At 37.6% G+C, this 72,089-nt stretch overlaps 1 protein-coding gene across 1 annotated transcript; it reads left to right on the top strand.

Moving 5' to 3' along the window:
* The first annotated feature begins 13,278 nt into the window (after positions 1 to 13,278).
* LMNTD1 (lamin tail domain containing 1) lies at positions 13,279 to 60,982 on the top strand. Its single transcript, XM_053662077.1, has 10 exons — positions 13,279 to 13,315; positions 16,762 to 16,803; positions 41,030 to 41,148; positions 43,799 to 44,025; positions 46,936 to 47,140; positions 52,458 to 52,638; positions 53,167 to 53,286; positions 57,849 to 58,063; positions 58,689 to 58,856; positions 60,909 to 60,982. Exons 3-10 carry the CDS (start codon positions 41,060 to 41,062, stop codon positions 60,964 to 60,966), a joined length of 1,263 nt encoding a protein of 420 aa, XP_053518052.1. The 5' UTR covers positions 13,279 to 13,315; positions 16,762 to 16,803; positions 41,030 to 41,059; the 3' UTR covers positions 60,967 to 60,982.
* Positions 60,983 to 72,089: the final 11,107 nt, after the last annotated feature.

The following is a 72,089-nucleotide window of genomic DNA, read 5'->3' as shown; positions in this document are numbered from 1 at the left end:
ATGTGCAGACACTATTTGAAGCACTGAACTGCAATTTTAATGATCAAGTGAAAATGATCATTTTCATTTTACCAGAAGCCTGCCTTTTCTGAGTCCAAAAGAGTAGGTAGAAATAATAATAGTTTACATTTTTAGTACAGTTTACATAATGCTCATATTATGTGTATTATATAATGTGATGCTTATAACAACTCCATGAAATAGATTGGGAGGGTATCATTTTAACGTCGGGAAATTCAAGTCCAGTAATTCAGACAAAAATGTCCTGAAAATGGGCAGAGCCAAGATTTTTGAAGAATTTTTCATTGTATTTTAGTGATTATGCTATTACAGTTGTCCCACTTTTTCCCCTTTGCCCACCCCCCTCCATTTAGTCCACGCCATTTCCTCCGGCAATCCCCTCACCATTGTTCATGTCTACGGGTCATGCATGTAAGTTCTTTGGCTACTGCACTTCCTATACTGTACTTTGCATCCCCATGCCTGTTCTGTAACTACCCATTTGTACTTCTTACTCCCCTCACCTCTTCACTCATTCCCCGACACATCCTCACGTCTGGCAACCATCAAAATGCTCTTTGTATCCATTATTCTGTCTCTGTCCCTCTTGTTTGCTTAGTTTGTTTTTTAGATTCAACTGTTGATAGATATGTATTGCCGTTTTATTGTTCATAGTTTTGATCTTCTTTTTCTTAAATAAGTCCCTTTAACATTTCACATAATAATGGTTTGGTGATGATGAACTCCTTTAGTTTTTTCTTGTTTTGGGACGCTCTTTATTTGCCCTTCCATTCTAAATTATAGCTTTGCTGGGTAGAACAACCTTGGCTATAGGCCACTGCTTTTTATGACTTTGAATATTTCTTGCCAGTCGCTTCTAACCTGCAAAATTTGTTTTGAGAAATCATCTGACAGTCTTATGGGAATTCCTGTGTAGCTAACTTCTTTTCTTTTACTTCTTTTAAGATTCTCTTTATCTTTAACCTTTGGCATTTTAATTATGATGTGTCTTGGAGTGGGCCTCTTTGCATCCATCTTGTTTGGAACTCTCTTTGCTTCCTGGACTTGCATGTCTATTTCCTCCATCAAATTAAGAAGTTTTTTTTATAATTTTTTCAAATAGATTTCCAGTTTCTTGCTCTTTCCCTTCTCATTCTGGCACCCCTATAATGTGAATGTTGGCCCTATTGAAGTTGTCGCAGAAGCTGCTTATGCTCTCCTCAATTTTTGGATTCTTTTTTCTTCTTGTCGTTCTGATTACTTGTTTTTTCCTTCCTTATGTTTCAAATCTTTGATTTGATTCTTGGTTTCATCCACTCTACTGTTGTTATCCTGTAAATTATTCTTTATTTCAGTTAGTGTGTCCTTCATTTCTGACTATATCTTTTTTATGCTGTTGAGGTCCTCACTAAATTCTTTGAGCATCCTTCTAAACAGTATTTTGAACTCTGCATCTGATAGATTGCTTATCTCCATTTTGTTTAGTTCTTTTTCTGGAGTTCTGATCTGTCCTCCCATGTGGGTCTTGTTTGTTTGTCTCCTAATTTTGGCAGCCTCCCTGCATTTGTTTCTATGTATTTGGTAGAGCTGCCATGACTCCCTGTCTTGGTATCATGATCTAATATAGTAGGTGTCCTATAGGGTCCAGTGGCATAGCCTCCCCTATCACTCAAGCTGGTTACTCAGGTTTTGCCCTTTATGTAGGCTGACTACATCCTCCTTTTGTTTGAGCCTTTGTTGCTATTGGTAGGTGAATGGGAGGGATTTACCCAGGCCATTCAGCTGCAAGGATGGCTGTGACCTCTGACCACCAACCACTGCCCTCTGTGGAGGATCAGCTGTGCGTGGGCAGGGTAGTGACGTTCTGATGTGGTCTGAAGCTGTCCACTGGGTGTACAGGCTCTGGGGTTTCCCAGGTGATGTTGGCCAAGGTCAGCCCCAACCTGTGTTTTGCCCGGGACTACCCTATCCGAGCTATCAGGCAATCTGAGACGGCTGCTGCTCGTGATGGGCTTGAGGATTCCCAAATGAAGCAAGTTGTGAATATAGGCTGGCTGCTGCTAGTGCAGTGCTGGGGACACTTAGCAATAGTTATGGAGGCTAGGGGCTCACGGAGGCCAGCTATTGCTTGTTTCAGAGGATTTAGGAAGTTATGAAGCCAAGACCAGCCATTCATAAGGAAAATCCACTGTTAAAAGCTATGAATTGGGTGAGATGGAGCCTCGCGGGATCTCCAGGGCAGGGCAAATAGTGTTAGCCAGGTTGATAGCGTCTGAGATGTGACGCCTGCCTGCTGGCTCTGAGCTCTGCCTGCCTTTCTGTCTAGGAGAAAACTATCTCCCAGTTCTCACCTTAATGCCAGATACTTCAGTTCCTCCCTGTATTCCACTGGTGTCTTTCAAGCTGCTACCCTGGTGATGGAGCTCAGAGAGATTATGTCTGAGTAAGGCCATGTGTGGGTGGGTTCTCTAAGAGGAACTGCTTGGGACTCCAGAAGTTTCTTCTATGGGCTTATACCCTGCTGGTTTTGCAGCCAGAAATATGGGGACTTACCCTCCTGGCACTGGAACCCTAGGCTGGGGGGGCTGGTGTGCTGCTGGGAGTCCCTGCTCCCAAGATAACCCTCCCTAATTTTTATTCTCTACATGTGATTGTGGGACCAGCCCATTCTGAATCTGCACCCCTCCTGCCAGTCTAAATGGATGTGTTTTCTTTAATTCCACTGATGTCAGGCTTCCACTGAACTCAATTTCTGCCAGTTCTGGGTAATAGTTGTTCTATAATTTAGTTGTAATTTTGATGTGGTTGTGCAAGAAGGTGAGCTGTGTTTACCTATGCCATCATCTTGACTGGAAGTTCAGCAGAGCCAAAATTTGAACAGGTCTTTTGGCGCCCAAGCGAATTCTGATTCCTTTCCAGTCGAGACTGTCAGAATTAGCTATAATGGCGCTTTAAAATGGTGTTTTGGTTTCTTTTTTTTTTTTTAAGATTTTATTTATTTATCTTTAGAGGGGAAGGGAAGGAGAGAAGGAGAGAAATATCAATGTATGGTTGCCTCTTGTGTGTCCCCTGCTGGGAACTGGCCTGCAACCGAGGCATGTGCCCTGACTGGGAATCGAACCATGGTTGCTTCATTCCCAGGCCCGCACTCAATCCACTGAGCTACACCAGCCAGGGCTGTTTTGGTTTCTTATTGCTGCTGTAACAAATTACCACAAACTTGATGACATAAACTACCATAGGTTTATTCTCTTATACTTCTAGAGAGTCTACAGAAAGTGTCCACTGGGTTTATTGCATCTCACTAGGCTGAAATCAAGGTGTCTTCAAGACTGTATTCCCTCTAGAGGCTGCTGCAGTCGAATCTGTTTCCTTGCTTTTTCCAGCTTTTGGAGGCTGCCATCAGTCCTTGGCTCATTGGCCCCTCATCACATTGTCTTTTCTACCACTTTTGTCATTACACTGCCTTCTTCCTTACCTGTCAGTTCTCCCGCTAGCCTCATCTAATAAGGACCCTTCTGTCCCTAGAACTACCCAGACAATCCAGGATAATCACCCCATCTCTAATTTAATCACATGTGCAAAGTATCTCTTGTCATATATACTGGTTTCAGGGATTAGCACCTAGATATCACTGGGGGCAGTTATTCAGCCTACCCCACATGATATCCTTTAAATTACACACTTAGGGGACTACTCTTTTCTTAACAAATGTCACTCTAGACCTCAGGCTCCCTTTTCCATTTCTCTTTGTCCAGATAGGTTCATCAGTGCTTCATTCATTCAACTGACAAACACGATGGAGCTCCTGTGTGTGTGTTAGGCACCATGCCAGATATTAGGCATACAACAAGCAGACAGTGACAGGGAAGGAATATATGAGATGTGATTAGACCTCATTTTGCCTGAGTGACTCAACAAAGGTTTTCCAGACATGGAATTGCTTGAGCTCAGTCTTAAATAACAGTAGGAGTTTGTCAGGCAAATAGCAACTAGAAAGCATTGTAGGCAAAGAGCCAGAAACTGTCCAAAGACCAGAAGTGTGAACCCCTCAGTGTATTCCAGGGACTGTAAGCAACTGTTCAATACTGCTGACAAAGTGTGTGTGCCTGTGTCCGACAGGGACCTTGGAGATCTCAGATAGAGATGGTTCATTGTAGAGCACGGGTGACAAACACAAGGCCCATGGGCCGAGTCCTGCCCTCCACCTTGCTTCTGCCCAGCAGCAGCACTGAGCTTCTTGCCCTTAGTTAAGGAGTAGTTACATGTATACAGTCCTAAAATCACATTCGGCCCTTTGAGGGCAACTGCAAGGCTGATGTAGCCCCCGGTGAAAATGAGTTTGACACCCCTGTTAAAGAGAATGACATACTTTTTTTCAGGCGATTTGTTAATTTATTTTTAATAAGAAACATTTGAATTTCTCTGAAAAATTCTTATGTTTCTATGCCACTGTCAAATATCACAGTATTTTTCTTATTCCTGCAGTCAGCAATAGAAAGAAAAGCTCCACCTCACTGAGCACACACAAAAACTTTTGAATAGGTTCAATTATGTTAAAGGCCACAGTGTTAAAACAAGCTTAATAAGCGCTCTATCTCTGAACTGAAGCTTTGCCGTTTCAAGAAAAAATAACTTTGACTGGTAGATGTTTACTATTTAATTCTACCTCATATAATGAGGGGAAAGCAGCCAACAGGGTGAGCAAAAGAAATTCAATTTATAAAGAACCATTTAAATAAAAAATCAGATTGGCATAAAATGAGTCCCATTCTAATCTAATTTTTTTTAACACGAAGCTCTTGATTTCTCAGACCTGGAATCAGGCTTCTGCACTGAAAATGCTCACAATTTACTTAATTTACCTGCCTGTGTGAAATAATTTTGTAGTCACTATGCAGTTAACTTGGCCCATCAAACCACTTGCCTGGAAAAATAGAGTCAAAAAATATTTCGGAAGTGCTCATGGTTGTGTGTGTGTGTTTGTGTGTGTATGTGTATGAGAGAGAGAGGAGGGGAGAGAGAGAAACCGAGGTGGGGGAAAGGAGAGACTGTTATTTCTTAATCATATTTTGGGAGTTTTTTCCATTAAATTTGTCCTTTAGGACACTATACATACTCTTAAATGGAATATGTGAATGCTAGAGCTAAACAATTATGTTTGAGTAAAACTATGGATAGAATTATACTTAACTATTAACTTACACATAGTTAAGTACATACTTATTTCCTTCCTCTCAGTCTCTTCCTCTTCACTATATTCTTGCACTGCCTTTGCTTAGGTTTCCCCATCCTAAGCAAAACAAAGCAACCCCTTCCAACCCCTGCTAAACAATTGCATACCTTCCTTTTGATCTTGTTAATTTCCTTAACCTGACTGGCAATTTTTAAAACTCATTACTTCGTGGTCCCCCCTTCCTCACAACCTGCCCACATTATAATATTTTATGTAATTTCTTTTCCTGATGCCCCACTAAAATTCCCTTTGCTAATATGTATTCTTAATCACCAGATGTGATTTGTGCTTTACCTCAGTTTTTATTCTCTTCGACTTTCCTGGAATTTGAGGATAAAACTTTATCTGTTCCTTGACGTCTCTACCCTGTATTACACTGCTTCTCTATTTCCCCTTCTTTGCTTCTTCTGACTCCTGGAAGCTCCTAAAAATAGACATATGTCAAGATTTCCTTCCTTCCTTCCTCTGTCTCTTCCTTCTTTCCTCCCTCCCTTCCTTCCTCCCTTCCTCCCTCCCTTCCTTCCTTCCTTCCTTCCTTCCTTCCTTCCTTCCTTCCTTCCTTCCTTCCTTCTTCCCTCCTCCCTTCCTTCCTTCTTCCCTCCCTTCCTTCCTTCTTTCCTTCCTTTCCATTCTTTTTTAAAAAATTATATTATTTTTTCCCATCACCGTTTATCTCCCTATACCCTCTTCCACTCGTCTCTTTTTTCTTTAAAGGCATTACTTTGAGGATAACCCTCCTCCCAGTTTTGATGGTTGGATGAAGATGGCTTCTCAATTTTCCTCAGTCTTAGCCTTTGCTTCTACCTCAAACTTCTTATGTCTAAAACTAAACCCAGCATTTTTTCCTGAAGCCAGCTGTGCTTTGAGACTTACTCCTTACATCAGATTAACAAGAGCATCGATCTCCCAATCCAAAATAAAAGGCTTGCAATGTCTGTGGCTTCTCCCTCTCTCCCACCCAATGAGATGCCAAATCTCACAGTATCTACTCCCATAACCCCTCGTATCACTGGCCATCCCATTTTTACTGTCACCACTTTAATATAACCTTTTGTTGCCTTTTAATATAACCTCATGTTGCCTTTTTCCTGGACCATTACCATAGTTTTCTCATAATCTGCCCCCACTTTGTTTTCCTCTTTTGTTTAAATCCAACCTTTGCCACTGCCAACTCTAAGCCTATGTCCAAAAGCCTTTGATGGCTTTTGTATTGCCTACTGAAGTAAATTCGAATTAAGGTGGTCTTAGACTGCATCGGGTACATTACGATGTCTAGCATGGGGATAAGAGGGGCAGTGGGGGCGCTCAATGTGAATCACTGTCTTCAGAACTGTATCCTGTATAGTGTTTCACCTAAAGGGCACATAGGAAACCCAGAGCTCTGAGTACAGTGACCAGGATGGGCAAATACTGATGACTGTGCAGTACAACAAGTGGTTAAAGAAACAGAGATATTTTGACCTTTAGGATCACAACAAAAAAAGATAGCTGGCTTTGATATTTGAATAATCACCATTTGAAAAAGGACTTCTGTTCCATGTGGCCATAAAAGGTAGAACTTGAACAAATAAATGAGAGCCATAAGAAAAATGACTTGATCTCAATATAGAGAGAAAATAGAACTAAATAAAGTTGGAACAGAAACTCTCAAGAGATAGTAGATTCTCCGCTAACAGAGGTCATTATTTAAACTGGATGCATTTGTAAGAAAGTTATAGAGTTGATTCGGAATATAAATCTTTTCAGTCATGCCACTGTTTGTTTGTGTAATTTTTCTCAGCCTAGCACGTGGCACCAACCCGCTTTTCTCGCTTCCCCCCTCAATTTCCATATATGTTTTATGCTATCACTATCTGCAGTTTCCTTGAATCACAGCTTTTCCTTTCGACATTTTATCCATTTTTCAATCCTGAGGGACAGATAATTAACTAAAAAATCAGTGAAGGTATTACTTCTTAAGGGAGGCCTACAGGTAAAGGTCTCTAAAAGGATCACCCCAAGCCGATCTTAGGCAGAAAGCCATAGCTGATTATTCTTCCAGGCAAGTAATAATAATACCAATGAAAATAATTTATTCAGGACTTCTGGCCAAAATGGAGGCATAGGTGGAAACATTGTGCCTCCTCGCACAACCAAGTTTAAAGACAACAAAGTTTTAGTAACAAAAACGCAACCAAAATACAGAAAATTGAACTTTACAACAGTTCAGTTTTCTGTCTGTCCAACAACAATGAACCATTCAGCCAGACCTATAAACCAGGCAGAGGAGCGAGCAGTGAGGCAGACCACACAGGCTAGGGCCTCAGTGACAGGAATTAAAGCCTAAAAGCACCAACTGGAAAAACTTTCAGGGTCGAGGTGCCTGGAGAAGCTTCCAGGCTCACAGAGAGTTCATTCGAGAGACCCACAGGGTTCTGGAGGGTGCACAGGCCCACACACCTGGGAACTAGCACCAGAAGGTCCAATTTGCTTTCAGAAAGCAGCAGAGGGGACCGAAATCCAAGAGAGAGCAAAATAAATGTCATTGCCCCTCTCTGACACCGCCCCCACATACAGTATCACAACCCAGTAACTTGGGTCGCCCCACCCTGGTGAATACCTAAGGCTCTGCCCCTCATATATAACAGGTGCAAACAGACCAAAACATTATGGCTCAAGAAGAAGAACAGCTCAAAGCCCCAGAGCTATCTAACCGACCAAGAGATAGCCAACCTATCAGATGCACAGTTCAAAACACTGGTGATCAGGATGTTCACAGAACTGGTTGATTTTAGTCACATTTTAGAGGAACAAATGAAGGCTAAACTGAAACTTTCCCTTCATTGAAATGAAGGGAAATGCACAGAAAACCAGTAGTGATGGAAAGGAAACTGGGACTCAAATCAATGGAGTGGACCAGAAGGAAGGAAAAAATGACCAAACAGAAAAGAATGAAGAAGCAAGAATTCAAAAGAGTGAGGGGAGGCTTAGGAACCTCCAGGACATCTTTAAACATTCCAACATCTGAATTATAGGGGTACCAGAAGGGGAAGAGGAAGAACCATGAGTGGAACACTTATTTGAACAAATAATAAAGGAGAATTTCCCCAAGCTGGCAAAGGCAATAGACTTCCAGGAAATCCAGGAAGCTCAGAGAATCCAAAAGAAGTTGGACCCAAGAAGGAACATGCCAAAGCACATCATAATTATATTAGCCAAGATTAAAATCAAGGAGAGAATCCTAGAAGCAGCAAGAGATAAGGGGACAGTCATATACAAAGGAGCTTTCATCAGACTGTCAGCTGATTTCTCAAAAGAGACCTTACAGGCAAGAAAGGGCTGGAAAGAAGTATTCCAAGTCATGAAATCCAAAGACCTACATCCAAGATTGCTCTATCCAGCAAAGCTTTCATTTAGAATGGAAGGGCAGATAAGGTGCTCTCAGACAAGATCAAATTCAAGGAGTTCATCATTACCAAGCCCTTATTTTATGTTAAATGTTAAAGGGACTATCTAAGAAAAAGAAGATAAAAAATATGAACATTGAAAGGACAGCAAACTCACAGTTATTAACAACCACACCTAAAACAAAAGCAAACTAAGAGGACAGCTAGATCAAGAATAGAACCATAGAAATGGAGATCACATGGAGGGTTAGCAACAGGGGAGTGGGAGGAGGAGAAGGGGGAAGAAGGTACAGAGACTAAGTAGCATAGATGGTAGGTAGAAAATAGATGAGGGGGCAAGAATAGTAGGGCAAATATAGAAGCTAAAGAACTTGAGACACAGGGACATGAACTAAAGGGGGGAATGGGGATGTGCAGGGTGGAGGGGAATGAAAGGGGGAAAATGGGACAACTGTAATGGCATAATCAGTAAATTTTAAAAAATAATTTATTCAGTAACTTAGGCATTTCATGAAATTAAAGCCACAAATATGGCAATCTCACACCCGCTTGAAATCAATAGGTATTTGTCAAGATTAAAATAACACACTACAATTTTATTGATTTTTCAATGGCCAAATTAAATGTTACTTTTCTGTGAAAATTTCCCTCATGACATCCAAGACACCACCATGCATAAATGAGTTGTTCTACTTCAAAATTTTTAGTACTTCATTTATTCATTTTAAGATACTTAGTATTCTTACTAACATTAGTTATATAATTTCTCTTTTACCTAAAAGGATGTCAAATTCATGAGGCAGGACTTAACCTTTGTATTGTTATAACCTCTATAGGACCTACTACAATGGGATTCCATTCTTTATTCATTCAACATACATTTCTTTTTATTTAGAATGAAAAGACTAGAGTAAATGATCTGTAAAAAGTCTTATAACTTTAAAACAGCCCATGAATCTGGTTTTAGAAGTTAATAATGAACATGCAAAAGACCTCCTTATCCCCATATCAACTGTGAGGACAAGGAGTCAGTTATACTGATACCAGACTGGTTTTGTGAGAAAGTTTTAAAAATCTGATTCTGAAAAGTAGGTGACTTTGTTTTCCAAGAACTTTTGCGACATTCCTGTTGAGATATTCAACACATGTTCCTGATAGAACATTAAAAGAACTGTGCATCTGGTTATATTTTTATGAAATTAAATGACACTAAATCCGAGCTCTACACCATTAAAGGCTATATAATTAAGAACATCAGAACGATAAACAATGAACTCTGGCAAGACGTAAGAAAGGGAACTTCTTGTTGTGATGTATCAGAAGTTTACTCCTTTATCTCAACCATTTCGCGCTGATCTTTATAGCAATTCAGAGCATTGCCATTGGTGCTGATTTCTGTTCGGAAAACTGCTGCCAAGAGCCCAGATGTTTCTCAACGTGAATTTATAGAAACTCGTGTTGCCAAATTTCAGCAGGGCTGTTAGAATAGATTAGATAAAGCAAGGGGAAAAAAAACCCAGAGCAAGGTATGTTGAAAACTTTATTTTTTTAACTGCCTCCTCCCCTCAACATTTCCGCTTTTCCATCTGCATTCAGTTCTCAAATGACTCAAATTAGGGGGGACTAAGAGCCAAATTACGAGTTGAAAGGCATGACTTCGGCCTCCAGAAAATCAAAATATTTGGGAGTCTGATGAGGCAGTGTGATCAGGTCAGAAGGCTCTTCTGCTTTTGGCATTTCCTAGGAAACAGTCTTCTGAATCTTCTGACTGTCGGCTGTTAAAAGCCCCTTAGAAAAAACCCAAAAGAAAAAGCTCTTTTCTGGGGGTCTGAGGTGAGTGCAAAGCTGCCCAGAACATGATGTGCTGTGTCTCCTTGACCACATCGGCACCTCACAAATGAACAAAACTCAGTGGCTTTCCTCTAGGTGTATCTTACGTTTTTTGCTACCTTGCCCTCCTATCTTCTGACATCCCCCATCCTCTCAGTCTGAACAGGAGGAAGTCAACATGATGTGGCCCAAAAACAGTGGGAAGGTTACAGGTATTCTTTTTCTCCATTGGATGTGTGCCTTAAAGTAAGAAAAATTTAGGATTAACAAGTTGCAGCAGAGTTATAGTGCCCAATTACAAGTTCGATTTCCTACTTTTCTGATAAGAGTGCAGAGGCTAAAAGACATTAAAACTTAAAATGACTCCATTCCCCCTCTTTCTGGTATTAGTTAATTAAAATAAATATCTGGATATAAAAGGAGCATGGTTTGAAATAATCAAACATTATTTAATTAATTAGAGCAATCTGACATTATTACCTAAAACATGCTTTCAAATAGTATGGCATAGGCATTAAGGTGTTGACAGACCATTTGGAAGAGAATTAACTTGGTTTTCAGCAAGAGTGGAACGTGAGGACTGATGATTAAGTATTGATTTTCTTTTCTCATAAACGTGTATCCTGTGTTCCAAAGGCATTAGCTTTCTCTAATAGGAGAATTGAATCTTCTCTAGGGTTTTAATCTTCATAAATGCACTGGTTGTCTGTAGTAATGTGGGTAAGCTACGTGGTAGTGGTTTCAGGCTGAGCATCGGCGTGTGACATTCCTGCCAGAGCAGGGACTCACAGAGTGAGCAGGTGTAGGGTATCTGCACCCTGACTGGTTGCTTTATGCCATCGACACTCTCTTTGGGCTAATTCGTAGAGTAGAAACATTTTTATAATTATTCCAAGTGGAATATCCCTGCCATAAATATTTTAAACCTCATTATTCTCTTCCTGGAAACCTAGCTTGCATCCGGAACATCAAAACAATAATCAGATTCTTTATTTTTAATGTAAAAAAATTATAAAATGAGACCTGACTGGTGTGGCTTAGTTGGTTGGGTATTGTCCTGCAAAGTGAAAGGTCACTGGTTATACTCCTGGTTGGGGCGCATGCCTGGGTTGCAGGCATGGTCCTGAATTGCACGCAAGAGGCAACTGATCAGTGTTTCTCTCTCACATTGATGTTTCTCTCCCTTCCTTTCTCCCTGCCTGCCTTCCCCTCTCTTTATAAATAAAATATTTAAAATGTTTTTTAAAAATCATAAAGTATAATGTGTAACATATTCCAAAAAGTACATCTACATGTAAATAATAAATTAGCAAAATGAACAACTTCTATCTACCTGCAACTTGACAAATAGAACAGCTAGAACATTAACAGTGTCTTGAAGTCATCTATATACTTCTCTCCAATTTCAGCCCCTAATAGGCACCCTCAGCCATTAGTCCAAGTTTTATATTTATCAGTTTATTTTTTTTTCTTGGAAACTTTACCACTTTTGTACATATCTCTAACATGTACATGGATGTGTGTATATAATTTTGTTTTTAATTTTATATAAAAAACAGTGACCTGTTTTCCTTAACATGTTTATGAGAGTCATTCATGCAGATGTGTGTAGCTTTTGCTAATGTATTTTGACTGTTAAATAAATGGAAACATTATTCTTTCTCCTCTTGATCAACATTAGGGTTGTTCCCAGAATTTTGCCATCACAAGTAATGTTTCAGTGAACATCGTTGCACGTGTATGTGGGATAATCAATGCTGGCTGACAGGGTGCACATGCGGTAGGTCTGCCAGACTGTGCCCCTGTTGTTTTTTGGTTTTTTTTGGTTTCCAGGAACATTAAGGAGTTTCTGTTCTTCCATAGCTTCACTGTGACTTGATATTGTCATACTTTATAAGTACATTTGGTGGGTTTCAAATGGTATCGCATCGTACTTTTAATGTGTATTTACCTGATTACTAATGATGTTGAGCATGTTTACAAATTTTAATGATTGCTCAGTTTTGATTTTAGCCCATTTTCTTATTGGAGTGATTCAGTTTATTGATATACAGTCATTCCTTCCATTTTAATTGTGAAATTCAGTATACAAACAAAATGACATAAAACATCTATATACAATATAGTATATCATTTCAGGGAAATATTTGTGTAAATACAACCTATGTTAAGAAATAGACATTTCTAGGGCCCCAGGGCCCCATGTGTGTCTCTCTCTAATTCAACCCCATCTTTGATCCAGAGGGAACCACTGTCTTGATTTTTCCAACAATCATTTCCTTGCTTTTTGATAGTTTTACCATCTGTGTGTGCACCCTCAAACAGTATAGTGTAATGTAATGTGGTCTATTTTGAACTTTATACTATGTATATTTTTTCAGAGTTTGAATCTGTACATCAACATTGTGATTCTTAGTCTGATTTCATACCCTACCTTACAGGTCCCAGATTTGGGGTGCATCCTAATTTAGTCCCACAGCTCTGCCTATAACTCAAATATACATTGGATTATCAATTGAAATGTAAATAAAAGTAAAAAATAATACCTAGACTATTCATGTCTTCCATTTTACCCCAATTTACAAATTTCTCCATGTTAATTCCAGATGAGTCAGGAGATTTCACAAAATTGCTAGTTAGTTGCTATGGTAACATATTTATTTTTGTTTTATTGCGGCTTTATTTCTGAACATGTTGCATTTGGCATAATCATGAATTAACTTTGACGCATCCACACTTCACATCTACTGTCTCTGAGGCACAGCCAGTTCTTTTACGTTCTTTTCTCTTTAATACCAACAGCTTATATATATACCTTAGAAGAACTCCTGGTCTTCTTGGTCATAGAATATGAAGTAGACAGGTAAGTTCCAAATCTTCAGATTTTATGCGCAAGCTACAGTGCTCAGTAAGCACTAATAATTAGGACTCAAGCATATTGCCAATTATATATAATTTTCTTCAATTAACTAGTTTTTACCTAGTTTTCTTGTACCCTGACTTTCTTTCCTAAAGCATCCTCAGAATTCCTTTCAAATTAGTTTAATTCAACAATTTCTAAGGGCCTAAGCAATATCCCCTCCTCCAACCATAAAAAAAGAAGAAAAAAGAGAACTAATTTCTTCTTTAATGGGTTCATAGCGTAGGCCAAAAGATGTACATATAGACAAATGATTACCTTATAGTACAAGGTCAATGATAGAAGCAAGAACAGGGTGAAAGTCATGTAGAAGACGGAGTGATAAGCTGTTTTACAGTTCAAGGTTTTAGGACAAGCTATCACAGAAGATGGAAGCGTCCAAACTGGTTTTTAAATGATGAAGATGTTCGGCCAGGGAAACAGGATGGGCAAATGCCCGAAGGTTACAATGAATTCCGCAAACTACATGTGACTTAATATTGCTGGAGCTTTAAGCACAAGGTGGGAGAATGAAGAGAGATGAGGCTCCAGAGAAAGTCCAAGGTCAGATCACAAAGCGCTTGTCAAAGAGTTTAAACTGTATTCTATAAATGGCAATAGGAAGTCAATTAAATATGGGGACATAATCACATTTTTGTTTCAAGAAATGTCACCTTCAAAATGTGGTGACATTTAGGTGGTCAGCTGTGCATATGAGAGACTCAGAGGTCCAGCTCAGGACTGCCACAGCCTAAGAGGCTCCGCGGTGTGCACGCTGTCTTTTCCTTATGGTGCCCTCCTGCGCAGCCCTAATCTAATGTTTAGGATGGCAGGGTGCCACATCCTTTCCAGGCAGGAAAGTTTATAGAGACACAATGAAAGGCAGCAATGTGTGCCCCCCAAAACTATCCTTTTAAGAAGATTTGCAGAAACTGCCACATGACTCTTCTCCCTACCTTGCATTGGCCAGAACTTAATCACATGCTCACACCTAGCTGGTTGCAAGACAAGCAAGGAAGTATAACAAAAACAAAAAGAAAAGGTCACGGAGACAACTGACAGTTTTTTGCCACTGAGAAATAAGATACTGGAAAAAAGAGAAGCCAATCAAAAGTCTACAACACCACTGCAGTGAGATGATAAGGACTGTATTGGGGCAGTTGTTTGGAATTTCTGCCATCATAAAACAAATAGAAAAAAAGAAAGCAAGAAAAGTGTCAAAATAGTATTTTTACTGTATAAAGACCTCTTGCCTCTGACACTATCCCTTCCCCAGAGCTTCCTCCAAATGTTTGGAGTTAATTTAAAGGCAGAAGGGAAGATACAGTTACCCAAATAACAGGATGCTGGGCCGTTTCCTTCTGTTCAAGAGAGTGGGATCGGAAGATATCCAGACCTGACTGTCACCAGGGAGACAAATGACCAAAGGCGAGTGAGTTCATACTCTGGGCCTTAGTCTCCTCATCTGTAAAATAAGACAGTTGCTCTAGATAATGTCTAAGGTCTCATCAGCTATGGAAGTATTTGATTCACTAATTAGCCCAATCACCCATGCTAATAAAACAGCGGAAAGTGAACAACCTTGCATCTCTCCAGCCATGCATTTCTTGATAATGGAAATAGTAATTGAGACAATATCTTAAAGTTCAAGTAAACACAATTTCCTCAATTTCCTGTCTAACTACTTCATATCCCTTTCCACTTCACTGTTGGAAACCTAGTTTATTGTGGTCTGGGGGTATTACATTTTGGTGAATTTACAAAGTCTCTCATTAAAGTGAATGGGGTTTTGCCAGATGCATTTCAAGATTACTTTAAAAGGTTTTACTTGAGGAAAAAGGATTACTTTTCTTATTATGTGCATAAGTCTACATGTGGTAGCTGAAAATATCTCCCTTGACTTAAGAAATATTTTCCTTTTTTGGTTGGTCAAGTACACAGTGTTTCACCTACTACAAAGGTTTAAAATGACCCATTTCATCATAGAGCAAAGCAATGGCAGCAGCATGTGATTTCTGGCAGAAAGAACACTTTGTAATTGCTAATTTCCTACTTCTAAATTCAGCTGAAAATTGTAGCTCGAGTCCATACTGCTTTGCAAGTCTTAGCAAGCAGGACCCAATGACACTGCCAGGTTTTGTAAAACGCCAATGAATCTAAACTAGCAGGGAGTTTGCTGAGATGAGCCTTTTGGAAGGAATGTTCAAATCCAAGACCCCAAATGCCTCAAGAAGACATGAAAGAGCCACGGGACACAGTTGGTAGACTCAGGTGTTTGTTTTGGCCCGTGACTCTCCTCTCATCTCCACTGTGTTCTGTGCCAACTGGCAGCTCTCCTCAAGGTCAGACTCTTTTTAAAAAATCAGCAACTTAAATGAGAACCAGTAATGCTTTCAGCAGGTATGATCCATTTTACTTGGAAAGTATTTCAACTAGTATTTCTTTTGATATGAAAAGTTTGAAAATCAGATCTAAATGTAATATTTTAGAACTCATATGTAGCACCAAATTTGTATTCCTTAGCCAAAGAAAAATATTCCTTTCTTTGGATCCCAGTCTATGATGAAAACACATTTTCTGGGTGGCCAAAAGAAAACAAATGCAAATAAGACTATGACGATATAATCAACTTTGAAGCCCAGTTTTACTTTTCTCAAGTTCCCAAATAATCTTAAGTGCTGTCAGTTGACTTTTTAAATTAATCATTCTCTGCATTTGACAGACAGACCTCTAAAAGAAAAAAACCATAAATATGTTGCATATATTACATAGCTAGATACCTATCTATCTATATCTAGCTGTCTATCTGTAAACAGGCAACTTAATTCCTATAGTTGCTTAGTCCTATATATCTGGAGTCATCCTGTTTTCTCACTTTTTCTTACAACACATGTCTAACCTACCAGTGAACTCTGCCAGCTTTTCCTTCAGCAGACATCCAGAATCTGACAGTGTCGCATCAGTGGTTTGCATATCTTTTGAAGGAGGAGGCCTGTCTGTGATTTAATCCTGATTCAGGACCCTTCCATTAGTTTCTAGGACTCACTTTTAAGTCTTCAGGTAATGCTGCATTTCCATATAGCATCTTTTTCAGCTCTGAATTTGGAGAAATTCCAAAGTCTATGTAGATTCCCAAGAGGTAAACCCCAAACTCAAAGAGGCTTAGTTCAAGGCACAAAGAGGACAAGAAACCTGAGCCCTCTTTACCAACAATATTCACTTTTTACGCCAAAACTTTTAATTTATAGGACCCAGGTTCAGGCAGGGAACAGGAACAAAGATCCCAAGAAATTTTTCAGAACTATAAAGATTTTCCCTTGGTTCATACCTGTGTCCTACTAATGCTGACAGTGAGATTATTCTTAATTTTAGAACCTTCTAAATACATGGTTGGTGTCATTCTTTTATAGGTTTCTGAGCAAGCTTGTCAACTGGCAACAGACTTTTCTAAGGTGAGTTATATTTTTTGTGCAATTTACTGATGAACAGGTATGAGAATAATAGCTCGTTTAATTTAATGGTTAAATTATAGAGGATAACTTTGCATGTCAGCTGGACCATCCTCTGTTGACACAAATATACAGACTGGACTATTTAGATCTGCAAAAAATGTGAAGTAGACAGTGTTTGATGGTGAAAGGCGGAGACCATGCCAGCCTCTTGCCTGGAAGTCTCCTCATGACCACTCGAGCATCCCTGTGCAACCCTGGAAATCCATGCAGAGCTGCCATGTAACCCTTTGACTTTGTTAGTAAGGAAACACTTCATACTTCTTGGCTTCACGTGGATGCGGATGCATAGGAGTAGAAGAGAGAAAGCAGTCAGAGGGAAATAAAGGTAAATATATTTGCTAACTTTGATTTTAACCCTTAATAACAGCAATTATTCTTCTTTTAAGGTTAAAAAAATTATTTTTAGAGAGAGGGGAAGGAAGGGAGAAAGAGAGGGAGAGAAACATCAATGTGTGGTTGCTTCTCACATCCCCCCTCCTGGGGACCTGGCCCACAACCCAGGCATGTTCCCCAACTGGGAATGGAACCGTTTGGTTCACAGGCCCATGCTCAATCCACTGAGCTATACCAGCCTGGGTAGCTATGGGAAGGCGCGGTGCGTCTGGCTGTCTGAGGTCACGCGTTTGCACGCAGATAAACCAGTAAAGAGACGTGCATTGAGATAGACTGTGCAGGACCCTGCGCAGGGCCATGGGCTCGCACATTTCCGCTCAGATAAACAGGCGGGGGCAAGCGGCGAGGTGGACTGGGCAAGTGGAGAGGACCGCCATTGCTCCCTCTCTGACCCCGCCCCCACATACAGCATCACAAACCTGTGACCTGGGTGGCCCCACCCTGGTGAACATCTAAGGAGCCTCTCCTCATGCGTAACAGGCACAAACAGATCAAAACATGGCTTAAGAACAACTCAGAGCCCCAGAGCCAATAAATCTAAGTGATGAAGAAATAGCCAAACTTTCAGATGCACAGTTCAAAACACTGGTGATCAGGATGCTCACAGAACTGGTTGATTTTAGTCACAAATTAGAGGAACATATGAAGGCTAAACTAATTGAAATGAAGGGAAATACACAGGAAACCAATAGTAATGGAAAGGAAACTGGGACTCAAATCAAGGGAGCAGACCAGAAGGAAGGAAAACATGACCAAATAGAAAAATATGAAGAAACAAGAATTAAAAAAATGAGGAGAGGCTTAGGAACCTCCAGGACATCTTTAAATGCTCCAACATCTGAATTATAGGGGTACTAGAAGGGGAAGAGGAACAGCCATGAGTGGAAACCTTATTTGAACAAATAATAAAGGAGAATTTCCCCAATCTGGTAAAGGCAATAGACTTTCAGGAAATCCAGGAAGCTCAGAGAGTCCCAAAGAAGTTGAACCCAAGAAGGAACACACCAAAGCACATCATAATTATATTAGCCAAGATTAAAATGAAGGAGAGAATCCTAGAAGCAGCAAGAGCTAAGGGGACAGTCACCTACAAAGGAGTTCCCATCAGACTGTCAGCTGATTTCTCAAAAGAGACCTTACAGGCAAGAAGGGGCTGGAAAGAAGTATTCCAAGTTATGAAAACCAAAGACCTACATCCAAGATTGCTCTATCCAGCAAAGCTTTCATTTAAAATGGAAGGACAGTTAAAGTGCTTCTCAGATAAGATCAAATTTAAGGGGTTCATCATCACCAAGCCATTATTATATGAAATGTTAAAGGGACTTACCTAAGAAAAAGAAGATAAAAAAGATGAACAGTGAAAGGACAGCAGACTCACAGTTATCAACAACCACACCTAAAACAAAAGCAAATTAAGAGCACAACTAGATCAGGAGTGAACCATAGAAATAAAGATCACATGGAGGGTTAGCAACAGGGGAGTGGGAGGATGAGAAGGGGGAAGGATGTACAGAAAATAAGTAGCATAGACAGTAGATAGAAAATAGATAGGGGGAGGGTAAGAATAGTATGGAAATATAGAATCTAAAGAACTTGAGACACGTGTTCATGAACTAAAGGGGGGGAATGGTGGGGGAGGGGGTGTGCAGGGTGGAGGGAAATGAAGGGGGGAATAGAACAAATGTAATGGCATAATCAGTAAAAAAGGACAGAGCATTTTTTAAAACAACTAAATTAAACGAGGCTGCATGTGAGGTCTCTAAAATAGTCAAATTTATAGAATCAGAGTGGAAGAGTGGTTGCCAGGGGCTGGAGAGAAGGGGCATATGGGAAATTACTAATCAACAAGCATAAAATTTCAGTTAAGCAACATGAGTAAGTTTAACAATACTTTATTGTACACTTAACAATTTGTTAAGGGGGCAGGTAGATTCCATTTTAACTGTTCCCTACCACAACAAAATAAAATTAAATATAAATACATAAACAAGCTGAGAAATGTTTAGCAGCCTGCTGTGGTTAGATTATGGGGCTCAGGCAGAGTAATGGCTAGAGAGGAGGGTGGAGAGTCATTTCAGGCCAGATCATGAAGCTAAGCTAAGTAGTCTTTACTTTCTCCCCTGGGCATCAGAGAACCTAAATAATCACATCTATGCTAGAGAAAATTTTCATATACTAGTGGGAAAAGACCATTTAGAGGCTATTTCAATGGTTTAGGAGAGATAAGATGAGAGTTTATACTGATATTGTTGCAGAGAGAAAGTGATGGATGCAAGAAAGATTTTGACTGTATGCAATGGCTGATTGAATATAATGACATGGGGAAGAGTCAAGAATGACCAAAGAACTGGCTTGAGAGAAACTTCATTGGTTTTACTTGAAATAGTACAGGTAAATAGAGACAGTTTCTCCAGTGTGTTTGGAAAGTGAGCAAGATGATCATCTTAATTTTATACATAGTATGTCATGCATAACAACACCCAGATGGGGAAGTCAAATAAGCAATTCGAAATACAGATAACTGACAGTATCTATTCTATGCCATACAGGTATGGGTATATATATATATATATATATATATATATATATATATATATATGCAATCCATATATGTGTGTGTATATATATACATATATATTTTATATATATACATATATATTTTATATATATATATATATGTGTATTATATGGAGCAGACACACTTACTTGACAGACAACTCACAGCCTGAGGAGGCAACACTTCAAAATATAATTACTCTTCCTTTAGGGAAGCAGTCTGTTCTAGTTTTATGGTTTAAGTTAATTTATAGATCGTATATCATAATTTATAAGTATCAAAATGTATTAAAAAACTGACTTTGGCTTATTTGTGTATTTCACTGTGTTGATAAGTCCAAGGTTAGGTCTTGACTTTCTATAGGTGTTTGATCAGCAAATATTCCTGAGACAGGTCTTTGAAGAGTGGTTTTTTAGTTTGCTTTGGTGAGTTCCAAGACTGCATGCTGATGTATAGTACCAGACTGCTCAAAAAACTCCAGCACTGACTGGGCGAATGACAACTGGGGGAATTGGTGCACCCTCTGTATTGGCTCTTGTTTATACTAACAGTAGTGAATCTTCCTATCAATGAGCAGTATAGTATTAAACAGCTCCCTCATTTACATGATTTTGCATTAAACAGATTCATATGCACAAGTAATACATAGTGTGATTACTATCTCATGGCACACTGAAGGCATATTTTATTTCTATTCGGCTACCTGGCCTCACCTAGAGTCCCCAGGAATAAAAGCTACAGTGAGTGCTTTGTTTCTGGAGCATTCTCACCTACCAATGTCACTGACTTCCCAGTATTCAGGCACCTAAGTCCTCATACTAACTCTGCCTGCCCAAAGGCCAACACTGCAGGCTTTCACTCCAGCCTGCCCTTTACAGGGGCCCAGATCACCATCTCACTGCCTCTCTGGTGTCATTCAAATCCCCATTTAAGGCAACCCCACATTTTAAAGATTTAGGCTTATGCATAGTAGTACAAAAGTGATCATCAAATCCTACCAAGGTGTATATGTGTGTGTCCACACAGATGTGTGTGCCCCATAATGTAAAATACCTGCTTGCATGAGTACTTGCTGCCTGTGATGCTCCATGAGATGAGGAAAGGGAGACAACCAAGCACGTGGACAGCTAGGCAGGTGAACCAAGCAAGGAGCCTCTCAGGGAAGTATAGTCGAGGCACTAGTGGGTTGAAGGAATCAGTACATTGGGATTAGAGACTGTGTTCTCACCCTGTCCTCCCCAGACCTAGGTATTCTCCCAGCAAGAGCTTGGTAATTCAGGATAAGACCAGCACAGATCCTGAAATGCCCTACCCTCTCAGAATCTATTTTCTGAATGCAGGGGTCACTTCGTGACTGGTCTCTGGAAGAGAGACATATTGGCCCTGGTCAAAATGTCAAAGAAAGAGAGGTTTGTTTTTACTCTCTCCCTCATTGACTTATGTGTAGACCTTCTCCATACTTTCTGGTAACAACATATTGCATTATTTCACAGATAATATTTTTTCACAGTTTAGCACCTCTGAAACTGAGATGTACCACAAAATCAAATGGTACCTCATGGTGCTGGTGTTACCAGCATTGAATTTTTTATGTAAGTGTTTATTTTTGACAGCTACCTGGAGCCACTGTTGATCTGAGACTACTTTAAATTAGATTCTCTTCCTGAGGTTTTTGCACCACACTGGTGGTGCGAACTGACACCTTACCTGTGTGAGTAATGGTTGCGGTTCACAACCTCAAGAGATTTTCCTTTACTTTCTCCGCTCAGTGTTAATGTTGACGAATGTAAGTTGTCCCTGGGGGATCCCCACTCTATGCCAGGATCTCTTATCAGATTCCCCATCTAGGCATTCTTCCCTTGGTAGTTGATAAAATAATGCTGTATCTTACAGCCAAAAGGATTTAATATTGATATTGGAATTGGAAAGGTTCACCAGGAACAAAAAAAAATCTACCGTTTCCTACTTCTGAGCAGCCACGCTGCCGTGTTCAGGTCTTTGCTTGTCTCTCAGAGTCTGCCACCACCTTTGAAAAAGAGCCAGGTAATCACCCTCCAGACAGATGATTCACTAGGCAATTTGTAGGTATAATGGGATTTGTTAATTTATGATTTCATCAAGATGTAATTTGTGAGTAAAAATTATGATAAAGCTATAATTGCCACTGTGGTGATTTTGTTCATTGCTTTTGCAAATACTTATGAGGTACCTATTCTGTGCCCTGGGGAGGTACAAAGGTGCCCAAGAACTGATCCCTAACCTCAGGGAGCTTACAGTCTATTACGATTGGGTAAGTCAAGTGCACAGCAACTGCAGTGCAATGTAGAAAGTGACAATACCGGGAGAAGGATTGGAAAGTGTGCCCCGTGGGTATAGAGGGAGAAAAGATCATTTGTGTTTTGGGGAAAATGAAAGATACTTTATGGAAAATATGGGTAGCAACAACAATAATAACCACTATTTAAAATGCTTTACTCATATTATTTTACTTAGTCCTTTATTAAATAGATATTAATTCCATTTTATAGTAGAGTATACTGGTTGTGGAGAATGGATAGATTTTTTCTGAGGCAGCAACAGCATTGGGAACAGCTCATTAGTGGAAATTGAACAAAGTCATGAATGTGGGAAAGCAAGGGGCTCATGCAAAAATGTAGTACAACAGTACATGGTTTAGTTTGGTCGGAGCACTGGATGTGTATAGGCAAGTAATAAGAGATAAAACTGAATATTTTGTTTTAACTAGGTAATGGAGGAATAAATAGAAGTTGTCATGGAGACAGAATAAAATAACCTGGCAGATGGATTATTGTAGGGTAACATAAGAGGAAGGTTTGTCAAAGATGAAGAAATGGTTTGGGGATAAGTGATACTAGAAGAAGTAGCAAATACAAGAGAATATTGGACATAGAGATTCTGTCCTAATGAGCTTAATTATAAAACTACTGACACTGTGCTAGTAGAGAAAGGGGTTGGGAGAAGGGCCAAGCAAGATATGAGATGTAACCAGTGGAGGTAGGTTCATAAAGTTCTGAAAATCAAGGACAGTGTTCCTGGAGGGGTAGTCTGAGACCAGGGTGCTTCAAACCCACATGCAGCTCAAGGAGGTACCACGATGTACCCAAGGTGATCCTCGTAGTTTGGACCATGGTGACTCATGTAGTAGGTGAAGACTAAGGGAAGATCTTTCAAGGGCCAATGAGAGAAGCTGAGAGGAAAAAAATGATCCACAAAGAAAAGGATTGGTTTAGGCTAAAAGAATTGATTAAAACCAGTTCTGTTCATTGCTAATTAGCAATTTCCTAGGGTATAAGGTTGACCTTTAACAAGGATTCTTCCCATTTTGATTGAATTAATTACGTTCATATGGACTTTCTAATGACCCTAGCTACCTACAATATATTTTCTGAAGGAATATACATCGCTTTAAGCCTAAATTGTGTCTATAGCATTTTCATAAACTACATTTGGTATGCAATCAAGAGTACTCAGAAACATGAGGAAACATGACAGGTGCCTGAAGAGGGACAGAAATAAGACATAACAACTCATACAACTCAATAGCAAACCCCCCCACAGATAATTAAATGGCCAGCAGGTACATGAAAAGGTGCTCAACATCACTAATTATCGGGAAATGTAAATCAAAATCACAATATCATTTCACACCTGTTAAGATGGCTTTTATCCAAAAGATAAGAGATAAGTGTCCGTGGGGATGTGGAGAAAAGAGGACCCTGTGTGCTGTTGGTGGGAATGTAAAATACAGGCAAACCCTGCAATCAAAATGATGGATTCTAATATACTTCTCTCTGGTTTTTATAATAAATAGGAAAAAATTAATAAGGACACAAATGGTCTGAATAACACAGCTTTTATAATTAATCTAATGAGACATTTAAAACACTATACTCAATAAATTCTGAGTATGCACTCTTTTAAAAAATGCATGAAAAATTTACAAAATGGACCATATGCTGGCCATGCAATAAATTCAATAAATTTCAAAGAGCATAAATTATTCAGAGTATGTTCTCTGACCACAGAGGAATTTAGCTAAAAATCAGTAACAATAACCAGAAAATCTTCATATGTTTGGAAATTAACCAATAACTATCTTTTGAAACTATGTAAATTTAAAAATGTACAGAAATAACTTATGAAATAAGAACTAAAGTCATGCCTAATGGGAAAGGTATAGCCTTAATTGCCTATATTAGGGAATATAAATAAGTAACAAAGAAATCGTCTAAGTATCCATCTCTAGTATTCACAAAAAGAACTACAAATTGAACCCAAAGAAAGTAAAAAAAAGAATGTATAATAAAGTGGAAATATACAAACAATCACATAATAAAGGGGATCAAAAGCCATGGTTGGTTCTTTTAAAAGATTGATAAAATTAATGAAGAAAAACCATCAAAGACACAAATAACCAATATCACTAAAGAAAAGGGATAGATGACATCACAGATGCCACCAACATTAAAAAGACACTAAATGGTAGTGGAAAAAAATAATAAAGATTAATTTTTTTTTAAACTTTTTTTATTGATTATGCCATTACATTTGCTCTATTCCCCCCCTCCATTCCCCTCCACCCTGCATACCCCTCCCCCACCATTTCCCCCTTTAGTTCATGAACACGTGTCTCAAATTCTTTAGATTCTGTATTTCCCCTACTATTCTTACCCTCCCCCCTATCTATTTTCTATCTACTGTCTATGCTACTTATTTTCTGTACATCCTTCCCCCTTCTCATCCTCCCACTCCCCTGTTGCTAACCCTCCATGAGATCTTCATTTCTATGGTTCTGCTCCTGATCTAGCTGTCCTCTTAGTTTGCTTTTGTTTTAGGTGTGGTTCTTAATAACTGTGAGTTTGCTGTCCTTTCACTGTTCATCTTTTTTATCTTCTTTTTCTTAGGTAAGTCCCTTTAACATTTCATATAATAAGGGCTTGGTGATGATGAACTCTTGAATTTGGTCTTATCTGAGAAGCACTTTATCTGTCCTTCCATTCTAAATGAAAACTTTGCTGGGTAGAGCAATCTTGGTTGTAGATCTTTGGTTTTCATGACTTGGAATACCTCTTTCCAGCCCCTTCTTGCCTGTAAGGTCTCTTTGAGAAATCTGCTGACAGTCTGATGGGAACTCCTTTGTAGGTGACTGTCCCCTTAGCTCTTGCTGCTTCTAGGATTCTCTCCTTCATTTTAATCTTGGCTAATGTAATGATGATGTGCCTTGGTGTGTTCCTTCTTGGGTCCAACTTCTTTGGGACTCTCTGAGCTTCCTGGATTTCTTGGAAGTCTATTTCCTTTGCCAGCTTGGGGAAATTCTCCTTTATTATTTGTTCGAATAAGTTTTCCACTGGTGGCTGTGCCTTTCCCCCTTCTGGTACCCCTGTAATTCGGATGTTGTAACGTTTAAAGATGTCCTGGAGGTTCCTAAGCTTCTCCTCATTTTTCTGAATTCTTATTTCTTCATTCTTTTCTGTTTGATCATTTTTTTTCTTCCTTCTGGTCCACTCCCTTGATTTGAGTCCCAATTTTCTTTCCATTACTATTGGTTTCCTTTGTATTACCATTCATTTCAATTAGTTTAGCTTTCATATGTTTCTCTAATTTGTGACTAAAATCAACCAGTTCTGTAAGGATCCTGATAACCAGTATTTTGAACTGTGCATCTGAGAGACTGGCTATTTCTTCATCGCTTAGATCTATCGGTTCTGAGCTCTGAGTTGTCCTAGAGCCATTTTTGGTCTATTCGTGCTGTTAAGTAAGCGGAGCGAAGCCTTAGTTGTTTACCAGGACGGGGCGGCCCAGGTCGCTGGTTTGTGACGCTGTGTGTGGGGGCGGGGTCAGAGAGGGAGCAATGGCGGTCCTCTCCGCTGGCCCAGCCCATCCAGTCACACCACACGCCTCGGGCTTGTTTATTCTATGGGAATTGTGTGAGGCTGCTGCCCCACGCAGGCTTCCCTTCTCACTGGTTTCTCTGCACGTAAATGCGCGACCGACCGACCCGCCGCGCCTCTTCCCTGTGCGCTCCCGTAGCTAGCTAGCTTGCTCGCGACCAGCGCCTTCGGCTGCGGTTCCTCCACCTACGTCTCCATCTTGGCGGAAGTCTCTAAAGATTAAATTTTTTAAAAAGACATTAAGAAGATCTTTTGAAAAAGTTGGAATAAAAACACAGCTTATCAAAAACTGACAAAGAAGAAATAGAAAATGTGATCAGCCCTCTAACTGCAAAAGAAATTGAACTTTAAAAGTTCCAAGAAAGTCAAGTCCAGAACCAGAATATTTCACCGATAACTTCTACCTGGGATATAAGGAAGTAATAATGTGAATCATTCACAATTTTTTCCTGATGATGGAAGAAAAGAAAACATTTACAAACTTGTTTTATGAGACCAGCATAATCTTTATACCAAAACTTGACAAGGATATTACCAGAAAGGAAGATTATAGATAATCCAGTCTTTCCAAGTTGATCTGTAGATTCAGTGAAATTCCAATCAAAATGCAAGCTGTTTCTTTTTCATTGTCAAGAGGATTATGAAATTCACATGGAAATCAAAGAGTCTAGAATAGTCATGATAATACAGGGTAAGGCAAAAATATGTTTACAGTTGTTAGTATGGGAAATGATACAATAATTAATAAATAATAAGAAGAATAAACTCTGTGTTTTGCATACTCACAACTGTAAATCTACTTTTGCCCCATGCTGCATTGAAAAAGGACAAATTTGGAAGATCTATACTATACTCTATTGTTACACTAGTTAAGACAATGCTGTGATAATGGCATAAAGACAGAGAAATAGACTAATAAAAGAGAATAGAGACCCAAACATATGGTCACGTGATTTACAATCATCTTTCATTGGGAGAAACGCATTATCTATTGGATAACCATGTGGAAAAGAACTAAACCTTGAATATTTCTGTATACCCTACATAAAAATTAATTTAAGTTGAATCATAAATGTGAAAGATTAAAAACAGTAAAACTTCTAGGAGAAAAAATAGTCTAGATTTTTATGAGCACAAGATAGATACATATTTTTTTAGAGAGGATATACAATCATTAAGTAAAAAATTGATAAATTGGATTTTATTAAAATTAAGAACCTCTACTCATAAAATTTATCATCAGACAGTAAACAGACAAATCACAGTGTTGGAGAATATATTTATAATACATAAATCCAGCAAAGAACTTTGGGGTATACAAAAAAACTCCTATAAATACATAAATAACCCCCCACACACACATAAAAATAGAAACAAGAAACTCCTGCAGTGTCCTGTAATTAATCTGATTACTGATCCATTAGGATTAAATAAATGGCTACATAGTGCATACTGAGAATATATTCCAGTCCTTGGTCTGGGTTCAAGGCTCTGCACAGTCTGGTCTCTCCCGTCTGTCTGCCTTTACCTCACACTGCACACCTGGGTCATCTCTCTGCCTCAGCCATTTAACATACCTACCCCATGTCTACTACCCCTGCATTTTAATGCTTACCAGAAAAGTATATTCAACACTGTTTAGCCACAACAGACAATTAATAGTCACTCAATGAGTAAAATGCATGTATAAAAGAAAAAGTTAGTAAATGCTTTCCTTCCTGTTCTCTGCCTTTTGAAATCCTATCTGTCCTTCGAGGTCTACCCACCTATCACCTCGTTTGTAAAGGCTTCCCTAACCTAATAGCAAAAGTCATCTTTCCCTGAGTTATTCTAACTCTTAACAGAACTATTCCTTTTATTCCGATCATATTCTGTCATGCATAATTTTTTTATATTCATAGATAATACTATCCCATCAAAAGAATAAATACCAGAAGAGCAAGGAACATGCCTGACACCTGCTTATATTAGAGAGTATCTGTTCAATTGACTTGTGAATAGTGGTGTTCAGTATTTTTCAGGAAATGGTATAATGTAATGGACAAACACAATCTCTAAAGTCAGACATAACTGAACTCTGGCCCTAGTTCTGTCACTTTATAGAGGTCTGGCTCTGGACAATTACCTGAATGCTTACCTGAAGGCATCAATTTCCTCACCTGTGAAAGGCAGATAAAAATACAACCTCAAAAGGAAGGAATGGCATAATATACAGAGTGCTTAAACAGGAAACGTGATAACTGATACCTAGTAGTAGTGGCAGTAGTAGAGTACACTATTGATTATGGATGATTCTGAATTGTAAAAGCATTTACCCAGAAACCTAAGGGAGAAACAAACATGAACACAGAACAACAGAACTAAAATACTACAATAGCTATGGAAAATTTGAAGCATATAGAAATGTCCAGCTTGTCTTTCTTCTACTATGGACTAGTATACGTGTGATCAAAGGTCTTTCACAGAATTCTGTTTCCCAACACTGCATGAATTTTCTCATCCCATCACAGATGTCTGTCTGATTTCTCACCTCCTCCTGAAATACAGAGTCTCAAACAAATAACACAAAGTTATTTCAGACACAGCATGATCCACTCCAGTGGTTTCTTTTCTGTTCCTAGTGAAGGTTAGAGGTATTCTTCTGCAAAAGACATAACTTGAAACTTGGGGTTCTTAATAGCTTTAGAAACCTCTCGATTTCTTCTGTTCTCTCATTAGGAAATGAGAAAAAAACTGCTAACCAACTTAAATTTAATTTACCAATTTCAATTTGCTTATACTTCAAATTGTCAGGGGACTAATGAAAGCAGCTTCATTTATGTAGATAGTGTCATGAGCTTTCCCAAGAATAAACTAATCCACTCTTTGAGAACTATACCCCCATCGTCACCCATTGTCATCCTAAATAATGAATAATGATAACAGTAACTACCAGTGATCAAATTTACATGCACAGTGATCAGAAAGGAAGAGAAGCAGGGTTTAGCCTCCTCCTTGCCTTTTGTGCTTCCACGTTGAACTTGGTTGGGTTCCATACAGTTTTTTTTTAAGTATACTTTATTGATTATGCTATTACAATTGTCCCGATTTTCCCCCTTTGCCCCCCTCTGTGCAGTACCCCTTTCTCTCCAGCAATGCCCCCACCTTAGTTCATGTCCATGGGTTGTACATATAAATTTTTTGGCTTCTTCTTTTTCTATACTATTTTTAAGATCTTCCTGTCTATTTTGTACCTACCAATTATACTTCTTAATCCCTGCATCTTTTCACCCATTCTCCCCCTCCCCCTCACAGCCGATAACCCTCGATGTGATCTCCATTTCTGTGATTCTGTTCCTGTCCTAGTTGTTTGCTTAGTTTTGGGGGTTTTTTAGGTTCAGTTGTTGGTAGTTGTGAGTTTGTTGCCATTTTACTGTGCATACTTTTGATCTTCTTTTTCTTAGATAAGTCCCTTCAATATTTCATATAGTACAGACTTGGTGATGAACTTTTTTAACTTGACCTTATCTAGGAAGCACTTAATCTGCCCTCCCATTCTTAATAATAGCTTTGATGGACAGAGTAATCTTGGGTGCAGGTCCTTGCTTTTCATCACTTTAAATCTTCTTGCCAGTTCCTTCTTACCTGCGAAGTTGGTTGTTTTTTTTTGTTTTGTTTTTTTTTAAGAAATCAGCTGATAGTCTTATGGGAATGCCTTTGTAGATAACTCTTTTTTTCTTTTGCTGCTTTTAGGATTCTCTCCTTTAATCTTTGGCATTTTAATTATGATATGTCTTGGTATGGTCCTCTTAGGGTCCAACTTGTTTGGGACTCTCTGTGCTTCCTGGACTTGTATGTCTGTTTCCTTCACCAAATGAGGAAAGTTTTCTTTCATTACTTTTTCAAATAGATTTCCAATTTCTTGCTCTTCCTCTTCTCCTTCTGGCATTCCTATGATTCAGATGTTGGCACATTTGGAGGTACCCCAGAGTCTTCTTATACTCTCATTTTTTAAATTCTTGTTTCTTCTTTCTGTTCTGGGTTGACGGTTTATTTCTTCCCCATGTTCCAAATCATTGATTTGAATCCTGACCTCCTTCCCTTCAGGATTGCTCCCCTGTAGATTTTTCTTTACTTCACTTAGTGTAACCTTCATTTCTTTCCTTATGTTTTGCCATACTCAATGAGTTCTCTGAGCATCCTGATCACCAGTCTTTTCAACTCTGTATCTGATAGGTTGGCCATCTCCATTTCATTTAGTTCTTTTTGAGTTTTTTTCCTGTTCTTTCATTTAGGCCATATTTCTTTGTCTCCTCAATTTTGCAGACTCCCTGTGTTTGTTTCTGTGTATTAGGTAGAACTGCTTTGACTCCCCACCTTATTGTACCCAGTAAGTTATATGGGAATGGAGCCTTAGGTATTCACCAGGGTGGGGCAACCTGCTTTAATGCTTTCTGGCTCTGTGGGGGTTAGGGGCTCAGAGAGGGGGCAGTGATACTACCTGGCTTCTGGAGGTTTGCCTGGCACTGACCCCATTTCCAATCACTTCACCTACTTCCCATATGTGACTGGCTCCCTTCCAGCCGTTGCCCTGGTGGTGAATCCCAGAGTGGATAGGCTTGCAAACATTCTTAGTCAATGTGGGCCCTTTAAATGGAATTTCCTGAGAAATTAGCAGTTTCTCCTGCTGCCCCAATCCCCACTGGTTTTATAGCCAGAAGTTATAAGCCTTTATCTTCCTGGCATTGGAACCCTGGGTTGTGCTGCCTGGCTGGGGGCTGGAATCACTTGTTGCCAAGGTATCCCTCCTGATTTTCATCCACCATGTGTGAATATACTGCATTCCACTGCCAGCACTACTGCCTCTCCATGCCACACTGCATCCATTCTGTCCAGACTCCGTCCCTTCTACCTGTATGAATGCATATGGCTTCTTTAAATCTTTGGTTGTTGGACTTACATACAGTTCAATTTTCTTACAGTTCTGGGTGTTTTTTCTGTTGAGGTTAGTTGTAATTCTTTATGTGACTGCATAAAAAGCAGAGCATGTCTATACATACCTCCATCTTGACCAGAAGTCCATACACTCTTATATCTGTTCCTGCTGACATGGGCAAGGCTCATGTCCAGGCTTCTCATAACCCTTGCTCATATTCCTTTAATCCAGTGCTTGTCACATAGTACAGTACAGTACAGTGTTCCTATGTGACTCTAAAGTTTCAAGAGCTGTAGAGAGGGAACATTCAACTATAATATTGAATAATGATTGCCTTTACCCTGTTTCCAGAGGGAAAAAAAGGTAGTAGATAATATTTTCTTAATTCAAATTGTTCTCCAATAATTTTTTACAAGTCTTTGGCTCCCGACACCACATTTCTTTTAAAGGTACCCAGTAGATGACAGAAAAAAATGAAATTTCAAATTCATGTCAATAGGGAAACCAAAAACCAAGCATTTGTTCTTGGTCCAACAGTTTGTTGGGTGTTTTATTTTGAGTTAAGATGTGTGAGATGTTGGTTGTGAGGTTATATGGTGTCCAGGTAGTAAAAAGGGGATTTTTTTTGTTAGCAAAATACATAAAAATAGTGTATAGATGAGATTTGTTTGTTTGTATTTTTAACAATATTTTACAAGGATATAGAACTCTTCAAATAAGATCATGTGTTCTGGATCTCTCCATCCTGAACAAACCTGGGATGCCTTATCTTAGACTAATAAGCACTATTATTCCTCTAAAGAACATGAATGGAAAAGACTGGTAGATAAAGGCTAAGTCTAAAGTACATTTACCCTATGTTTAAAGTAACTATGCAGTTATTTATGAACCATTGCTAAAATTGATATAAATGTCTGAGATTTCAAACTACTGTTTGGCATTTGCTATCATATATGTAGATCTGAGATCTTAGCATTGTGTTGTAGTAGAATTTTTGATTGGGGAATCTGGTGAAGGTATTTGGCCAAACTATCTGAAACTTAAACCTCCCAATAAATGGTCTTTTATTCTCTCTGTGGACACCTCCAGTAGGACCTTAACATGACCCTGACTTTAAGGTAAAATAATAACATCTATGTTTGAGGTGGTGTTAGTTCCATGTGGGTCTGTGTGAAGGAAATGAATGAACCCAGTACATTTTAAAACTATCAAGACACTTTGCAATAGGAATATATGCTATGTTTATGTGGGTACAATTATGAAACTGTATTCCTATATATACAAACTCTTCGATTCTTAGATAGTGGAATGTGTCATGTTTTAAACTGTAATCCTCAACTGCATATTACTCAAATTTGGAAACTCCCACCCATGGCCTGAGAGGGAAGGAAAATTCTATTTATATATATAGCCTTCATTCACACAAGACATTTTATTTATATTACTGATTTAATAAAATCCCCTAGTGAGCAAATGTTCTCCATATGTGGAGACAGAGGACTAGAATGCATAAAGCCAGTTCTTTGTGGTTTTTTTCAGCTTTAAAAAAATTACGTACATGTAAATGTTTTGCCTTCTTTTTAAAAACCGCTGAATGTGACATTTTGCCACTTTAAACTTTTTCTTAGTCAAGGTAAAAGATCACAATACAAAACTCAGTTTTCAGAATCTTACTGATCCTTTATCTACTCTTCTGGGGCTTCAATTTCTCAAGTAACATTCTGGTGTTTTCCCAACAGAGGGAAGGTCAAACAGGACACTGACACAGGTCCAGAAACTGGGGGAGAGAGTGATTTAGGAGCAGAGAAGAGAGAAAGATCAGGACAAAGCTGGGTCAGGAGTGGAGACGTGGTTAGGCAGTTACCATGGAAGAAATTAGGAAGACATTGGGCAGGAAGTATGCAGAGAGAGAGTACAGTGAAGGCATCTTTATAATAAATGGATGTGAGACCAAATCCTTGGCTATATAACCTTGAAAGAGGTATTTATCTCTCTGAACTTCCACTTCCTCATTTGGGGAAATTCCTATGTTCCAGAACTGTGTTGAAAGAGCCTGTGTAAAGGCTATTACATCTCCTATAGTGTTTCTGCCTTTTCCTTTCAGCTCTTACCTTATCTTTCCTGATCTAGAGACAGCCAGGATGACGATGCTCTCAGTGTTGGAAGTCTGCACATCCCATACTGATGCTCCCTTTCTTAGCCTTTCTACGATGCAGAATTTCAAACACCTACAGAAAAAAATAGACATAATATATAACACACCTCTAGGTACACATTACCCAGCTTCAAAAATTATAAGTCACTGCCCATTATTTTTTAATCTATAGCCACTCCCTATCTTCTGTATTATTCTGAAGCAAATGCAGATATTATATCATTTTATCTATAAATGTTCCAGTATGTTCCAGTAAGGATCCTCTTTTTAAAAAAATAGGCCATGCCATAACACACCTAAAATATTTAACAGTTATTTCTTAATACTATTAAATATTCAGTGGCTTGTTTCTAATGTCTTATACATTTTTTTACAGTTTGCTTGAATTAGCATATAAATTATATCCACAAATTACAAAGTTTGTATTTTAAATCTCTTAATCTGCTAGCTAATGTGCTCTTTTGTTTCATGTAATTTATGTAAGTTAGAGGATTCATCAGACTCAGACTGATTTTGTTGTTGCTTTTGTTGCTCATATTATTACCCATACCACAGAAGTTACATCAACCATGCTGGTACACACCAGTGGTATTCCTGTTGATGCTGTAATTTTTCCAAACTGATGAACAACTCTTGGAAAGGTCTAAACAAACCAATATGTAATCTTTTTTCAATGTAAACAGTAAATAGTTATTTCCTGAAAACTTGGTATATAAATGGTTGGCAAAAATATATTATATTTATAGACAATACGAAGTTAGGCTTAAAAAATTCTTTATTGTATTGTTTTTTCATTACCATCTAGTTCCATTGTACCCCCTCTCCCCAACAATCACTACACTGCTGTCCATGTCCACGTCCTTTACCCTTTTTGCTCAATCCCTCAACCCCTAATCTCTCCGACCCCACAGCAGCTGTCATTCTGTTCTCCATCTATGAGTCTGTCTCTGTTTTCTTTGTTCATATAGTTTGTTCATTAGGTTCCACATATGAATGAAATCATATAGCATTTGTCTTTCTGTGACTGGCTTATTTCACTTAGCATAATGTTCTCCAGGTCTATCCATACTGTTGCAAAAGGTAAAATTTCTATTTTATGGCCAAGTGGTATCCCATTGTGTAAACGTCTCATCGATGTTTTATTCACTCATCTACTGATGAACACTTGGGCTGCTTCCATATCTTGACAATTGTAAATAATGCTGCAATGAACATACAGGTGCTTATGTTATTTCAAATTAGTATTTTGGGTTTCTTTGGATGTATTCCCAGAAGTGAGATTATTGAGTCAAAAGGAAGATCTATTTTTAATTTTTTGAGGTATCTCCACACTGCTTTCCACAGTGGCTGCACCAGTCTGCATTCCCACCAACAGTGCATAAGGGTCCCCCTTTCTCCACATCCTCACCAGCACTTTTTGTTTATTGATTTATTAATGTTAGCCAATCTGACAGATGTGAAATAATATCTCATTGTGGTTTTAATTTGCATTTCTCTGATGACTAATGATGTTGAACATCTTTTCATATGTCTTTTTGCCATTTGTATGTACTCTTTAAAGAAGTGTCGATTCAGGTCCTTTGCCTAGTTTTTAACTGGGTCGTTTGTTTATTGGTGTTGAATTTTGTAAGTTCATTATAAATTTTGGATATGAACCTCTTATCAGATGTATCAGTGAATATGTGCTCCAATTCTGTGGGTTGTATTTTTATTTTGTTGATGATGTCCTTTGCTGTGCATAAACTTTTTAGTTTGATTAGTCCCATTTGTTTACTTTTTTCTTTTGTTTCCCTTGCCTGGGAGATATGTCCAATAAAATATTGCTATGGGCAATGTCCAAGATTTTGCTGCCTATGTTTTCTCCTAGGATTTTTATAGTTTCAGGTCTAACATTTAAGTCTTTGGTCCATTTTGAATTTATTCTTGTGTGTGGTATAAGAAGGTGGTCCAGTTTCACTTTTTTGCATGTGTCTGTCCAGTTTTCCCCAAACTGTTTATTGAATAAACTGTCTGTAGCCCATCGTATGTGCTTGCTTCCTCTGCTGAATACTCATTGACTATACTGGTGTGGGTTTATTTCTGGGCTCTCTATTCTGTTCCATTGATCTATGTCTGTTTTCCTGCCAGTACCAGTCTGTTCTGATTATTATGGTCTTATAATATAGTTTGATATCAGGGAGCATGATTCCTCCAACTTTGTTCTTTCTCAGGATCACTGTTGCTGTGCGGGGCTTTTTCTCATTCCCTGTAAATTTTTGAAATATTTAATCTACTTTTATGAAATACAAAATTGGAATCTTGATAACAATTCAGTTAAGCCTGTAGATTGCTTTGGGTAGTATGGACATTTTGGTGATGTTTATTCTTCTTATCAGTGAATACAGTATGTGCTTCCACTTATTTGTGTTTTCTTCAACTTCTTTGTTCAGTGTCTTATAGTTTTCTGAATACAGGTTTTTTATTTACTTAGTTAGGTTTATGCTTAGGTGCTTTATTCATTTTGAAGCAATTGCGAATGAAATTGTTGTCTTAATTTTCCTTTCTGTTAGTTATTGGCATATAAAAATGCAACCGATTTCTGGGTATTAATTTTGTATCCTGCTACTTTGCTGAATTCATTTATACATTGCAGCAGTTTATTGGTGGAATCTTTGGGGTTCCTTATGTACAGTATCATATCACCTGCAAATAATGACAGTTTTACTTCTTCCTTTCCAGTTTGGATGCTTTTTATTTTTTCTTCTTGGCTGATTGCTCTGGCTAGGAATTCCAGTATCGTGTTGAATTAAGAGAGGTGAAAGCAGACATCCCTGTCTTGTTCCCAAATCTTATGGGGAAATGCTTGTAGTTTTTGCCCATTGAGTATGATTCTAGCAGTGGGTTTGTCATATATGGTCTTTATTCTGTTTAGGTATGTTCCTTCTACTCCCACTTCAGTAAGAGTTTTTTTTTTAAATCATACTTGGTGTTGTATTTTATGAAAAGCTTTTTGTATATCTATTGATATGGGGTTTTTATCTTTCATTCTGTTGATGACATGAATCACATTTATTGACTTGCAAATGTTGTACCAATCTTGCACTCTGTGAATAAATCCCACTTGATCATGGTGTATGATCTGTGTGATGCACTGCTGTATTTGGTTTGCTAATATTTTGTTGACGATTTTAGCATCTGTGTTCATCAGAGATATTGGCTTATAATTGTCTTTCATTGTAGTGTCTTTATTTGGTTTTTGGAATTAGGATAATAGTGGGCTTGTAAAAGGAGTTTGGGAACCTACCTTCTTCTGGAATTTAATCAAATAGTGTGAGATGGAGAAGTGTTAGGTCTTCTTGAAATGTTTGGTAAAATGCACCTGTGCAGCCATCCAGTCCAGGGCTTTAGCTTGTTGGGAGTTTTTGGCTAGTGGTTCAATTTCACTAGGTATAATCTGTCTGTTCAGATTCTCTGGTTCCTCCTGATTTATTTTTGAAAGATTGTGTTTTTCTAAGAATTTATTCATTTCATCCAGGTTGTCCAGTTTGTTGGCATATAGTAGTTCATAATATTTTCTTACAATCTTTTTTATTACTTTGGTGTCAGTTGTTACTTCTCCCCTTTCATTTCTGATATTATTTATTTGGGTCCTTATTTTTTTCTTGATTAGTTTGGTTAAAGGTGAATCTTGTTTATCTTTTCAATGAACAAACTCTTGGATTCATTGATTTTTTATATCATTTTTTAGACTCAATTTTTTTAATTTCTGCTCCGATCTTTATTATTTCCACCCTTCTACTTACTTTGGGCTTTATTTGTTATTCTTTGTCAGGTTCTTGTAAATGTAAAGTTAGATTGTTTATTTGAGCTTTTTCTTGTTTTTTTCCTTTTTCTGAGGTAGGTCTGTAATGATATAAATTTCCCTTTTAGGATTGCTTTCCCAGTGTTCCACAGATTGGATTCTTGTGTCCTCATTTTCATTTGTTTCAAGATATCTTTTGATACCTTGATTAGCTTTGATCTTGTTTTTGACCGACTCATTGTTATTAAACATGTATTTAGTTTCTATGACTCTGCATGTTTTTTAGTGTTCATCTTGTGATTGATTTCTAGTTTCTAAGCATTGAGGTCAGCAAAGATGCTTGGTATGATTTCAGTCTTCTTAAATTTATTGAGACTTGTTTTGTGTCCTAACTTGTGGTCTCTCCTGGAAAATATTCCATGTGTACTTGAAAAGTGTGTATTTTGCTGCTTTAGGGGAAATGCTCTGAAAATATCTGTTAAGTCCATTTGATCTACAGTGTTTTTTTAAAGCCACTTCCTCCTTGTTGGTTTTCTGCCTGGAAGATCTATCCACTAAAGTCAATGGGGTGTTAAACTCTCTAACTATGACTATATCTCTCTCAATCTCTCCCTTTATGTCCATCAAGATATGCTTCACATATTTAGATGCTCCTTTGTTAGGTACGTAAATGTTGGATGGTTTCCTTTATCATTATGTAGTGTCCTTCTTTGTTTATTACTGTAGCTTTGATTTTAAAGTTTATTTGTTGGATATAAGTACTGCTACACCAGCTGTTTTTCTTTTTTCTTTGCATTAACTAGTTTTTCCATCCCTTTGCTTTTAGTTTGTATCTTTTGATCTGAGATGGGTCTCTCGGAGGCAGCATATCTGTGGGTCTTGTTTACTTATTCATTTAGCTACCCTCTGTCTTTTGGTTTGAGCATTTAAGCCATTTACATTTAAGGTGATTATTGATAGATAAGTATTTAGTGCTATTTAATTGTTAGACTTTTTTCTGTGTTCTTCTCCTTCTCCTTCCCCTTCCCCTTCTTCCTGCAAGCCCTTTAACAGTGGTCCCCAACCTTTTTGGTGCCAGGGACCAGTTTCATGGAACACAGTTTTCCATGGACCAGGTGGGCAGGGGAAACAGAAGATGGAGCTCAGCATGGCACGGCAGGTGTGAGACAGGAGGAGGAGCTCAGGCAGCAATGCCAGTGGTGTCCACTGACTGGGAGGAGGGATACTGGGGACCCTCGCCCTTTAACATTTGTTGCATTACTGATTTGGTGTTAACAAACTCCTTTAGCTTGTTCTTGTCTGTGAAGCTCCTTATTTCTCCTCCGATGTTAAATGATAGTCTTGCTGGGTAAAGTAGCCTTGGTTATAGGTGGTTGCTTTTCATCATGTTGAATATTTCATACTACTCCCTTCTGGCCTGAAATGTTTCTGTGGAGAAACCCAGTGACAGTCTAATTGGTGCTGTCTTATATGTAACTACCCATTTTTTTTCTTGTCACTCTTAGTATTCTTTCCTTGTCTTTAAGTCTTGTCATTGTAATTATGATGTGTAGGCCTCATCTCCGTGTAGTCTCAGTGTAGTCCTCTTGTGATCCAACTTGTTTGGGACTCTCTGAGCTTCCTGGACTTGTGTGTCTTTTTCCTTCACCAGATTAAGGAAGTTTTCTGTCATTATTTCTTCAAATAGGTTCTCGATCCTTTGTTTTCTCTCTTCTTCCTCTGGTATCCCCATGATGCAGCAGATGTTGTTATGCTTCATGTTGTCCAAAATGTTCCTTAAGTTCTCCTGGCAGCTCTTCCTTCAATTATCCTCCCAGAGCCACCAATGCTAGCTCTCCTCAAGCATCTCTATCTAGTTCACTCTTCCCTCCCTCTGCTGGAGCCCAGGACAAGTGGCTGTGAATGAAATTTTGTGAATTCGCCCATTAAGAGGCTCTCTGAGCCTTCTCTCCCTGGCAGACAGAAACCTTGCTGCTTTTCACATCTGGGTGTTATATGGGTTCCTTGCCTGGCTCTGGTTCTGTAGACTAGGGAGTCCACCTTGGGGTTTAGACCCCACAGTTCTGAGCAGAAACCCCCAACTGCTGTAATATCCCTCTGGAACTTCAGCTGCCACCCATGGGAGCCCAGCCAGCCTCTCATGCCTCCTTCATACTCCCTATCAGTCTTGTTGTGACAAAGTGGTTTCTTCTCTCTGTCCGTGGTTGTAAGGCTTCCCTCCAGCTAGTGTTCAGTTGGTTATTCAAGATGATTTTTCTATAATTTAGAAAAATCTAAATTTAGTTGTAATTGCAAACTGGTCCTGGGACAAGGGTAGTACAGCTTTCATTTAATCCTCTACCATCTTGTATCTTGGAGTTAGTATTTAACCTCAGAAAATGATAAACTATTTTTCATCTGTATGAATCTCTGGTAAATTAAGGGATGTGTGAGAAACTTCTTTACCAAGTAAGATCATCTGCCACATTGCAAAAATCTAGCATCTCTGCCTCCTGTCCATTAAATGCCAATAGCACCCCACCAAATCTTTATGACCACCATTAATGTCTCCTCATATTGACAAAATGCTCCCTATGGTTCCCTTCATCCCCTGTTGAAAAACACTGCCTTAGTTCAAGTAACAGGAAAAGAGGAAATTGGTTTTAGTTGACTATATGCTATAATTTCAGGGGAAAAAAATAAGGGAAATATCCTGTATGGGGAATGACTATTGAAACATTCTTGAATTTAAAGCTTTTCAAAGTTTTTCTCAGTTAACAGACTATGTTGTTTCTCCAAACTATGTTGGAAACTGTGAATAAAACACATGTGGTCATAATGACTTCAGGCTAATATATACAGTTCAAGCACAGAAATTTTAGCAGCTAGGAAACCATCCAGACAGGTACAGTTTAGAGAAACCAGGATAGTGGCAAGAAAGAATAAATTCTAATTTAATTTTTTTCTAAGCATAAATATAAATCTATAAATCTCTTAATTTTATTTTTGCTTTTCTTTTTTATATATGTTTTTAATTACAGTTTACTATAAATCTCTTTCTGCTGTATTTACATATTTGGGCCATAATAGTAATAAGAAATTACACTTCATCTCTGAGGAGAAAATGTAGCCAAATGTTTACTGTCCTGTAGCTACTTGCCTCATTATTTGATATATTTCTTTCTTCTGATTTATTAGTTACTTTGTTCAGTGTCCTCTGTGTTTAAATACTGTTGATAATGCTAAGACGAAAGTCATTTTCTAATCTAAATTGGAAGATGTTTTATCATTATTTCTTTTTTTTTTAAGATTTTATTTATTTATCTTTAGAGGGGAAGGGAAGAAGAGAGGGAGAGAAACATCAATGTATGGTTGCCTTTCATGCATCCCCTGCTGGGAAGTGGCCTGCAAGGGAACCAGTCTGCAACCCAGGCATGTGCCCTGACTGGGAATCTAAGCGCGATTGCCTGGTTATCATTATTTCTTGAAGAAGGAATTGTTTATTCATAGTACCTTGCTGGTTCCTGGCTCATAGTAGATGCTTATTTAAATATCTTTTGAATTAACTTACTCATCCAATAATCATTATCATTAATACATTGTATCACTGCATACAGTGATGTACTTTCATATGTGTTAATTTTATTTCTCATGCCCTCATTAAAAATTAAGTGTGGATCTTTTACTCAAAGAAGAATCTAAATTAAGTGATTTCTTTTCAGTCATACAGCTGGCATAACTAGGAGAAGAATTTAGGTTTCCTGGCTTTAATTTTATTATTTCTATGAGTAGGTTTATTTTTTCCTTAGAAGTAGGTTTTCCGTTTCTGTTGCCTAGCTGTTTCCAAGTGGTCAAAGAATAGTTGTCAAAGCAGAACAAAAAACAATACAAAAATTGTCTAAAATCAACATTTAAAAACAGTGATTAACTCCCCAATATGTATTACATATTAGCCTTGACTCTCAGAAATCCAAAATAGGACATCAAAATTTTGGTGACAAAGTTTGCCTGGTGGGAGATCTGGCTCTCCTAAAAGCGAATTGCTTTATTTCATGGGTACAAACAGCAAAACAGGTGCAACAACAATGGAGTAATTGTTCCAAGACTGGAACTATGTAGCTATGGAGACATTACCTCACAGTGTTCTAGCAGGCAGCATTGGCCAGATACAAGCATTTTCATCGTGAAGATAGCTATGCTGGGTTACCACCCTGCCTCTTGAGCGGCTTTCAGTAAATGCTTCACACCTTCACCCTGATTTTTCTAATAGCCTTAGTCATTATCAATATTGGCTATGTCAGAACTTACATATTCCCATTAGAATCCTGGTCCTGGCACTGACTTGGTAAATAAATCATTAAACCTGGAAAGTGCTGTAAGGTAGTTAGATTAATAGGTGAGGTCACTTGAAAAAGAAAATCTGGTTTAAACCTCAGCTATATGCCTTGCCTAATGTCATGATCTGTTTTCCCAGGAAAGAAAATAGACTTCTCTCCTAGCCAAGATGAAAGACATACAAGCCACTCACGATGCGTCGGCAGCCCTGCGAAGTCAAGTCCCTGAGCAGGAAGAGAAGATAGAGAAAACTCCCCAGTAAGAATGGCACAAATATGAGAGGAGAGAAGGGCCTGAGTTTTAAAGGATAATGATGGAGTATTTGACCTCCTGTTTCAAAACATCTGCTGAAGTAGAACTAGGATTGATTCCACACATTTTCTAAAATTAACTGTAGCATGGGACTATTTCCCAACCCATGTTTTATAAGGTTAAGTCCTTAAGTGATATAAAGATGCAACTAGAAAGACCTCCATCATCAGACTTGGTTGAGGACACAAAGCTCATATCATATCTAACATGTTAAGGCAACTGGCAGATAATATTCTTAGAACCACTTGACTGACCTGGGGACAAAGAATTGCTAAAGAATTTTGGTTTAGGAGATGTCTGTGAGGATGATAAATAAAAAATTACAACTCACTACTTTAATTAGCAATGTAAATCTTTCCATGAACTAAAGCATTAACATTGGTTGTTCCAAAATAATCACCTATTATGTTGAATATTTGGAATTTAAAACTAGTGTTACTTTGGACCTAGATGTCCTGTGTTTATTGTTTAGTTCAAGTCCATTTTTAAAATATGTTGCCAGTATTACCAGTGCAGCATCTCCCAAAATAACATTGAAATGCTGGAATTGAACTTTTATACTGCCTCTGGTTTTATGCTGATCAACTACGGAGGGAGCAAATTACCAAGAAAGGGCTCGGAAAATTCCGTATGCTAAGCATTAGAGAAAGCGAACTGAGCACTAGGGCAAGCCTCTCACCTCCCAGAGGACTCTGACAGGTCTGCCCGGGCAGGGCTTTCCGAGGACAGATGTGTCTGTCATGCACGTCTCTGCCGCAAAGCTTCAGCTCTTCCAAAGGTGTGCGCAGCCATGAGAAGTTTCTTATTCAAATATGAAAATAAAACACCCTGTGGTCCTAGGCCAGATTTCTTTGACTACAACATTTCCCAGACTTATTGGGAATCTTTTGTGGAACTAAATTTGTTGGGGAATGCTATTGTTTTACTGGAGGAAGAAAAAAAATCAGAGCTTATAAAATGAACATGCTGAAAGATATAGCCAGTTTGTCTGTAATGAAACCCAGATGTAAGGGACTTTGAAAGAGAAAAGTACTTTTCCTGCTGATCGTAGCCAGTGTCTGGGAGAAATCACTCATATGAGCCTGTCTCGGGTTGGACGGAGGTAAAATATCTGTAATCTGACCGTCGAGTTCTGTGGTCTTCATCCCACTGCCGTCACTGCCATACTTGGGGGCGTGGGTCTGAGCTTCTCAGAAAAGAACAAATGGTTGGAGTGTCAGCAGAATGGCACTGCTCAGGCTTCGTAAGTACTGGGCCAATAACAGTGCAGTTTTCAAAGCCAATTCCATTCACTTACAAAAAAAATAATTTGCCTAAGATGCTTGTGCCTTCTGAAAGGAACATTTAGAGAAGTCTGCTTTTGAGTAAGAACTTTCCAGAATAATATTTCTGATAAGGGAACTTACAAATTATAAAAGAATTGTGAACACCTCTTGGTAAACAGAGAGATTGAGACTGGTTAGGTAGCTCGAGGCACCTGTACTCTTATGGAAACATTTGAAAAACAAAACAACAACAACAGAAAACTGGCTAACATTACCCTGTGGGAACTCTGGAACACAAACAGATCAAAGTAGAAGCAATCCATGGAGGTGAAATACAGATTCCCTAGTTACGGTGCACATGCGCCCCAGAAACATAGTGCCTAAGCGGGCTAGTCCTTTATCCAGTGTTTCAGAGATTTAAAAGGTGTTGGGCCCCAGAATTTCATTCACAACTCAAGCATTAAACACACACGCGCGTGCGCACATGCACATGCATTGCTTTTAGTTTATCGAGAAGAGTCTCCGTGTGACTTATGAAATGGAGTTGTCACAAGCCTTTTCATGAGTCATGCCACGAGAATATTGTTCTACTTGTAAAATAATTGTACTGCAGTTTAGGGACTTTTTAAAATGACTGTGTACTAGTTAACAAATGCCTTAATATTTATGAAAAAGAAAGGAAAATTTTTGTTCATAGCAGGGTTTGCTTATAAAAATAGTACCTGGAGATGGAATCTTTTTTCTCCTGCTGTTCCCTTCAGCATTCACACACACTCACACACAAGCACACACGAGTGCACCTGCACACTGTGTTTACATTTGTTAGTTCACAGTGCATTTGAAAGCAAACATTCACTCTAGGGTCTTTATAAGCACAGAAAGTTAATCCAGCAGCAGAAGTTAGAGGAAAATGATATAGTGAACAATGTATTTTACATTAATAGAAAGGGGAAATATAATGTAATGAGTGATAAATTTAGCATGTAAATGTTTTATAGAATCACAGTTTTGTATAAAATGCATTAAAAATTCTGAAAAATGGTATGATTTTAGGTTGATTTTTATTTTTTTCTACTTTTACACTTTTTTTCAAAACTATATACAATGGGAATTTATTGATTTTTAAATAGAAAAAAAGCATATCTTAACTTGATACTAAAGTGTTGTACTTAGATTGCTAAAACTAGGAACATAAGATGTGCTTATGATAGATGCATAACAACTTTGAAAGATAGAGCTCTGGGTAGTAATAATAGTTCATGCTTCCTGTGTTCAAAGTCTGTTCATTTTGACTTTCTTACTTTGTTCATTATACTGATTTTTGTACACAGAAGAGGAGATGCACATGCTGACCTCTCAAGGACACAGCAACCTTCAGTACATTTCCTCCCGGGTTTTATGCATTCAGATTCCACAACACTGTCATTGTCATGGTCATCGTCCAGTGAAATACTTCCCAGCCACAGCCTGCCTGGCTACCTGATTAGTGGAGGGACAGCTGCACCGAAGTCTTTTAACTCCACCTTGCTGAGCCATTTCCAATCAGAAGCCATCTTAGGTAAGAAGAACATGTAATGATTTTTATAGAATATTTTATTCTTTATTTTTTAATTGTATTGAATTTATTGGGGTGACATTGGTTAATAAAATTATATAGGTTTCATGTGTATAGGTCTATAACACATCATCTGTATATTGTATTGTGTGTTCACCACCCCAAGTCAAGTCTCCTCCCATCACTATTTAACCCCCTTTATTCTCTCCTACCCCCTTTCCCTCTGGTAATCACTATACTATTTTTAAATTACATAGTTTGGTGAATTCTCTCTCTATGCGTCTAGAAGCTGGAAAGGTATTTTATTATTTGTGTTCAATAATACTAATTTCTTAATGTCATAATGCCAAGGGTAACTTGACTATGCTCTCTATTGATCCCAGCACGGGAGTCGTATTCTGGTCACATAAATGTATGTGGCCAAGGATACCATTCATCCCCATGATTAAAATATCGTGGGGATGGTTCATGGGTGGACTGCTTAAATGTTCTAGAATTGCTAAATAATTTTAAAAAATAATGTATAATATTAACTGTCCTTCCTTTTCATGCTACCAGAAAGATTAAGCAATGTCTTGTATACTTTGTGCCTGTAGGAGATTTAGGGCTTTGGTAAGGAAAAGACAGATTGATGAGAGAAAGAAGAAAAATAAAGTAGGTAAAATGGTGGAGGGGAAAGGGAGAAAGCATAAAGAATTTGTCAGAGAGGAAAATAAAACAGTACTATAGTAAAGTTTTAACAGTTACCAACAATGCACTCAGCAATACCCATGTGGCAGGGTGTTTATTCCTCACCACGGAAGGGAACTTGGAGGGTGTGTTATCATAGTTTTCTGGAAAGACCACTCACTGCCCTTGGAAACAGAGAACTGAGGTTCAAGCTCTCTTTTTACTCCCTACAGTATGAGCCATTAGGTAAGGCATTTAGTGTTCTGGAGTCCCATATTCCACAACTGCAAAATGGAGTTAAAATATTGATTTCACAGGGCTATTTTAAGGATTAAGTGAGATGTTTATGAAAATCACCAAGCAAATGGTCTGTACTCAAATAAAAATTTGCTTTGACTCTGAACACATCTCTAGACACTTTCTCATAGAATGGGCTAGATTGGGGTCTGTGTATCACTGACCAGTCAACTACAAGTTTCAAAACTGGTAGCACAAATACACTCCCAACTGCCCGATGCCTCCATTTCCCCCTGCCATTCTGTTGACATTTACAGCTTTGCTGTTTCTCACCTATATTTGGTTTATATCTGAAATTTTCCTAAGCCTTTGACACAGTGTTATCTAGGATTTTGACCTACTGCCTTTACTGTCATATTTCCTCTGCTTCATTTTTTGTATACCTAAGACACATTTTTCAAAGAAGCCTCCTAAGTTCACACTGACCTTCAGCAGTGACCAAATCCATATGCTTAAATGCAAAAACACAGGTTTTAGACCTAGGGAGGGAATATTCTCTATCCTCTGGCACTCTTTCATCATGGCATATGTTCTATATTTGAGTTAAACTGTGAAAGCTCCTAGTATCAGTGGGAGAAAAACAAAATATGGTGGCTTCCGCATGCAAGATGAGAGCTGAGCTAGGATGTGGTCTTCTCCTTCAGTCACTGTAGATTCTGCTTCTGTCGATAGATGTCTGAGTTGGCTGTGACTTGTTGTATTTGGCTCATTCCTATCTGTTCCTCTAGAAATAATGACTGGGACTAAAATTAATGTCTTTTTCCCTCTTAGAATGCAAAGGTTTTCATCCTCAGGATAAGCTATGAAAAGAGCTGCTGTATATTCTCCATCCCCAAAGTAAATAAAGGATTAAGTAAATTCTCACTTTCCTGGGAATAAATTAATTTAATTTCAAACATTTCTTCTAAACAAAATACTTTGAGGAATCCTCTTTAGGAACTACCAGTTTATTCCTTTCCAGCTTTCACTTCACTTTGGCTTTTGTTAAAAATACACAGATATAAAGCAAACACTGAATTGTGTGAACCCTTTGCTGATTTCAGAACCAGGGCTACAATAAATGTCATTTATTGAGTACCTGCTAAATACCAGACACTGCTAGACACTTACCTACATTACCTTCAGCCCTCATGTCTCCTTAACAAGGTAGTATTATTTTCATTTTATGTTCAGGAAAATTGAGAATTGGATAGTTTAAATCAGTTGGCTTAGTAAAGTGACAGAGATGGGATACAGCTGCAGGTCTGCCTGGATCCAAGACATGGCTCTGTCCACTTCAGGATGCCTCTCGGTAGTGTTGTTTTCGCACTTACATTATTTGATTTATCCAGCATGGTTCTTTCTATGCAAAATCATGAAACCTATTTTGTGTTTGAGTCTGAGTAGTGAGAATTTTAAAGGAGCAGATTTCCAAGGGGATGCTAGAATCTAATTAAGCATTACTTTATCTTTCTGATAAAGTATTTTAGTTGATAAGAGGAAACTTAAGTCTTTACCCTGCAAAAATATTAACCATTGTTAAGAAAGGACACATTTAAAGGTTTAATGTGTGGGTATCAATTTGGGGAGAATAGCTAATATAAATAAAGTTGTACTTATATATGACATATCCAAATTTGAGAGACTCAAATGTTTTAACTAGTCAACAACTTGTAATGCTTCTAGTACAACTGAATAATCAGTTCAATTGTCATTATGCTAATGATATAATTGCTGGTTTAAGATAACTGAAATAATCTCTAAGAATTGAGTATTACTAAAAATAATCATTTACTGGTTATTTTGTAGAATTTGGTTTAAGTTTGACAGTGAGAATAAAAATGTATACAGAGTATAGTTTTATAGAAGCAAAGAATAAAAATAGTGACTTTGGGTTTTCTTTTTTTAAATGTCCTTTTGTTTATTTACTTCTTTCTTTGTTGCTTCCCTCTTTGATTTCTTTGAAAGGAGTCAACAGGTTTATAGTTCCAAAGAAAAAGACTCAGACTCTGTCAGTCCAGGCCTCTGAGCTAGCCGTGACTGGTGACGGGGAGGATTATTTCCTATCTCTGTTTGGTGATTCAAAGAAACTCACTACACACTCATTCCATACCCATAGAAGTTGGAAGCACTTTTCTGTGATTCTTGAAGAAGTGAGCCATTGTAGATCCAGGTACATATTCCAATTATTTAGTATCTTCTCTTGGAAGTAGGATGCAAAGTTCTAATCTGTTGTGCTGCTGTAATTTCATCTAAGAAATTAGATGAAAAATAACTGTTTCATGTTCTGAACAATTAAAAGTAATCAATTTAACTTCCTAAGGAACCCAATAATGAATGTTAATGCTTGAAAGATGCCAGAGAAAACAACACTAGATAATCTCTACAAATAAAGTCAACTCAATTATTCAAGGGCTTTTTTTCATTATTAGCAAATAATTCAGATGGAATTAGCATCTTTTTTCTTCTACTAGGATCTTGACTTCAATACAGAAGGGAAGAAGTGGACTTTTAACTCATTGATTCATTTTAATGGTTGTTAGTATCTAAGGCAAAAGAACTTACATGGAAGACAGTTGATATTTGAGCTAAAATAAAAGCTGATTCATCTATACTTAATCCTGCTCTTCTTGTTGCATGAACAACAGATTGAACTATGAATTATAAGTTGTTAGTAATACACATGTTTTTTTTTCTGTAATGTCTCTGTCTACTTTGGTATCAAGGGCATGCTTGCTTCTTAGAATGACTTGGATATATTCCTTCCTGTTTTATTTTCTAGAAGAGTTTGTGTAGAACTAGTGTTTCTTTTTAAAAAATGTTTTGTAGAATTCATCAGTGAAGTCATCTGAACCTAGAGTTTCTTTGTGGGTAGGGTCTTATGTACAAATTCTTTTTCTTTAAAATAGATAAAAGGATATTTGGGTTATTTCTTCTTGAGAACTTGAGTAGTTGGCATCTTTCAAGAAATTTTATCTAAGTTGTCATATTTATTGTCATAAAGTTGTACATAATTATTGCTTTATAATCCTTTTAGTGTCTATAGAATCTATAGTAATACTAATCACATGTGTCTTCTCTCTTTTTCCTGATCAATGAAGTTTCCAGTTTTATGAGCTTCTCAAGGAACCAGTGTGTGACTCACTGATTTTCTCTATTTTTGTTTTGTTTTGTTTTGAATTTCATTGATTTCCATTCTGATCTGTATTCCCTTTCTTCTGCCTATTTTATATTTTTATATTTGAAACCCCATTGTAGGTTTTATTTGCTTTTCTTCTTCTAGTTTCTCAAAGTGAAAGTAAGATCATTGATTTGATACCTTTTTATCTTTTAATATAAGCATTTAGTAGTACTATAAATTTCCCCTAGGTAAAGATTTAATGGCATCCCACAAATTTTGGTATGTTGTATTTTCATTTTAATTTACTTCAAAATACTTTGTAATTTTCACTTGCCTTTCCTTAATTCTTGTGTAATAAGACATGTAATATTTTACAGATTTTTCAGTTTCAGTGCCTCTTCAAATATCTTTGTCTTATTAATTTCTAATTCCATGGTGATCAAAGAACATACTTTGTTTGACTTGAGTCCTTCTAAATGTATTGAGACTTGTTTTATAGCCAGGGTATTGTCTGTCCTGGTAAATTTTTTGGATACACTTACAAAGAATGCATATTCTGCTGTTGTTGAGTGGAGTGTTTCATAAATGTTAATCAGGTCAAATTAATGGATTGTGTTAAGTCTGTCTTTTTGCTGATTTTATATCTACTTGTTCTTTCAGTTATTGGGAAAAAGGTATTAAAATCTCTGGCTATAATTGTGGACTTGTTAATTTTTCCTTGCAGTTCTATCAGCTTTTGCTTTGTGTATTTTGAAGCTCTGTTATTAGGTGCACAAACATTTAGAGTTGTTATGTTTTCTTGATGAATTGGTCTCTATATCATTATGAAATCACCTTCCTTATCTCTGCTATTACTTTTGCTCAGAAATCTATATCTAATATCATTATAGCCACCCCAGCTTTCTTATTACTGGTGTTGGCATGGTATATCTTTTTTAAAACCTATTTGCGTCCTTATATTTAAAGTGCGTGTTTTATATGTAGCTTGTAGTTGGAACTTGCTCTTTTATTCAACCTGAAAATCTGTCTTTTAATCTGAGCATTTAAATCGTTTGCATTTACAGTAATTGTTAATATGGTTAGGGTTAAGTCTACTGTCCTGCTGTTTCTTTTCTGTTTGTTTCAATTATTCTGTGTTCTATTTTTCTGTCTTCTTTTAATTAATTCTTATTAATGATTTTATCCCCACTGTTGGCTGATTAGCTCTAATGCTGTTATTTTGGTAGTTCCTTCCAGGTGTATAGGATACATCTTGAGCCTGTCACAGACTGCCTTGAAGTGATATGATACCACTTTATAAAGTATAAGAGCCTTACAATACTGTATTTTCATCTCTCTCCTCCTGACCATTGTGCTTGTATTGGTACATATTTTACATGTACATATATGTTAAAAATCCCATACTTCATAAGCAGGCTTCTTTAAATAATCAACTTTTAAAAGAAATTTAAGTGGTAAGAAAAATATACTTTATATTTACCTTCATATGTTTTCACTACCTTTCACTTCATATGTATGTAAGTCATGTTTTTACTAAGTATAATTACCCTACTACCTGAAAAAACTTCCTTTACTTGTATTATGAATTTACTTGTGATGAATTCTTCCTTCGGTATTTAACAGTTTTACAGAGATATCATTGACATAAAAATTGGATATATTTCAGATGTAAAACTTGACTTGTTTTCTTTTTTTATATTTTCATCTAACATTGTCTGAGTTTAAAGCATAGAACATGATGATTTGACATGCATATATGTATTGTGAAAGATTTACCATAATAGGGTTAGTTAACACATTCATTACCTCAAATAATTACCTTTTATTTTGGTGAGAACATTTAAATTAGCAATATTCAAGTATATAATATAGTACTGTTAACTATAGTCATTATACTTTACATTAGATCCCCAAAAGTTATTTATCTTATTACCAAATCTCTGTGTTGCCTGAGACACATGACTGATAATAGTATCAGTATGAAAATGTTGTTGGGTTGAGAATTGAGAACTAAAGTTTTGTTTGACAACTGAGACATTTTTTTCCATGAACAACTTGGTTAAGAACCAAATTGTTCAAGAACCAAGATATTTAAGAACCAAGGTTTCACTTTGGATAATTATAAGAAATGAAGGAAACAGTCAAAGAAGACACAAATAAATGGAAGCATATACCATGTTCATGGAAAGGAAGAATGAACATCATTAAAATATCCGTACTACCCAAAGCAATCTATAGATTCAGTGCAAAGCCATCAAGATACCAATGACCTATTTCACAGAACTAGAGCAAATAATCCAAAAATTTATATGGAACTACAAAAGATATCAAATAGCCACAGCAACCTTGAGAAAGAACAACGCAGGAGGTATCACAGTACGTGGTATCATATTATTCTACAGTTCTTTAGTAATCAGAACGCATGGTATTGGTATAAAAACAGACACATAAATCACTGGAACTGAATAGAGAGCCCAGAAATAAACCCATATCTATATGGTCAATTAATATATGGCAAAGGAGGTAAGAACATACAATGGGGTAAAGACAGTCTATTGAATAAATAATATTGGGAAGACTGGACAGATACATGTAAAAAATGAAACTAGACAACCTTCTTACACCATATACAAGAATAAATTAAAAATGGATTCTAAACTTCTATGTAAGACTAAAAGCCATAATCATACTGGAAGAAAACATAGGCAGTAAAATCTCTTACATTTCTGTTAGCAATATGTTCTCTGATATATCTCCTCAAGCAAGGGAAACAAACAAAAATAATAAACCAATGGATCTACATCAAACTAAAAAGGTTTTGCATAACAAAACCATCAACAAAACAAAAAGGCAAAATACTGAATGGGAGAGGATGTTCATGAGTGATACAAATGATAAGGGGTTACTGTCCAAATTTATAAAGAATTCTTACTACTTGGAACCAGAAAAACAAACAATCCAATTAAAAATGGGCCAAGGATTTGAACAAACACTGTCTATGGGACATACAGATGGCCAATAGACATATGAAAAGATGCTCAATATCACTAATCATTACAGAAATGCAAATTAAAACCACAATGAAATATCACTGCATGCCCGTCCGAATGACTGTTATCAATAAAGCAAGAAATAACAAGTATTGTTGAAGATGTGGAGAGAAGGGAACCCTTGTGCACTGTTGGTGGGAATGCAGATTGGTGCAGCCACTATTGAAAACAGTATGAGGGATCATCAAAAAATTAAAAATGGAACTGCCTCATGATCCAGTGATTCCACTTCTGGGACTATATCCAAACACAAAACACTAATTTGAAAGAATATATGCACCCCTCTGTTCACTGCAGTGCTATTTCCAATGGCTAATATATGGAAGCACAGAGATCAGACTGATTGTTGCCAGAGGGGAGGAGGATGGGAATCTGGATAAATAATGTAAAGGATTATTGGTAGTTATACAACAAATTGGTACTTACCAAATAGTCACAGGGCTGTATGGTCAACATAGGGAGTATAGTCAATATCTTTGTAGTAACTAGGTATGGTGCCAGGTGGGTAGTGGAAATATGGAGGGCAACACTTTGTAAAGTAGATGACTGTGTAACCACTGTGCTATATACCTGAAACTAATACAGAATAATACTGACTGTGAACTGTAATTGAAAGAATTATAGATATAATCTTTAAAGAGTGTCTGGTATATAAGTATTAGTTATTATTGGTAGGAGTATGTTTCATTTTTAAAATGTTATCTCTAACCCACCACAGGCATTGTGACAGTCTGAAAAATGTGAAAAAAAATTTTACATATGTACTTATATATAAATATAAACATAAATATATAAATATATTTGATACATAAGTATCAATATTTATATTTCTATATTTAGCCTGGTCTCTGGTACATACCAAGGCTGTTTACATATTAATAGGAAAAAATACCATCTTTGTATAGTATTTTGTTTGCAGAATTCTTTTAAGTACATAGTTGCTAGTCATCTTCACAACAACTTTATCAGAAATTAGTATAACTTTCCTCTTGATCTATTAGAGTTTCATATCACTGTGGTTTTACAGACAGTAGTGCTTAAATAATGATACTTGGACCTTCCTAGGGCATTTATACCTTGACACCTAAAGCACTTGTTAAATTTATTTTAAATTATTTTATGTGAAAAAGATTATCTTATTGCACAGATAAGAAAATAGGAGTAAGTGATCAGGCATTTGTCTTAGATCACAAAATACACTCTCTCTACTATACAGTTTGTCCAATAGAGTAGACAGTTTAGGAACAACTTCCAAAGCATACTTACTATTCAATTCTAAAGAGAATTAAAGACACCTTATGATCGTTATGTATTTTTAGTGCTTTTGGAGATATTAAAATCATAGAAGTGAAGGATTTATATGTGCAACTCAATAACTCTTCCATTGACAAAGAAATGGAGATTGGAAATCATATTCTCCAGCAAAATGAGAATGGACAAGCCGTCTCTTTGTTCCATTTCCCTCCAAACACCATAATGCATGCCAATTCCACAGTGACAGTGAGTATAAGATATCTGAGGTAAAATCATACAGGATAATTTCACTTACCCAGGCCAGACTGCGGCTCAGCACCAGTGGTTTCTTCATCACTAGATCTCAGTGCAAAATGTGGCATTTTGTTGGTGGTGGCTAATTGCACCACATTGTCCAATTCTGTGGGTAAATGAATACCTATAATTTAATTGCCATAGCTTTCTGCCATTTGTTATACAATACCTTTTGGTTTATGATTAAACTATTAAAATAAAATACCTAAGTTCCTAAAATTAAGCAAACATAATCCTTCAAAGTAAAGAGATTGTTAGCCTAGAGAATTGATAATTAGTTGATACTGGGGGGGGGTTCCCTCTGTTTTGTGGTTTCTTTTAAACTGCATAGAGTATTACACAGCTTGGCATTATGTATTACTTAGTCACTATATTTTAAAACCTGTTAGGTTGAGAAACATGATGTTGCAATCACCCTGTGACATTTACAACATTGTTGAACTCCAGTGATCTTTGTTATTAACAAACTATTTCTCACAGGTCTGGACAGCAGCATCCAAAGCAAAGCATCAGCCACCATCAGATTTTCTTTGGAAGGAAAAAAACAACTTTAGCACAAGCCCAGATTGTACAACAATTCTGTGCAAACCTAATGGTGAGGTCAGTATCAGGTTCTTAACACTAGTTTTTAAACAGATAGTCTCCTTTAGTTCTCCTTCTACCCTTAGCTCACTCAACAATTTTTCTGTCTCTAACATCTTACATAGGGCTACCATTGACTGTCACAACAAATCAGCACATCAACAGCACCCTCTTCTCACTGCCAGACTGCCAAAGAGCTGCTGACAATTTGGCAACAATAATTTTGATGCCCCAAATTTGAACCTAATTCAAATTTCAGCATTAAGGATGAGTTTTATTTATGGTTTTTAGCCTGAAAAGCAGGATAAGAAAGGAGGAACTATGTAGAGGCTCATTCTCTTCATTTATGTGTTTTACAAATGTTTGTTGATATTCTTCTTAATTTTTTTAAGGTCCACTTGCTATTTTTTTATTTTATGTTTCTTTTAATTATATTTTATTGATTATGCTATTACAGTTCTCATTATTTCTCTTTTTCCCCCTCCACCCAGCACCCCCCATTTCCTTTAGGCAATATCCATGCCATTGTTCATGCCCATGGGTCATGCATATAAGTTCTTCAGCTATTCCACTTCCTATACTGTGCTTTATGTCCCCAATGGCTGGCTATTCTGTAACTACCTATTTGCACTTCTTAATCCCCTCACCTCTTTACCCATTCTCCCCTTCCCCCTTCCTTCTGGTGACCTGCTGGTAACTACTTTCTTTTTTCTTGCTTCTAAAAGTCTCTCTTTAGTTTTAACCTTTGGCCTTTTAATAATGATGTATCTTGAGTGGGCTTCTTTGCATCCATCATGATTGGGGCTCTCTGTGCTGCCTGGACTTGCATGTCTATTTCCTTCCCCAAATTAGGGAAGCTTTCTTTCACGATTTCTTGGCATAGATTTCCAGTTTCTTGCTCTTTCTCCTCTCCTTCTTGCATCCTTATGAGGCCAATGCTGGACCTCTTAAAGTTGTCCCAGAAGCTGTTTATACTATCCCTATTTTGAAGGGATTTTTTTCCTTCTCATTGTTCTGTGTAGTTGTTTTTGCTTCCTTATGTTCCAAATCATTGATTTGCTTCTTGGCTTCATCCATTCTACTGTTGTTTCCCTGTATATTGTTCTTTATTTCAACTAGTGTGTCCTTCATTTCTTTTTCGTGTGTGTGTGTGTGTTTATTTTTTAAATGTATTTATTTTTTTAATTTAGTTATTCTTCAAATACAGTTTTTTGTCTATTTCTCCCATCCAGGCCCACTCCCCGTCCCGCGCTCCCCATGTCCTTCATTTCTGACTGGATCTTTTTTATGCTGCTGAGCTCCTCACTCACTAAGTTCCTTGAGGATCCTTATAACCAATGTTTTGAACTCTGCATCTGATAGATTGTTTATCTCTATTTTGTTTAGTTCTTTTTGTGGATTTTTGATCTTGTCTTTCATTTGGGCCATGTTCCTTTGTCTCTTCATTTTGGCAGCTTCCCTTTGTTTCTATGTATTAGGTAGAGCTGCCTTGACTCCATATCTTGGTAGTGTGGCCCAATGTAGTAGGTGTCTTGCAGAGCCCAGTGGCACAGCCTCCCCTGTCACTGTAGTTGGGCACACAAGGTGTACCCTCTGTGTGGGCTGAGTATACCCTCCTCTTGTAGTTGAGCCTTGGTTGCTGTTGGCAAATCAATGAGAAGGGTTTACCCGGCCAGTCAGCTGCAAGGACTGGCTGTGACCACTTACCACCAATGTCCACCCTCTGTGGAGGATCAGCTGTGCAGGGGAAGGGTGGTGATTCTTCAGTGTGGTCTGTAGCTGTCCACTGGGAGTGCTGGCTCTGGGGTTTCCCAGGTGATCCTGGACAAGGTCAGCCCCCACCTTTGTTTTGCCTGGGCCACCTTGTTTGAGCTATAGAGCAAGCCATCTTAGAAAATAGCCTCTACTAGTGCTCGGCTTGGAGATTCCCAGGCAAAGCCAAGCTGTGTATCTAGGCCGGTTGCTTCCCCAGTGCTGGAGCTCAGAAGAAGGAAGTCTGAACAGATGAGTCCATGTATGGGTCTTTAAGAAAAACTACTTGGGATTCCAGCAGTTTCTTCCACTGACTCAATCCCCACCACTTTTTGCAGCCAAAAGTGTGGGGATTTATATTCCTGGCTCTAGGACCCTGGGCTGGGAGGCCACCTGAGGGGCTGGGACTCCTCACTCTGGAGATATCTTTCCCAAATTTTTATCCACCACACCATGAGTGTGGGACCAGCCCATTCCTCACCTGTGCCCCTCCCACCAGTCTGGATGGAGGTGGTTTCTTTAATTTTGTGATTGTCAGACTTCCATTCAACTTGATTCTGACAGTTTTGAGTGATGTTTGTTCTATATTTTAGTTGTAATTTTGATGTGGTTGTGCAAAGAGGCAAGCCATGTCTGCCTACTCAGACATCTTGAGCAGAAGCCCCAAGATTCTTTTCTATTCTAAGGGATGTAATAATTGAGGACATATTGGAATTCCCACCCAGTAGTAAAGTAACCAGCATTATTTAATTCAAATAGAAAATATTTTCCATTAAATACACTAGAATGTGACTTTATGTCAAACCGAAACCCTAGTATAAACATAGAGTTCTCCCTCACTCCTCTTTTAACAGCAAGTATATTTCTCTTCTTACCTCAGTGACACTGAACCTCACTCTCTGCACCTGTCAGACAGACTTTCCATGCAGAGACGGTTGCTACATTCTCACAGAGATGCCAGAACACAGGGCGACCCAAGGTTTTATCATGACTCTAAATTTCTTTCAATTTATATAACTTGTATAAAGAAAATATCTCATATCTTGTAGAATAAGTTTCAGAGCCTTCAATCTTCTGCCTAAAACTATAGCGAATCATACAAATTAGAATAGGTTCTGTTTCTGGATTTGAGTAAAGAAGTTACATTATTGGTTATGGGTCATTAAAAAAAAAGAAACCTAAAATAAAGTATGACAGATTACTCTTTAGTCATCACTAATATGGCAACAGATTCAGTGTAGCTACAAATCATGTAATATAAAGGTAGATTTAGTCCTGCTTTGCCATGAGTTAATAACTATGTAATCTTTCTTGTATTTTCTAATATATGGCATAAGGGCTTATGCAATATAGTCACTAAGATACTATGGGTCTGTAAACAGTGCTGGATTTTTTTCCACCAGTTACATTGTTGTACTATAGGATTTGTTGCCTCTTTGCATGTCAAAAAATCAATAGCCATCTTATGTTTATTCAATGCCTGGGAACTTCCCAATACACTATTTTGCATTAAAGCTTCAGACATGGGACAGAATACTTCTGTGCTGTAGGAGTTCATTGAAGAGCTGTTGTTATGTGCATAATCTCATTTGATTCTGAGATTAAATATTTACAAAGGAGGCAAATGGGGCTTAGAAAGTTATATGGCTTGCTGAAGGTCACATGATTTGAAAATGGCAAAACTAAAATAAAACCAGACATTCTAACTCCAAGAATTTTTCTATTGTACTAAAGATAGCCTACAAGGTTCATATGGCCAACATTCCAGAGGTGTAATTAAAACCACGTCATTTTATTTTATCATATTATCATTGTTATCAAGTATTTTTAAGTCCCTATAACAGAGGAAGAAATAAAATATTGCTCTTGTCTAGGAAAATCTTCCAATCTTATTCAGGGAGATTGCACTAAAAACTAATCATAACATATTTTCAACAAAAATGTGTCTATGTAAGCTGCTAAAAAAGGAGAATCCTTAACTGATGACCTAAAGCAAAAGCGTTTTCCTGTTGTGATCCATGAAATTGAATCTTTTAGAAAAGATTTCATCTTTCTCTTTCTCTGCCATAGGCCTCACCTAGCTCAATTTGCCTTTATGTCTGCTTAATTTGTCAATCCAATCAGAACAATCCTATAAATCCAATCAGTTTTTCAATAGCATAAACCCCAAACTCCTGATTTTATAAACTAAAAACAGATCCTGAGAACAAATAGAATATTAGGGCACACTTTGGTGTTTGATTTTATCATGTCGAACAAAGACATAATTGTTAGTTTTTACACATGATTTTCCTGCCACATATTCAAGAAACCAAGATAAGCTCCAGCTATAGTCATCACGGGTCTCCTTAATAGTCCCAGTTGAGATCCAGGCTGGAGAATGTGGTCCCCTCTCCTTGGCTCTGGCCCTGGTTCTACTTCCTGTCTCAAATAAGGTACACACACACACACACACACACACACACACACACACATATATTACAGTGTCTTGGATATTTATCATTATAACTACTGTTAGCACAGTTCTTCATAGTTATGAAATTTAGTAGCTTAACACCCTCATACAGTGATTTCCTGCCACTAGCCTTCCTATTTCGTATATGAGGACACAGGAAGATAGCAAGTGGCTAACTTGCCGAGGTCCTGCAGCTTAAGGTTTTCAGAACTGGAAATTAAGCCCACGATGTCTTGCCACATTTTTAGGGTGTTTCACTACAAGGAAGTGTCATTATACAGTTTGACTTTGAAATTTTATTGCATTAAGCCATGACCTTTTTTAAAAGTCTAACTCCTACAGTATTTGATATTAATGCATTGTTTTTTATTAGGCCATTGCCTGGTATACTCCTATTCACTGGAAGCAAGCATGGGAGAAATTAGAGAATGACATTCAATTTGAAGGATGCTCGATAGAAAGTCCAGCATCTCAAAGGCACGTGTTCCACTGGCCAAAAGCTACAACTACAACTCAAGGAAAACATGATCAATCTAATAAAGATATCTTAAACTTACAGATAGAACCAGTTCCACAATTTCTAAAGAGGTAAAATTTGCTTGATTTTTTTCCCCCTTTTTTTTTAATGGAGCCCTTCTTACAATTGGTAACTGGGCAGGAATGGCTTGGTGACAAGTAAATGTGGGATGAATGGGTGTATCAGTATCAAGAATATTTGTCTTTTTAAAAATATCCTTTTGAATAGGACCATAGAACCTATAACAGCTTCGAAACATACATACACAGAGCAAGCAGGACAATAAGGGCAGGCAATTTCTGCTAGGAAATGGAAGACCCGCAGCCTCCCCCACCCCCAGCCATTTCTCCTCTTCATGGCACTGCTGTTCGAGGGGTGAGGAGATGAAGTAGTTGCAGTGAGAAGGCAGAGGGAGAGGTACAACATCTGGGGGTTTTATCTTGGGTCAAGAGCTGGCTATAGCTAAAGGTACAGAATGTGTTATTCATTTGTTCATGTTCCTATGTTACTCAGTTGTAGGCACGTGTTTCTGATGTTATAATCAAAGTGCTTCCCCCAAGGTCTAGAAAACCCATATTTTCTGGTCTTAAACATGCTCTGTCTTTAACTGAGCCTCGTTACTAATGCCACCGCATGAAATGCCTTGGAGTTCAATTTTGGCTTTATTTTATTATTTTATTTTATTATATTTCACAGAGAAAAAGAAATCCCACCAACTCTTTTCCCCAGTCACAGCCCTTGGTGTGACAGTCCCAACGCCCCCGCACATCCCTACTGTCCTCTGATTGAGCCTCACAATACCAACACAGCTGGACTCAGCTTACCTAGACCACGCAGGCCTCAGCTAGGCCTGATTCCGCCCTGGTAAGTCAAATGGGTATTTATTCCAGCAGAGAGCAAGGGGTGTGCATGTGTGTGCATATGTGTGTAGAACAGGTAAGAAGGGGCTACGTGATAAAACACACTATTAAAAACTATTCATTTCCTCAAAAATAGGTGGCTCCTTAAAAAGTAGATGGCTCTTAAAGGAATTATTGTAAACCATTCACTTATCTCTCTACCACAGTGTCCTTACAGTTTTTGATAGATATCTGTTGAATGAATTAATGAACCAAGAGTAGCAAAAAAGCCCTGGCCAGGTGGCCCAGTTGGTTGGAGCACTGTCCTGTTCACCAAAAAAGTTGTGTCCCACAGTCAGGGTGCATAGCTAGGTTGTGGGTTAAACCGCTCCCTGCCCCCACTCCCCCGTTGTTCCTCTCTCTCTAAAATCAATAAACACATAACCTTGGGTGAGGATTTCAAAAAAGAAAAAAGAACAGCAAAACAGTGTGGCCAACAAAAATACATAGTTCCTGATGTTTGGTCAGAAGGACATTTTGTTTTCTATTAGGCAGGATAAACTGGTCCTAGAAGTTATACTATGCTAAAAATATTCATCTTTCCCAAACATACTCTAATATTACCCCCCAAATCTAATTTTTTTCAACTAGAAATTTCCTATTTAATTCCTCTCAATGAATTGTTTAGAGGTGATGTTATTAACCCAGAATCTGTGAATGGACTTCAGAAAGTCCATGAATCTGCTAAATTTGGTACAAAAATGTGTGCCTATGTCATTTTTCAGGGGAGAGAGAGTCTGTGAGGTTCACGAGATGCCCCCAGATGTTTCAGAACTGATTGACAAATCCTAAGTGTGGAGAAATGCTGTCTCATATGGTAGCTATGTCCTGGTGAAGTTGTAATGATTTGCAAACTTTTATTTAGCAGAGGGATGCTTTTTTAAAATGAAATATTGGGTAGAATCCCAATGTGTAAAATGGGTAAAAGCAAACCTGGCCAGGTGGAAGAGGCAGCAGTGAGTCTCATTACACTATTCTTCTTCCCCCTTTCTCTGGAATCACAGGATTCTGTCCACAAGAGTATAAAATCCACTGTTAGTATGCTAACACGTCATTGGGAGATACCACCCCACAATAACACCTTTCAGAAGTGGAATGATGGAAACTTTGTAAATTTCTGAATACAATCTATTTCAGAAAATTAAGTATCCTATATCTTTGTACCTGAGTTTCTTCACTGGTAAAGAGATTTAGGTATAAATTTTAAAAAGCTCTTTTAGCAATAAGTTTTACATACCTATTATATACATATGTAATGTATATTGTTTTATACACACATACATACCTTTAATACACTATGACTTAAATTCAAGACTTTCAAAAAGTATATTAATCATTTTTTCAATTAATGATAGCCTTCAATATTTTATTCATTCTGGACAAGTGTTCCACAGAAATTTGACTTCAAATTTTTTGTTTATGTTATTTTTCAATTACAGCAATATTATTTTGTATTCAAAATTCCTTGATTCACCTTTGTATAGTGGTGGCAACTGACATAGATTAATCAATAATTTTTATATTAACATAAGATAATTATTCTATGTGTATATCCTATAACTTATAATAATAATCCAAAAGATAGTTGCTTCAATACTTTCAGGGCCTCTGTTTATCAATACCTTTTTGATTTTGTTTAATAAATTTTTAATATGAACAGATACACATCAGAATTGTAAGAACTTTTCTTTCATTTAAACTGTAAAAAAATGGCCTCAGAGACAGATGTTAGGAGCAACTGATGATTCATTGAATTACAGCAATCCATGAATCATCAGTTCATTTCCTTGAAAGAATGTATAACATGACCCTTCAAGAGAAAGTTACCTAGTTGGTTAATTATCCAGTGTCTTTTTAGTTTGCCTCCATTGGACTATTTGTTGTCATTAGCACACTTCTCAATAATAACTGACCAAGAGAAAAGAGATAAAACAGAAATCCATCAGTTTTACTCAGCGTCCCTTCAATGCTGCTCCTTTCCCCTACGCTAATGAATACACTGTTTGCTGAGTTACAGGAGGAAGAACCTTAGTCACATGTGTCTCTTCTACCTGGTGCAGTCGCCTTGCTGCTAACTGTGCCTCTCAGCTCTACTGCAGAGGAGCCTAGAGACTTAACGGTGAAGAGAGCTTCAAAGAAACCTATGCCTAATTGATACCAAGCAAACCTGTGTTTTTAAAAATGTTAAAATACAGAAAGTATAGAAGATAATGTTAAAAGCACCCATGTACTAGTCATTCAAAAATTAATGTTAACATTTTCTCATATTACCAAGAAAACCCCTTTAAATTTGAAATTACCTTTGATCTTCTTTTTATTCTGATATGAAATTGGAATAAATCATTCTAGTCCTCATTTTTATATTTTAATTTTCTATACATGAATCAATAAAACATTAGGTCTGTCTGCAAGGTATCCAACCATATAACATGAAAATAGTGGCCTTTATTGAAGAAGATATGAGAAACAGTGTACACAGGACATTGATGCCTACTTTTATGCCTTCAAAGTAGGTAACTTGGGACCTCACACAGTTCTCCCAATCACCATCAGATACCCCCTTGTATTTTCCTGAATTGCATTGACGTCTGAAATCTCTTCCCTTTCAAAGGTGATTTTATTTCTGGGAAAAGCCAGAAGTCATAAGGCACCAAATCTGAGCAGTAGCGAGGCTGAATCAGCTGGGTGGCTTGGTGTTTCACAAAAAAGCTCTGCATGAGACATGATACATGAGCGGGTGCATAGTTGCGATGAAGCTGCCAATCACCAGTTGCCCATAGCTGCAGCCTTCTGAATCATCCAGATACTTTCCATGGAGGAATGTTCAAGCTTAATGCAAAACTTGATGCAGATTCATTGCTCTGCTTGCTCAGTCATTTTGAATGTGATGGCCACACAGTCCACATGCTCACTCAATGGCATCTATTGCCTCCATTGACTAGTGCGATGAAGTTGTCATTGTTCATACATATGCATTCCAGTCTACTCTCCTTGGCTGCCAGGTTACACTGATGTCATGCAAACTGTTCTCATCATATTGACAATGGCTGGACTTTTTCCGGACAAAGTTTGTATATATGGTATAATTGATGTTTTTAATCACATAAGTGGCAATAAATACAGTGCACAGCACATAATAGTTTTCAAACACATGTTTGATGAAGTACAGACAAGGAAGGAAACACTGAGGGTTTTTAAGCAGGCATCCCATTGAGTTCATCTGTATTTTAAAGCCAGTTTTGAAGCAGGGTTTACAGTGAAGTGGACTGGGAAGTACTCCAAAATCTAGGAGGAAAGAAAGAAGAAGAGGTAAAATAGGAGAGGAGATGAAAGGAAAAGAAGATTGCGGACAAGTTGCTTCTGTGGAATTGCAACTTGAATTCCAAAGGACAGGGGAGAGAGAGATTGGGGCAAGAAGTAATATTTAAAGAAATAATGACAAAATTTTCCAAAAATTGACAAAAAAATCAAGCTATAGAATTAAGAATAAATCTCAGGTAACATGAATCCAAAGGAAACTACACTAATGTATATTATAATAAAAATTCAGAAAACCAAATAATGGAAGTCAGAAGACAATGGAATGATATCTTCAATATGCTTATGCGCTAAGAGAACTGCAACCCTAGAGTTCTGCACCAAGGAAAAACATGCTTGGAAAAGAGAAAGTGAAATAAAGACCTTTTTCAGGCAAATGAAAGCTAAGAAAATTCAAAGACAACAAAGAATACTAAGGAAATATTTCAAGTAGAAATAAAGTGATCCTAGAGAGATGCACAGTCAAAACATGGATAAACATGAATAGTACTGCACAAAAAATACTAATATTCTCTTGCAGGGTTTAAAATTTAGACAGAATTTATATCCATGACAACTGTATTAGTTTACCAGGGCTACTGTGACAAAGTACCTCAAACTTGGTGACTTAACACAACAGAAGTGTATTCTTCATGATTCTGAAGACGAGAAGTCTGAAATCAAGGTGTCGGCAGGGCCAAGGCTCTAGGGGATTATCCTGCCTCTTCCTGGTTTCTGGCCATTGCTGGCATTCCTTAGTGTTTCTTAGTTTGTAGATGCATCACTGTAATCTCTCTTCTATCTTCACATGGCCTTTCCTCCTCCGTGTGTTTCCATATTCCCCTCTTTTTATAATGCCAGTCACTGAATTAGAATCTCCCCATCCCCCACTAATTTAGTGTGACCTCATCTTAACTGGATTACATCTGCAAAGACCCAATTTCCAAATAAGGTCACATTCACTGTTTCAAAGAATTAAGACTTCAGACTGTATTTTGGCAGGGACACAATTTAACCCGTAACAACAGCAATAGCACAAAAGTTGGGAGGGGCGTGAGTGGAGTTAAAGTACTCAAAATGTCACAACTTTTCCAATAATTTGCAAAAGTAATGATTAACATTAGACTATTAAATCAAGGATATGCACATGGAATCTAGGATAGACACTAAAATATAGTATATAGATGTCATATTCATGATATATATCATACCTTCATTATCACTCAGTACAAAATGTATTCTGATTCCCAATGTGATCTTCTTTGATATATGGGTTCTTTGGGAATAATATATCATGAAAAAGTGGGTTTATTTCAGGAATGAAAAGTTGGTTTAAGCTTTGAAAATTAATTAAACTTATCGTGAGAGAAGAAAAAGGAAAATTATGTAACTGTCTCGATAGATATAGAAAAAGCACTTGATAAAATTTAATACCTGCCCATAAGGAGAGATCCTTACAAAATTAATATTTGAAAAAGTTTCCTTAATCTGACAGATGGTATCCACAAAAAATCCTAAAGCAAACTATCCTATTTAGTGGTGAAGTAGTGAACATTTTCCCCTTGAGATCCAGATAAGGACAACAATTCTCTATATGATGACTTCTCTTCAGCATTGAACTAGAATTCTGAGGAAGTAAAGTAAGAAAAATGAGTATACAAATATTCCATTACCCCATAATCCAGCAATTTTATTCCAAGGAATTATATATGTCTAAAAAGTATGTATGCATATATATATATACATATATATATATATACACACACACACATATCAAGAGACAAATAACAGTAATGATCATAGCAACTGTCTTTGTAATAGCCAAAAACTAGAAGCAATTCAACTGTTGCTGGCAGTACAATAGATCAGTAAATTATGTGATGTATTAGGACAATCCCATAAGCAATGAAAATGAAGTACCGCTATGTGCAGTAACATCAATGAATCTCATAAACATAATGCTGAGCAAAAGATGCCAAACAAAAAGGATTGCACATTATATGTTTCTATTTATACAAAATGCAAAAACATATAAAACTGTGGTGTTAAAGGCGAGACTAGTAGTCTTTTCTGGGAGAAGGAAGGAAGTAGCCTTTGGAGGTTACACAAAAACCGCCTCTCTAGAACACTGACAGTGTTTCATTTCTTGATCTGGGTGGTGTTTATGTGAATCACTGTGTTCGCCATGCTGTGTAATTATGACTTGTGATCTTTTCTGCCTGTATGTTATACTTAAATAAAAGCTTATTTTTAGAAACATGATGACAAGAAAAGGAAAATTAGAAAGGGAAGACAGCACAGTTATAGTAATGAGTGCTGACAGCTTATACCCTATAAAGGAAGGAGAAAGAAAACCTGAAAAAAATAAATGAATGAACTCAAAATGAATATTAATAATATGAGGCTTATTTGGCACAGGAGAAAAATAGTGTTACCTGAAATGAGTCTAAGCCGATCATTATATTGCAGTGCATTGGAAATCAATTTTAATAAAGTTCATCATAGCTCAGCCATTCCCAGGAACAGCTTGTGGCAGAGATGGCTAATTACTGCCCCTAAGTCATTGTTCCTTTAGACACAAGACCAGCAGGTCCAGGGAAACCCGGACACATGGCTGCCAAGTGTGAAGCCTGATTTTCTCAGTCTCTCCTGCAGTGAGGCAGGATAATGCATCTATATTCCACCCAGTGGGATGCGAACAGAAATCATGTGCACAGCATCTGATCATGCCCTTGGAGTGCGAGCTCCCCTGTGTCTCCTCCAGGCCATGATAACAGGAGCTGGAGCTGCCATCTTTCACCCCAGAGACGAAGCCATGTGTTGAGGATGAAAAAGACATTCTACATGGCCTGTGTTGGCACCTCTCCAGACTGTTAAGTGAGAGAGAAATAATGTTCAAGCCATTATTAAGTTGTGTCTGAACCAGATGGTCCACACAGGATCACTGTCATTTAGTTTCACTTAATAGGTTACTGGTTAAAAAGAAAACAAGAATCTCAGCTAGAAAGGACATTTTAAAGACAATTAGGTAAATCTGAATATAGAATAAATATTAGATATTGATGAGTCACGTTTGTTTCTTAGGTATGTTGATTGTGTTGTAGTTATATTGGTTGTTCTTAGATTCATACAGAAATCTTTACTTAATTTCTAGTGGTTTAGTGATATAACCATAGGTAGAAGATGCAAATAGACCAAAATACCAATTATTGAATCTGGGTGATAGGTGTACAGATTTGGCTGTACTTTTCTTTCATATTTTCTGTAACCTTGAAATTTTTTACAACAAAAAATTTGAAAAGACAAAGCAGGAAGATATCTTTTGACAGATGTATGTAGTACGCACTTGGAGCCACTTGTGCACAGAGGCGAGGCACTGACCGCAGGGGAAAGAGTGGCTCCAGGGAGGCTGAAGACCGTGCCCAGAGCAGACGTGTTTACGCCGTGTTGCCTCTCTTGTTCCTAGACCTGGAGAGAAGGTGCTTTCTTCTTGCTGAGATTAGTTTACAGATTTTGATAACTTTGTTAATCTTCTGTAATTCGAGTTAAATGACAGAAATTACCAGTAGTCTGAAGATAGTGTTTAAAGACATCGTTTTAAACTAACACTGCGCTGTGTGCACTGTTTAGTGCACCTTATTTGCACACTAATGCACTTAGCCCATCACCTGTGATCCATAGTGCACACTGCGTGGGATTCACTTTCATTCTGACTCTATAGTTGCTGCTGTCTTCCATGCAAATGTCGCTGTAGTAATGACATCAGTAATGTGCCTTTGTTTCTGAGAATTGCACAGCCACTCTATGAAAGCCAACCTGTTAAAAAAACAAATGAAATTGGAACGTAGATAACATTATGCAGGAATGAAACATTTAAAATTCCATCAATGTACACTCACTCATTCTTAAGATCCCATTTATGGAATTTTACATTAATTAGACTGTGGTCGGTTACTCATCAGAGTTCAATAGATAATGGCTTACTTGTGCTGGGATCAAAGTATTTTTTTCCCCCATAAGAACATGTTTCCAACCCATAATGGTAACAAAAAAAATACAAGTTAGGAATCAGTTCTTTTTATGTGTCCTCCATACTAGTATTTGTTCTATTTATTGATGTTTATACTTGTATTATACTGTTAAGTTGATCAGATTAAGTATTGGAATGTCACATCTTTATGATGAGGTAAAATTTTAGTTATCAGTAATATTATAAATAGAAATTGTGTAAATTGATATTTAGAAATTTTAAAAAATCTGACTATCTTTAGAAAAGATCAATTACTTGGACCTCTTACAATCAGACAGAATAAAAAATAATTACTTAAAGAAGCACAAAATATTGCCAAGGGTTTCTGTCCATCAGTTGTTATAAAAAAATAGCACCAAAAAGGCAGGAATATTTCTATAAAGAAAATTGTATTACATTGTATATTTAAAGATAAAAGTTTTTTTTCTTCTGTTGCTTTCTTTCAGAAAATTTAGATTATAATACCACCCTATTTCTGAAGACTTTTTTGTGTAAAGAATAGACAAATGAAAACCATTTGTCTGTCTTACAGCTGCAATGCAGGTGTTTTTAATGACCAAATGAAAAATTCCAAGATATTAGTCCCAATGACAGAATGATTGGATAACTTTATGACTAGATCTTTTATTTCAAAACACTTCAACATTATAAAACATAAGTATTTTAAATTAATTGCCCTTTAGTTATGAAAGATTACAACCTCATTTTTAGAAATGTATATAATTAATGATCCATTTCTTCACACAAGTAAGAAATGCTGTTCAGGAAGTCAGAGTATTCACAACCTGGTTACTGGGTGTTGAATGTTTCAGGCTCAAATCACCCAAGGAATTGCCATCACCCTCTGGCATTGAAACAAACACCACTTCTACTTCTAATCCTGTCATTAAATTTCAAGAAGTTATAGATGGCAATCTTTTATAAACGTTATTATCTTTAAATATAGTACTTTGCTGTAGAACAAGTTATGGGGTGTAATTCAAAACCTCCACCCTCAGGCAAGTCAGTCTGAAAGGACATACATCAAATATTTACAAGGTCTGTTCCATGCCAACGAATTGCTCCAGAAGATGGGAAGTGATGTGCTAGATTCTTATTATATCTAAGCCCTGGCTTGTGGTAACAAAGTATCTTAGAGGCCTATTTGTATTCCAGGTCCATAACTTACTCTTCAGAAAGTTTATACTCTGAGGTGCCAAACAGCATCCTGACTCACTGGACTCAGAAACCCATTAGTGGCTAAGAAATAACAGTGTTAACAAAAAACACCTTGTATTTTTGTTCATCTTTCTTGCAGATCACATTTTTATATCCAGCTTCCAGATGATTGTTTCTTTGTAATCAAATACCGATCATTTAATTTGATAATTCTTTTTGCTTACCTTGCAGAGAGAAAGAAGGGTTAGGTTTGCCTGAGAAGCTTTTACAGTAGTTGTCTGCCCCTCTTCTTGCCACACCCCCTCCCCACCCACTGCCAGAGGAGCTCATTGCTGTCCATACCAAGGATATTATTTTGCTTTCCTATTTTTTATTTTATAGGAATAATAAAAGAGCATCCATTTTCTGGGGTATAAGTAATGCATACTTGGGAGCATTTGACTGAGCATGACTTCAGTTTGATGCACTAGTTTTCTGTGTAGAAATTATATTTAAACACAGTGACTTTCAGTCCTTACTTATATACATAGAGGTGAGGGAGGCCACCACTTGTGTCACTTCATCACCAGGGTGGAGTCGGCTGAAAGGGCAGGCTAAGCAGCATCTGCCCTTGTCCACACACTGCCTCGTGCAGCACCCCCGAGGCAATCCCATTCCTGTGCCTCTCACTACTAGCCACTCCATCATTATGGCAGCTACAGTGCAGAAGCAGAGAGCATTTGAGGAATTGTATCGGTAAACTTTATGCTGTAACCTCAATTTTAAAATATATCTTTTAAATGGAAACTTTTTCCCAAAGTTTTGATTATGTCTTGAAATATAAGGTTTGTAAAAAATTAATTTACTGAAAACTTAGACTTAATAATGAAACAATACTTTGCAAGGGGTTTTTAAACCTTTTGGTTCAAGTTACCATTAAATAATATTCTTAAATTCTTGTTTCTTCATTCTTTTCTGTTTGGTCATTTTTCTCTTCCTTCTGGTCTACTCCCTTGATTTGAGTCCCCATTTCCTTTCCATCACTTTTTCCTTTCCCCATTTCCTGTGCATTTTCCTTCATTTCCATTAGTTTAGCCTTCATTTGTTCCTCTAATTTGCGATTAAAATCAGCCAATTCTGTGAGCATCCTGATCACCAGTGTTTTGAACTGTGCATCTGAAAGGTTAGCTATCTCATGGTCACTTAGATTTATTGGCTCTGGGGCTTTGAGCTGTTCCTGAGCCATAATGTTTGGTCTGTTCACACCTGTTACGTATGAGGGGCGGAGCCTTAGGTGTTCACCAGGGCAGGGCAACCCAGGTTGCTGGGTTGTCACGCTGTATGTGGGGAAAAAAATGACCAAACAGAAAAGAATGAAGAAACAAGAATTCAAAAAAAATGAGGACAGGCTTAGGAACCTCCAGGGCATCTTTAAACATTCCAACATCTGAATTATAGGGGTACTAGAAGGGGAAGAGGAACAGCCATGAGTGGAAAGCTCATTTGAACAAATAATAAAGGAGAACTTCCCCAATCAAGCAAAGGAAATAGACTTCCAGGAAATCCAGGAAGCTCAGAGAGTCCCAAAAAAGTTGGACCTAAGAAGGAACACACCAAGGCACATCATCATTACATTAGCCAAGATTAAAATCAAGGAGAGAATCCTAGAAGCAGCAAGAGATAAGGGGACAGTCACCTACAAAGGAGTTCCCATCAGACTGTCAGCGGATTTCTCAAAAGAGAACTTACAGGCAAGAAGGGGCTGGAAAGAAGTATTCCAAGTCATGAAATCCAAAGACCTACATCCAAGATTGCTCTATTCAGCAAAGCTTTCATTTAGAAAGGAAGGGCCAATAAGGTGCTTCTCATATAAGGTCAAGTTCAAGGAGTTCATCATCACCAAGCCCTTATTATATGAAATATTAAAGGGACTTACCTAAGAAAAAGAAGATAAAAAAGATGAACAGTGAAAGGACAGCAAACTCACAGTTATTAAGAACCACACCTAAAATAAAAGCAAACTAAGAGGACAGCTGGATCAGGAGCAGAACCATAGAAATGGAGATCACAAGGAGAGGGTTAGCAACAGGGGAGTGGGAGAAGGTAAAGGGGGGAGAAGGTACAGAAAATAAGTAGCATAGACTGTAGGTAGAAAATAGATAGGGGGAGGGCAAGAATAGTATGGGAAATATGGAATCTAAAGAACTTGTGACACATGGACATGAACTAAAGGAGGGAATGGTGGGGGAGGGGTGTGCAGGGTGGAGGAGAATGAATGGAGGGAAATGGGACAACTGTAATGCCATAATCAATAAAATATATTTTAAAATAAGTAAATAAGGAAAAATATTCTTAAGCCAAAAATTTTTCAAATGAAAGGAGATCTTTTTATTGATAGTTTATTCCAGTATTTGTTTCAGTGTGGAAAAATCAGAGCTAGAAATACTGGACTAAATTCCTGCATGTCTCCTGTGTGCTTCTTTTGGGAGGGGATGTGGCATGGACCATGGAGAACAAGCATCTGAGTTACAGAACAACAGGCAGTCACCTCAACCTTTAAAGGTAGTAACAATACTGCCAATTTTCCTTCTCTGCAGAAAAACAGTTGTAAAACTGAAGTAATTTGAAGACGCATCTTTAAGAGCCATCAGAAAGAATATGGATTGTTCTCATATAGCCTACAGTCACTAATTTTCTGTTAAGTATTTATGTGCCTTTGGAGCCAGTTTTTGCCTTTCTTGTTGTGTGATAAACTTGCTAAGACTGGGAAACAAGGAAATATCATATCTTTCCTTTTTGCCCTATACTCTCACCCCGTCCTTGATGATAGGTAAGAGTGAATGAAATCCAGAGTCACTTCAAATACTCAGAAACACAATTCTGCAACTATACCAATACATTTTAATTCCTATGAGCAACATTATTTATAGCACAGCAGAAATCATTCTGGTTAAAGAGACTGCGGACAAACAGTACTTGTATACTTTTTAAATGGCAATGAAAGGGAAGATTAGGAACTCTGGCTTTGGCTATTTAGTTGATAAATGGCCTTCTCGCATTAACTAGTCACTTCCTACATTGCCTCATCTTTTTTTTTTTATGATGATATCAACATCTAAGTAATTGAGGAAAGTCTCTGTGGCTTTCTGTTTTATGAGTAATGTCTTTAAACTCTTCCCCGAAGAGCTGATGAGAAGGTGGTTTTTTGGTCAAGGATTCTTTTGGGTCCATATCCTTCTCTAGTTGATATCTTTTGCTGCCCTAGTCCATGACTGATCCATTTTATGTTTTTTTGGGTTTTTTTTTCTGGCTGGGCTTTAGGTTTATTCCTTGTTTGTTTTTTTTTATTCCTTGGTTTAAGAAGAAAATTACAGCCATCCAATCTCTAACTTGTTCATATTCTAGACTCTTCTGTCGTAAGCGACTTAATGTGACTATCTCACAGAGCCTGCTGGTTTTTCACGGCCCCGACACCCATGTTTGTGTACCAGCTTCTAGTTTTTCTCAGATTGCTCAGATTTCCAATTTCTTTCAGCTCATCTTTTACTAGAGCTTTCCCTAATCATCATCTTCTGTTTTTCTGATCCTCACCTAGTCTTTTACAAGTTCACTCTCCCCATTTATGCTTTAGCTTCCAACTTCCCAAAAATGTGATGGTCACAACCTCCCTATTCTTCTGAGAAGCCTTTTTTCTCAGATACTTCTTAATAGGATATTGGGGCTGTAAAGGGATTCATTCCAATCACCTCATTTCACAGCAAAAGAAACTGAAGTCTATAGAGACCAGTTACCAAAATTCACCCAGTAATCAACCACAGAGCCAAAACAAAACCCAAGGTCTTTCAGCTGCAGAGTTAGAGAATCCTTCCTTGCCCCACACTGATACAATCCCTGTGCTCCCCGAGGTCTTAGAGTTGTATCTGTACTGGGACCCATTTCCTCCAGTTTGGAATAGCCCTGAGCAGGGTGTGGTTGAAATGTAAAAAATGGTATCTGAAACCTGCCATAGACATTAGCATCCAACACTGTCCAATTCAATTACCCTTCACTTTCTGTAGTCAGAAGGGAGTTATACCCAATACCTAATCTGGATATGAGTTGGAAAAGTGTTATTTTATTACATGCAAAAAAGTATTTTTGTTGTTGTTGGTTTAGGTTGGAAAATGTTTTAAATCCTCTCATTAAGTATTGAATAACATAATTGTGGCAAAGGTTTCTAGCCTTCGTCAGCTTCCTCAGTTTATTATTATTTTGCTTAACTCTGTGGTCACAGATTTGCTCACTGATCCCCTCTGTGGGAGATTCTTTGGTAGATTTGCTTTTTTTTTTTTTAATTCAGCCTGTTTTGAAAAGTTCCAGGACTCTTGAAATGACTGCCTTCTGCATTCTCAGACCTTCCATCCCCATCTGGTGGTATGTTTAGGATTGGTCATCAATCTGCCCTGAGAATATTTCCTAAGCCTTTACTGAGAAAAAAAATTTACTTCATCTATCAGTGAATAACTTTTATATTGCAGTCAGCTCCTAAGTCTATTATATCTGTTCATTGAAAAATTGTTGAGATAAAGTCATCATTCACTTCTCATTGGAATTCATGACCATTCCCTTCTAATTTGTAATGCTGTGCACTTATGTAGCATTTCATGGTTTTCACATGATCTTGTCTGAGCCTATAAGGGAGGTGAAGCCGACATTATCTCCATGTTATGGTTGAAGACACTTGATCTCAGAGAT

This window comes from Artibeus jamaicensis, unplaced genomic scaffold (genome assembly GCF_021234435.1).
Source record: "Artibeus jamaicensis isolate MK-2021 breed Jamaican fruit bat unplaced genomic scaffold, CSHL_Jam_final contig_233, whole genome shotgun sequence".
NCBI classification, from domain to species: Eukaryota; Metazoa; Chordata; class Mammalia; order Chiroptera; family Phyllostomidae; genus Artibeus; species Artibeus jamaicensis.
The sequence above is the reverse complement of the archived record's forward strand: the minus strand, read 5'-3'. Positions and strand labels throughout refer to the sequence as shown.

Excerpts from the sequence above, each read along its gene's own strand:
- LMNTD1 (XM_053662077.1), top strand. The coding sequence starts at position 41,060 with ATGAAAGACATACAAGCCACTCACGATGCGTCGGCAGCCCTGCGAAGT. Across the intron at positions 41,149-43,798 it reads AAGATAGAGAAAACTCCCCA|AAGAGGAGATGCACATGCTG; the intron begins GTAAGAATGGCA and ends TTTTGTACACAG. Across the intron at positions 53,287-57,848 it reads TGTGCAAACCTAATGGTGAG|GCCATTGCCTGGTATACTCC; the intron begins GTCAGTATCAGG and ends GTTTTTTATTAG.